The sequence below is a fragment of the Rhineura floridana genome, chromosome 1 (genome assembly GCF_030035675.1).
Source record: "Rhineura floridana isolate rRhiFlo1 chromosome 1, rRhiFlo1.hap2, whole genome shotgun sequence".
In the NCBI taxonomy this organism is placed as follows: domain Eukaryota; kingdom Metazoa; phylum Chordata; class Lepidosauria; order Squamata; family Rhineuridae; genus Rhineura; species Rhineura floridana.
In genome coordinates, this window is record NC_084480.1 from 147,678,336 (window position 1) to 147,750,424 (window position 72,089).

Sequence of the window (72,089 nt, forward strand, 5' to 3'; positions counted from 1 at the left end):
TGAGGCAGCTTTAGGCACTCTACCATATGGAGATGATGAAAATAATACCGACTTCCCCTAGAGCAGGGGTGGGGAAACATTTAGACCTCAAGAGCCACATTCTCTTCTGAACAGCCTTCCTGGGGCCGCATGCCAGAGATGGGCGGGGCTAGAGGCAAAACTGGGCAGAGCAATGGATATAAATTTTGCCTTTGTACGGTAGGCTATTTTCTGTCCCCACTCACACTGGCCTCTCTCTTCTCCATCCAGACAAGCAAGGGGCAATATCAGAGTTCAAGGACACATTCCTGCCAGGCAAAAACACTCAAGGGGCTTATCCAAACGGAGTGGGATAATCCACGGTTTCCATATTCGGTTTGTCATCTGATAGTCCTCACTTTGCCTTTTAGTTCGCTCTTTCCCAATTTAAAAAAATGCTTTTTTGCACCCGCACACGCAGCGGTAAGACCTCTACATTCTTTTCGCTTTTTCCAAGCTCCTCCTCTAAAACCTTCCCCTATCAACCAATTGGTCAGCAAAAAAATTATGTATGCTCCTCTCCCCCTTTGCAACTAAGCACAATATGGCTGTAAAGGAGTTCTTGCCTCAGAAGGAAAGGCTGCTGGTCAGTTTCATGCCTGCCTTGTTTGTATTAGCGATATTATGCTTAAATGAATGTATGCTTTTCTGCCTTTATTGATATTTAAGGAGATACACACCGCTGGCAATTGCACTTATTTCTCCAAAAAGGCAAGAAATGTGTCACCCCCCTCCTTTTCCCTTTCCTTCCCATGGAGAATGAAATTGACAAAGCTTTCTGAGCAGGCTTGAAACTGACCAGAAGCCCTTTTCTAAGTTTGTATTTGCGATATTACACTTAAACGAATGTATGCTTTTCTGATTTGAAGCAAAACCTCCAGCAAGTACAATGAAATTGACAAAGCTTTCCAGAGGCAGGCTGAAACCGACCACCACCCCTTTCTTGCTTGCTGTGCATTGCAGATCTCACCAGGAGCGGCCGCCCAGTTTGCAGGTTGGCAAAAAATAAAATGCATCTGCGCAGTAGTTGCAGACCCCCCCCAACACCCCACCATTGCGATGATTGGTTCAATTTTCCCAGCGTTATTCTCACACATGCACAAAAGTGCAGATATGTGATTGGCTGGAATGAGAAGAAGGGGCAAGGGGAAACGCCCAAGATCTGCCCATCAGCTGTAAAGTCCGTGGTATTGCATCCTAACTCCTGAAGGCACAGGGGATGATTCTTGATTTTAAATAGCAAATCGCATTTTTGCCATTATTGCAAGGAGTGGATTTAACCCGCGAAAATGCGTAACAGCGTGAGATGTCATTTGGATGACCGAAAAATAATGAACACACATAGCGGGCGTGTCACACATTTTGCAGTCGTCTGGATGAGCCCAAGGAGGGTGTGAAGCAAGGCAGGTGATGTATCACCTATTCACCACCAAATCAGCACCCACAGGCAACATTTTCTATTCAAGCCTGGAAGATAATGTTGACACTGAATTTTTAGGACTGTTTTACATTTTCTCTTAATTGAAAGGTAGTGGGGAAGCCTGGAAAAGCTTCTGCTGTCATTAGCAGTCAATTCAGAATACTTCATGTCCTCTAATCTGGCTTTAGTCAAATCCTGGAAGAATCTGTCCATCCATTTGCTTATTAAACTAAAGCTCCAAATGAGATAAATGGACAGGCAAAGCTCCCTTACTCACCCCCACCCCACCCCATTCCCACCCCTTTTCCTTTTAGTTTCTTGCACACCTCATTCTTTTGCTGAAAGAGTCCTGTTTGTTCAGGATCTGAGCCTCCTGAGATTGGCTGGGGATGCCTTATCAAAATGAAGTTGGCTCCAGATACAAAGTGCAACGCCACTGGCTTTATGAGTGAGACTTATTTTTCTAGGCTTTCCTTTGATCCAGCTGCCAAGACTCAAAACGACTTGGGGGAAAATGGGTAGATTAATGTCACACACTGATTTCCAGAGCCAGTGTGGCATAGTGGTTAAGGTGTTGGACTACGACCTGGGAGACCAGGGTTCGAATCCCCACATAGCCTGAAGCTCACTGGGTGACCTTGGGCCCGTCACTGCCTCTCAGCCTCATGAAAACCCTATTCATAGGGTCGCCATAAGTCGGAATCGACTTGAAGGCAGTATACACACACACACACACACACACACACTGATTCCCAAACTATGTGCTGGGGCACGTTAGTGTGATACGAGAACTGAAGTGTGCCTTGAAAAATTACACTACTGTCTGTCCTGGATGCGTCCACCACTAATTGTCCCTGAGAATGGAGAGGCCTTGTGCAGCATTGGTCCCTCTGCTCATATTGGGGCAGTGACATCATCCCGAGGGAGGGAGGAAGTATAGTTCATGCTATAGCTGATGGGCACTGAGAAATCCCTGAGGCATCGCACAGCAAAGCTCACCATGTTGTGTCATTATTGATGGAAACCTGTGACAATGTCAAAATTGTTTTCAATTATTTGGTGGTGTTTCTTCTTGTGGCACGCAACATGCATGGAAGTAGCTCAATGCTGGAAAACCTCAGGCTTTTCTTTGCAAGGTTGACTCAAGATAATATGACATGTAGCCTTATTGGAATGATTGATGCAATATGACAAAGTCCTAGGCCCCATCTGCACTATACATTTAAAGCAGTATCATCCACTTTAAATAGTCATGGCTTCCCCCAAAGAGTCCTGGGAAATGTAGTTTGTTAAGGGTGCTGAGAGTTGTTAAGAGACCCCTATTCCCCTCACAAAACTACAGAGTTCCCTAGGAAGATGGATTGTTAAACCACTCTGAGAATTGTAGCTCTGTGAATATATAGTGCAGACGCTCTAAAGTTTGAAGAAACCTGGGTGTCATTTTTGAAGTTTTTAAAACAAGAACAGACAAACACTGACGCCTCCAGTGTCTCATGTCAAGCTGTGGAGAGAGACGATTCAAAACGAGACCTAAAATTATCCTTCATAAAGACAACCAGAAACCAAGAAAATATAACACAATGTGCAAATGGAACAATTTTATTTTCAATGGTCAACAGTCATAAATGTACTGTCTATGTTTCATTTGAATTGATTGTTGCTAATGTTACAGGAAAAAAATAAAAAACCATTTTTTGAAGAAAGAAAGAAAGAAAGAAAGAAAGAAAGAAAGAAAGAAAGAAAGAAAGAAAGAAAGAAAGAAAGAAAGAAAGAAAGAAAGAAAGAAAGAAAAGCACAGTCCTGTCTCTGATCCCCTTGAACGACCAGGCAAAGGGAAGAGGTAGACACTGGGAGACTATATTAACTGGACTATCTTTCTGTTGCAGAGAGGGTGCCATTTTGCTGGAAACCAACTAAGAAAATACATGCATGTATCTCTTTTGATGTTTGAGCAAAGTGAAGCCAATCCAGAAAGAAGTGATGCTTCTATTATTGGGGAAACACTGCTTTAAAGTTGACTTTTTTTTAATAAAGCAGCAGCCATGCATGTGGCACTTTAACAAAAAGAAAAAAGGCAGGTCCCTGTCCCAAGAACCTTACATTCTACAGTTCAGCAGTGGAGGGGACAACAAGGGAAGAGGAAGTAAGGGTATCTTAGCAGTCACAAACTACTAAGAGGAGGTATAGGAATGGAAGAGTTAAGTATAAGGAGGGATGAGCAAATGCCATGACGAATGGGAGAAAGTAAATACAGCCAGTAAAAATAATTAGTCACCTCACTAATATAATCATTGTGATCATGCTATTTTGTTTTCTACATTCACTGAACTGATTTTTTAAAAATACAAGTTTTGCAATCAAATGCATACAAATTGCAGACCAATAATGTAATCAATAACCTGGCCTGTCAAAGTCATGTAATTAAATTTTTCTGCTTTTGTACACATATGCTGCACCCTCTTTTGTGATGAGCTGTGCTGAAACGATGGCAGCCTCCAAGAGGACCACCCAGAGTCAAAAGGAGGAATGCTTTCACACAACTGACAGCCTCTGGGCTGGTGTTTTTTCATGTTCCTTTCAATCTGTCATTCATAAAACAATGGATTCCTGTACTGGTGGCAAAGTTCAGTTTTCTGCTTATTCACGCTGCTGACAAAAAACAACTACATCAAGATTAGGGGAGGGGCATTTTTCCAAGGAGTACGTGAATGGGATAAGATTAGCCAGTTACTAATTTATTTTCTGAAGCTAGTCCACAGCTGTACTCTTTAGAATAGCAAACAAAGGCTGCACTTCAGCAAATCCACAAACTGCTAGCCAATGTTTTGTACATGACAGTGTTGATGTTTTGGAGAGGCCCGTAAAATGTAAGATGATGCTAGGCCTGTCACTTTACTGAGCCTCTATATAACCTGGTCTTTCTGGTTTAGTTTAATAAGTTATCAGAGTGGTTTCACTGATGTTTCGCTGTGGCTGATTCCACTGTATTGATAGCCCCTAATTTTATGTTTGTATTAATTAAAGAAGTTGTTTTATCCTGTCCGCTAGGAGCAAGGATGGGAGACCTGTGGCCCTCCAGATGATGTTGGACTCCCATCTCCCATCAGCCCCTGCCAGCATGGCCGGTAGTCAGGGATAATGGGAATTGCAGTCTACAACATCTGGAGCATCACAGGTTCCCCATCACTGTTGACTAAGAGCAATAGGACAGCCATGTATTAATCTGCAATAGTCTTCAGCCTATTCAGACTTGGGGCCCATCTTTAATCGAAACCTGTACACAGTACCTGCGTTTAATATTTTTGTTATTGTAGGTGCTTGTCTCTCTTCACCTTTTCTTTCTTTGAGAAAACTCTAAACAAAAGAAATTGAAGGTGATGCAATTGATGTGATTCACCATACCAGGTCCCGACCCACAAACTGAAGACCAGTGTTCCAACTTGATCAGATGAATAGGAAAGCATAAACGGGAAAAAAGCCTGTGCTATGATGTGTGACTCAGAACCACGTGCTAAACATTTATTCTCAGAACTGCAGTCATAGTATATAACTAATTGGCAAAAAAAAACCTTGCTGTTTAAGAATTTACCTTTAGCCAATATTTCTATCAAACTTTTAAAAACAGGGAAATTGGGCAGCTATAGTGAATGCATGAGGGGAGCAGGAAACCTGACCTCCTCTGTGAGATATTGTACTGCCCTACAAATTTGTAAAAATGAAAACACAATTTGAGGAAGGAGGAAGAAGGGAAGAGGAGGGGAGGGAAGGGAAGGTCTGATTATTTGCATGCTTATTGAGTTCAATGGGGTTTACTCCCATGTAATCATGCTTAGGTTAGGTGAAACTGGCCACAGGGAGAAGGGGGTAGGGGAAAGGAGAGGGAAGGGGGGGAGGGGATTGGAAGGGGGGAGAGAAGGGGGCAGGAGGGGGAGGGAAGGGGAGGGTCAGGAGGGAGGAGGAGTGAAGGGGAGCTTTGATCATTTGCATGCTTATTGAGTTCAGTGGGATTTATTTACTCCTGTGCAATCATGCTTAGAATAGGTAAAACTGACCTGGGGGAGCAGGAGGGGAGGGGAGATGAGAGGGAAGGTAAGGGAGAGGGGAGGGGGAAAGACATTGGAAGGGGAGAGGTAGGATGGGTGAAGGAAGGGGGAGTGAAGGGGTAAGAGGGAGGGAATAGGAGAGAGGAAGGGGAGGAGGAGGGGAGGGCAGGTTTGACTATTTATATGCTTTTTGAGTTCAGTGGGATTTACTCCTGTACAATCATGCTTAGGCTAGGTGAAACTTACCTGAGGGAGGGACAGGGAGGGGAGGGGAGGGGATGGGGGAGGGGAGAAAAGGAGGAAGGGGAGGGGGAGAGAGGAAGGGGAAGAGGATGGGGAGGGAAGAGGAGGGAGGAGGGAGGAAATTGGGTGGTTGAGCACTGGACAGAGAGAAAGCCCCCTTTCCAAAAGGAAAACATTGTGAATAATATCATTGTTTTTTTAGGATTCCCCCCTTTTATTCTACAGCAGGCACATGTAGTCTCCCACCCAAATTTAAACCAATGCTGCCCCTGGCCACATCCATACCAGACCTTTATTTCATTTTAGACAGTTATGGCTGTGATGTGTCCTTCCCTGGCTCTTCCTGTCAGGTTCCTACCTGCTCGTGGTTACTGCCTGTCTCTAGGCACCACCAGGGACTCCACCAGTCCGGACCGCTCTCTCTTATGATTTCTCTCCCCGCTCTAGCACAGATCTCAACAGATCCCCCTGCTAGGCAACCACCAGTAACGTCCCAATACTAGTATTCCCAGAGACTCTGAATACTGGTATTGTTATTCTCTTCACCGCTGCCACCATTTGTTACAGTTCCCCTTCAGCCTTGGTCATTACCTTACCCTCCCTTCTGGTCTGTGAAACCCCAGCCGAGGATCAGGCCTTTGGTAAACCAAATTAAGTATTTATTAAAGATAACAAAGCTAACAAGATTAACAAGATTTCTTCTTAAGGCACATAAGCATATGGTTTTACTCAATACTAATCCGAACTCCACCTCCCTCCTTCTTCACTCTCTCCTGGCAAACAACTCTCTCAAACCCCACCAAGCAATCCACTCTTTCTCTTCTCCCCCCAGATTCCACAATTCACCACCTCACATTCACCCAGATTTACCTGTCATCCTTTCATTTATACTGTCAGCCATTTTAAACATTCAGCCAATCATCAAGCATTCTATTGCCCATTCACTCCCCCTCCTCTTTCACTACTTACCATGTATACTCTAAACAACCAGCACTTACCATATATACACTAATATATAGGAACATCACATTTCCCCCCCCTTAAACAACTGCAGAGTATTATTCCTGTTCCAGGATTTATACGTCGCGTTAACAAATAAAAGTCTCTATGGGGAAAATGTCTTTCTTTTTTCCTCTGTCTGGTCACGTCACTGCAGTCCCAGCCACTTGCCTGGAAAGTCCATCGGCCAGTACATTGTCCTTGCCTTTGATGAACTGGAAGTCCACTTGATAGTCCTGTAGGGCCCAGGACCACCTCTGCAGCATAGTGTTATGGTTTTTCATAGTCTGCAACCATAACAAGACCCGATGATCCGTAGTCACTGTGAATCTTCGTCCCCACACGTATGGGCGCAACTTGTTCAGTCCCCACACGACCGCTAGGCACTCCTTCTGGACCGACGAATAGTTTTTCTCCCTCGGCATCAGCTTGCGACTCAGGTACGCCACTGGATGTCTGGTGCCTTCTCTCTCCTGCAGCAAGACAACTCCCAGCGCCAGGTCCGACGCATCCGTAGCCACGGTGAATGGTTGCTCGTAATCTGGTGCTATTAATACAGGCCCTTGGCACAAGGCTTGCTTCAGTAGATCAAAAGCCTTCTGACATTCATCCGTCCATACCACACGCTCAGAACACTTCTTCTTGGTCAATTCATGCAAGGGGGTTGCTATTTCCCCAAAATTTCTCACAAACTTCCTATAAAAACCAGCCACACCCAGAAATGCCCTTACTTGTTTTTTGGTTAAGGGGATCGGCCACGCTTGTATTGCCTCCACCTTGCTCCATAAGGGGGTGATTTTCCCACTCCCCACCTTATGTCCTAAATAGATTACTTCCTTTAGTCCAAACTGGCATTTCTTAGCTTTTATTGTGAGGCCTGCTTTTCTTAAGGCCTCCAATACTGTTGTCAGGTGTTGGACATGCTCAGGCACCGACTTGCTAAAAATGGCCACATCATCAATATAGGCCACTGCAAAATCTGACATGCCTCGCAACACAGTATTGATTAGCCTCTGAAATGAACTTGGTGAGTTCCTTAGTCCCATGGGTAAGGTCACAAACTCATATAACCCATCTGGTGTACTGAAGGCAGTTTTGGCTCTGGATTGCTCGTCTAGTTCCATTTGCCAAAATCCTTTACAGAGATCTAGTGTAGAGATAATGGTTGCTGCCCCCAATAACTCTAACATTGCGTCTACCCTAGGCATAGGATACACATCTGGGACAGTAATTTTATTGATTAGTCGATAATCAATGCAAAACCTGGTCGTTCCATCTTTTTTCGGAACCAGGACAATACCTGAGGGCCAGGGACTGATGGATTCCCTGATCACTCCTAATTCCAGCATATCTTCCACCTCCTTTTTGATCTCATTCAAAACTTTCCCATTCACATGGTACGGAACAGATCTGATTGGGGCATGATCTCCAGTATCAATGGAATGTATAACTATACTGGTTCGGCCAGGTTTGTTGCTAAAGAGATTCCTATAGGTTTTCAAAACTCTCAGAATCTCCTCTTTTACTTCCTCCTTCACCTCCTCTGACCATTCCACTTGATCTACCCCTCCTTTGTCTTTGCTTTCCTGTACCAAATCTGGAAGTTCAGGCCCACTTCCCTCAGGGAATAAGGTAACTTGCAACACCTGTGCATCCCGGGTATGGTAAGGCTTCAACATATTTACATGAACCACTTTGCTTTTGTTTAATTGGTCTGTGGTGATTACATATGTCACTGTGTCAAGCCTTTCTCTGATGGTATATGGTCCTTCCCAGTTAGCCTGTAATTTGTCATGTTTCCTGGGTATGAACGCCATAACCATATCTCCCACATTATACACACGTTGTCTGGCTGTTCTGTCATACCAGTAACTTTGCTTCTGCTGAGCTTGACTCAAATTCTCTTTCACCACTTCCATCATTTGTTTCACTGGTTCACATTCACCCCCTCTCTCAGCAGGCATCCACAGTCCACATAAAATCCCATTCTCACACACAACTTGACTCCTCAGTTTGTCAGTGAAAGGAATCTGCTGGGTCAGGACTTGTTCCTTTACCTGCTTCAAACTGGTATCGTTATGCAGCTCTTCCCTGAATTGATCTGCTTCTTTCGTATCAGAAACCACCTGATACAGTTTGTCTTCTTCAGCAGGCCTGCTAGTGGTTGCTATGGTGACCTGAGGCTGGTTAACAGATTCCACCCTGTTTGTTTCAGCCCCCCTTAATATGGCTTCTTTTTCTCTGCCAATTTGCTGTCTGGTCACTACATAGATCTTTCCTTGGGCGCCCATTACATCCCTTCCCAGTATTACTGGTTCTTGTTGCTGGGCATTAATGCCTACTTTATATCGGCCCTCTCGGCCTCTCCAAGTCATTTCCACCAGGGCCACAGGCAAACTTTCTGGTTGACCTCTCACTCCTTGGATAGTCACAGTTTCCTGAGGTAATATTACCTCAGATTTTATTAAATCTGGCCTCAGTAATGTCTGAGCGGCACCAGTATCAACCAATGCCCAATAATTTGCCCCTTGTACTCTCACTTCCTCTCTCAGACTTGAATCAAGGTCTGTTACTTCTGTCCAGTTTATCTGGCAAAACTGAACCTTTTTCGCTGTTTCTAAAGCCTTGGGCTCTGTTTTCACTGCCCTTGTCTGAGCAGGATTACTAATGGGGTTGGCAACCTCACATTGAAAACGTAGGTGCCCTGGTCTACCACATTTGTAGCATAATTTCTCCTCACTTTTAGGGTACACAGATCCACTCTGAGGTGTCCTGTGCCCTTCAGATTTTAATGGAGGACTCACTCGCTGTGGTACCACATCCCTTCTGCCAGCACTATATGGTCTGGGTTTAAACTCTCTTGATGTTTTCCCCACCCAGCCAGTTCTATTGGAGGCGAAGTGATCCGCCATATCTGCGGCCTCCTGCACAGATGTAGGGGAACGGTCTTTGACCAGGAGCCTTATTTCTGGTGGTAACTGATGGTATAATTGATCCAGTATCATGAGGCTTTTCACCTCTTCCACTGACTGAGCTTTGGCACTACTCATCCACTTTCCAAATATATCCATCAACTTTGCTCCCAGTTCCACAAAAAACCTCCCTGTCTGTATCTGGCAATTTCTGAAAAGCTTTCTAAAATAATCAGGCCCCAGTCTGAATCTTTTAAACACTGCTTCTTTGAATTCAGCATAGGTGACGGGCTTGTCTGAGGGGAAATATTGGTATACCTCAGCCAATTCCCCTTTAATCAGGTTTGATAAATACTGCATGTATTTATCTTCAGGTAGCCCCCACAACTGAGCTGCTTTTTCAAAGGTGCTGAGGTAAATTTGAGGATCTTGACCAGGCTCATAGACAGCAAAGTCCTTTGGAGTAATTTTTATTTTTGCTCCATCTCTCTCTTTCCTTGTCTCCTCAGAGTGAAATTTCTCTCTATCAAATTTTAACTTTTCTACTTGTAATTCAGCATCCAATGCTCGTTGCTTCTCCCTCTCCTCAAACCCCAATCTCATTCTCTCAATTTCCAACTCCCTCTGTTTTTCCTTCTCTGCACCTTCCATCCTCAATCTCTCAGCTTCCAACTCCCGCTGTTTATCTTTTTCCTCAGCCTCCATCCTCAATCTCTCAAGTACTCTATATAAGCGGGATTGCTTAAATATCCTTCTGGGGTCTCTTCTCTGACAGGTTGTTTTTGCTGGGCAGTTGCAAATCCTATAAGTGCTACCCTCAATTCATCTACCCCTTTATCCTCATGAGGTAAATTGAATGTTATGCACTTCTCCACCAGCTCCTCTCTTTTCATTTTTATGTATTCAGCCATGGTGTTTGAGTTCACTCACTCTTTGCCACACACTCTTTGCCAGTCACTCTCACAAGAAATCTTGTTTTGTTATTTCTGTTTGCCACACAACTATTAGGGATTGTCTAGTATTCGTATCTCACTGCTACAGCCAACACCTGTGACGTAGTCTCCTTTGTCATCACGTGTCTTTGGGACTCTCTTTGGTTCGTATCTGGATTCTCTGTTGTTCGTATCCCACCGCTACTGACACCACTTGTGATGTGTCCTTCCCTGGCTCTCCCTGTCAGGTTCCTACCTGGTCGTGGTTACTGCCTGTCTCTAGGCACCACCAGGGACTCCACCAGTCCGGACCGCTCTCTCTTATGATTTCTCTCCTCGCTCTAGCACAGATCTCAACAGATCCCCCTGCTAGGCAACCACCAGTAACGTCCCAATACTAGTATTCCCAGAGACTCTGAATACTGGTATTGTTATTCTCTTCACCGCTGCCACCATTTGTTACAGTTCCCCTTCAGCCTTGGTCATTACCTTACCCTCCCTTCTGGTCTGTGAAACCCCAGCCAAGGATCAGGCCTTTGGTAAACCAAATTAAGTATTTATTAAAGATAACAAAGCTAACAAGATTAACAAGATTTCTTCTTAAGGCACATAAGCATATGGTTTTACTCAATACTAATCCGAACTCCACCTCCCTCCTTCTTCACTCTCTCCTGGCAAACAACTCTCTCAAACCCCACCAAGCAATCCACTCTTTCTCTTCTCCCCCCAGATTCCACAATTCACCACCTCACATTCACCCAGATTTACTTGTCATCCTTTCATTTATACTGTCAGCCATTTTAAACATTCAGCCAATCATCAAGCATTCTATTGCCCATTCACTCCCCCTCCTCTTTCACTACTTACCATGTATACTCTAAACAACCAGCACTTACCATATATACACTAATATATAGGAACATCACAATGGCTTCCCCCCAAAATAATCCTGGGAAGTGTCATTTGTGAAGGGTGCTGAGAGTTGCTAGGAGAAGCCCTATTCCCCTTACAGAGCTGCAATCCACAGAAGAGGGGCTGACTGTTAAACCACTCTGCCCACTGGAGCTCTATCAGGGGAATAGGAGTCTCCTAACAACTATCAGCCCCCTTCTCAAACTACACTTCCCAGGATTTTTGGGGGGAAGCCATGACTGTCTAAAGTGAAATAAAGGTCTGGTGTGGGGGTGGCCCCCTGATTAGCCAAGCCAAACAGCTGTGAGTCTGGCTTTTAGAACACTGACAGCTGGTTTTTACTGAGCATGCCCAATGCTGTAATAGACTTCTGTGTTACATTTCTTAAATTAATTAAAAATCAGCCAAGTATTTTTAAACTTTTAAACTGCAGAAGATGAAGGTCAGAGTATGGGGCAAGGTCAGTAGTAGGATTACAGGTACTCTGTGAACAAGGCTGATTTTTAATTAATTTCAACAAATTATGAGACCACTGACAGAAAAAAGTCCAAATGGGGTCTGGATATTTTCTTTCTCTTTTTTTACACTTTGAATTCTTGATTCTCTCTGACTGTTTTGTGTATTGCCATGAAAACTTGGAGGGTTGTTAAGCAAGTGTTTCTAAGTTCAGGACTATAAGTGTTGTCAGGTTTTGTTTTGAAATGAGGTTATGGCATGGGGGTATTTTCAATTTAACATTGCGGTATGCAAAAAATCCATGCTGGCTACAGCACTCTTGTGGCTGTATAATGCAATTTCTGTAAGAAATTGTATCTTCTAATTTACTAGACTTGTTACACAAAGGTCTCCAAGTGACTTACAACATATTTAAAAACATAAGCAGGAATATATTATATTAACACTTTTATACAAAAACACATGCAATTCATAAGAATATACAAAACAACCACACCCTGTAATAGTTGCAGGAAAACATCATTGTCCATCAAAAGCCTTTTTTTTAACCTGGTGCCGAAAGGATGTCAGCAAAGGTGCCAGGCAGACCTCACTGGGGAGTGCATTCCACAGACATGTGCTCGAAATGCAAATATTTCACTGATGTAGAACACCTTCTAGAAAGAAAGGCCTGGAATTGATTGATTAGAAATCACATCACTCCTTATGGTTTTGATGTCTTTAAAACAGAGAGGGATGGCTTATGCCTTTGATCTTGGTTTTGCTAAGGGCTGTGGTTTATGATCAGTATCCTCACATGCTGGGCCATACCACTACTGACAGCAAGGGAAGACCGAAGGTCTAAACTATCCCTGTTGTAAACAACATCAACAATGCAAGTGTAGGCCTGGCCTACACACACAACACAAGCATGTCAGGGAGAAGGCTCTAGCCTAGCTACTGGGGAGGCAGATGGATTGTTCTGTCAGTTATTATACCTTGGAGGATAGAAGAACAGTGGAATAAGCCGCTTGTAAACAGTGAAGGAGCTGGAATGCCTTTCAGTACACGTGTGGCTTTTTGTCACCATGCCGAAAAACTTTTGGTCTCGGGAGACTGGAAGGTGATCTTTGGCAGCAGCAAGAGGCTTTGACTAGTAAATCACAGCTTTTTTGCTTCCTGAATTACCAGCTGACAATGAAGCGTGCTGAGTACTCTGGCAGCAAAACAGCAAGAACTGATGCAAGTGTTTATGTGTGAGAGTGAGACGGACTGAATGAGCAAGTGAATCCCCGGCTTTTACCTGACTCAACCTCCTGCCTCTTTCTTGTCCAGAGATGTTGACACACCTCCTGATACTGGAAAGTGATTACACTGGGATGTAAAACCCTGTTAAATAACAGTAATTATGACAAGCCACACAAGTGCTGTTCTTTAAAAAACAAGACATGGTCACATCCTGCCATACCCTTCGGTTGTCTCCTGTGATAATAACAAAAATAACAAACTTGCATTAAGATCTTGCCTGTCAGGGAAGAGTGCCAATTTTGTGCCCTTGCATATTTACACTCCAGTTCTACTTGCATACTTGTGCTTTTTAGTTCTGGGGCAGAAGCTTTCAACACTTTACCTGCATCCTTAATTGCCAATCTATCAGCCAAGTTCACAGACAATAGGTGGGAGATGATAAATGAAGCAGAAAGAGAGCAAAAAGACTTCTCCAAAGCAACCTCCCCACCAGGTGGCAAGCAAATGTGAAAAATCTTAGAAAAACACAATTTCCTTTATTTATCTTATTAATTCAATGTCTAAACCATCCTTCATCAATTATGATCCCAGGCTGGTTTACTGCATAGGCATCAACATTAAAACAATAACATTCCATATAACAAATTAAAACCAACAATTAAAAATAAGCCATTTTAGCAATACAATAAACTATCAAGATACAGCTGGCCAGGTCAAATCAACTTATTCCAAAAGCCCATGTGAACAGGCATGGCTTTATCTGGTACCAATAAATCAAATAATAGGGAAGCAGTCAGTGCCGGCTTCAGGAATGCCGGGGCCCTTGGGCGTCAGTTTGCCCTGGGCCCTGGCATGTGTGTGTGTGTGTGTGCATGTGGGCACACACACACACGCACGCGGCCCCCCCACGCCGCCCCACCTACCTGTCTGCTGTCTTTTACCATTGCCCTTAACGAAGATGGCAGCCGTGGTTTCCCTAAGGGGATGACGCCTCTGCCGCCATCTTTGTTGATGGCACATGTGTGTGCTACGTATGTGCATCTCTGCCATCAGCTAAGATGGCGGTAGGGGCTTCAGTACCTTAGGGAAACCGCAGCCACCATCTTCGTTAAGGGCAATGGTAAAAGACAGCAGACAGGTAGGTGGGGGCATGGGGGGCGCGGATCATGGAAGGGGAGCGGAAGGGTGGCTGAGGGGCCCCCTGTAGCACCAGGGGCTGTTGGACCAGTGGCCCACCTGGCCGCCCTTTAGAACCACCCCTGGAAGCAGTCAGAAAAAAGTCAGAAAATGTGACCCGCGGGTCAGGAGTTCCAAAAATGTGAAAATTTTTAAAAGTGCCCCAAAGTGTCTTAAAATGCTGCTCAGGATGCGATTTCGCCAGAAAAGTGGGAGAAACCTAGAATCATAGAATAATAGAATTGGAAGGGGCCTTGTAGGCCATCGAGTCCAACCCCCTGCTCACAGCAGGAAATCCGCAGCTAGAGCATCTCCCGCAGATAGCTGTCCAGCCTCTGCTTGAAGACATCCAGCGAAGGGGATCCCACCACCTCCCTAGGCAGTCGGTTCCATTGCCGAACCGCCCTTACTGTCAAGAAGTTCCTTCTAATGTCCAATATAAATCTACGCTCCTGCAACTTAAAACCATTAGACCTAGTCCTACCCTCTGGGGCAGCAGTGAACAAATCTGTACCCTCCTCTATGTGACAGCCCTTCAGGTACTTAAAGAGTGTAATCATGTCACCCCTCAGCCTTCTCTTCACCAGACTGAACATGCCAAGTTCCTTCAACCTTTCCTCATAAGACTTGTTCTCCATACCAGCTATCATCCTTGTTGCCCTCTTCTGAACCCGCTCTAACTTGTCTATATCTTTCTTAAAATGAGGCGCCGAGAACTGAACGCAGTATTCCAGATGAGGCCTGACTAATGCAGAATATAGTGGGACTATTACTTCCCTCGACCTGGAAACTATAGCTCTGTTTATGCATCCCAAAACCGCGTTTGCCTTTTTTGCCGCAGCATCACACTGCTGGGTCATGTTCAACTTGCGATCCACTGGTTGCATCAGCTTCCTTCTTCTGGGGTGTGGAGTCTTCCTTTGCAGTCAGTGTCTCTTGATGTAGGTGAGTTTGTTGAGGCTCTTCAGGGGTGCTGTCTGCCGAGAGACACTGAAAGTGATTTGTTAGTTGCAGCAGTTCTGACTCCCTCCTGTTTTTCCTTGCCCTTACAGTGACAGTCCTCCATGGGGATTTGTTGCTGTTGCAGTCCTCTTCTTCCTTGTCACTTTCTTCCTGTACTTTGTGTCGCTCCCTTAATTCCTCTTGTGTTTTATCGAGGAAGTCCTCATCTTGTCTGATAAGTCGCAGGGTGTCTATGCGGTGCTGCAGCCCCCTGACCTTTTCTTCTAGGAGCGCCACCAATCTGCACTTGCTGCAAGTGTAATCGCTTCTGGTTTCCATTAAGAAGATGAACATAGCACACACATTGCAGGTGTTCCTCCAAGCTCTAGATTCTGAGAAATCTTGTGAATCCTGAGTGCAGCTCAAGAGTCCAAAAAAAGTAAAAAAATGTGACCCGCAGGTCAGGAGTTCCAAAAATGTGAAAAATTTTAAAAGTGCCCCAAAGTGTCTTAAAATGCTGCTCAGGATCCGATTTGGCCAGAAAAGTGCGAGAAACTTGCCTCCAAGCTCTAGATTCTGAGAAATCTTCACAATCCTGAGTGCAGCTCAAGAGTCCAAAAAAAGTAAAAAAATGTTCTCAGGGTTAGGGTGAGGGTGAGGGTGTGGGTTAGGGTGAGGGTGAGGGTGAAGGTGAGGGTGAGGGTTTGGGTTAGGGTTAAATTCTCAGTTAGGGTTAGGGATAGGGGTAGGGATAGGGATAGGGATAGCGATAGGGATAGGGATAGGGTTAGGGATAGGGTCTCGGTTAGGGTTAGGGTGAGGGTGTGGTTCAGGGTTAGGGTTAGGGAACCCTTGCCCTGCTTTGCATTGTAGTTGCATAAAATCGCCAACGGAGGAGCCCCTTTCCCTGCTTTGGCATTGTAATTGCATAAAATCACCACAGGAGAGAGCCCTTGCTCTGCTTTGCATTGTAATTGCATAAAATCACCACAGGAGGGAGCCCTTTTACTACTTTGGCCTCGTAATTGCATAAAATCACCACAGGAAGGAGCCCTTGCCCTACTTTGCATTGTAGTTGCATAAAATCACCACCGGAGGGTGCCCTTTCCCTGCTTTGCATTGTAATTGCATAAAATCACCACAGGAGGGAGCCCTTGCTCTGCCTTGGCATTGTAGTTGCATAGAATCGGCACAGGAGGGAGCCCTTGCCCTGCTTTGCATTGTAATTGCATAAAATTGCCACAGGAGGGAGCCCTTTTACTGCTTTGGCCTTGTAATTGCATAAAATCACCACAGGAAGGAGCCCTTGCCCCGCTTTGCGTTGTAGTTGCATAAAATCGGCACAGGAGGGAGCCCTTGCCCTGCTTTGCATTGTAGTTGCATAAAATCACAAACGGAGGGGACCCTTTCCCAGCTTTGGCATTGTAATTGCATAAAATAGTCACTGCAATACCAGGCAAAGATCCTAACTTACTTGGGTCATATCGCCCCATTGCCCTCATTAACCAAGATGTCAGGTTGCTGACAGCAACATTGGCATTGAGGTTGAATGAGTTGGGGGACTTTATGTCAAACCTGACCAAAAAGGATTCATTTTCTCTAGACAAATAGTACACAATATGGAGAGCTCTAAATGTGGTCCACTTTGGGAAATCCTCGAACTCACTACCCTTCTATCAATCAATACCCTCAAAGCATTTGATAGGGTTGAATTGCCTTATTTACACAAGGTATTAAAGGTTATGAACTTTGGAAAAAGATTCCTAAATGTTATCAGTGTGATTTATCCTACCACCATGGCCAGGGTGTGAATTAATGGTCTGGACTTTCCCCCCTTTGCTTTGTGTAGAGATATGTGACAGGGTTGCCCCCTGTTGCCCTTGCTTTTCATTCTAGCTCTAGAAGGTCTGCCTAACACCATCAGAGATAACTCGATGATTAAGGGAGTAGAGATTAGGGGGACAGTTGACATCATTAACAATTTGTGGACAATGTCCTACTATTTCTTTGCAACCCTTTGGATGCTATTCTGAAGCTACAGAGGATACTAACAAGCTTTAGTGAAGCCTCAGTTTTAGAAGTGAACTATCAGAAGTCTGCTCTGGTATGTGTAGCAACTCCACTGGAACTACAGCGTCATATTGCCCGCTCGCTGGTTTGGAAGTACAACCTGATTATATCAAATATTTTAGTGTGGCTCTCATTAAGGACCCTCTCCAACTTAAGAAGCAAATTTCTACCCAGTTGTGAAGGAAACTAAATGAGAGCTAATGAATTGGAAAAAACTGCATTTTTCCTGGTTGGGCTGTATAGCAGCCATGAAAATGATGTTGTTGCTCAAATTCTTATATCTGTTTCAAACACTTCCCCTGGCATTGGAAGGGACAGAACTTAATTGATGGCAATAAAATTTCAATACCTTCATCAATGCAGGCAAAAGATCCAGAGTAAACAAAAATGTTTGTTACTGACATCAAAGTATGGGAGGTCTGGGAATCCTCAACCACAATATTATTATGAGCATCCATTCTGAAACAGTTAATTCATGTCATTTGTGGAGATAAAGAGGTTGAATGGGTTACAATGGAATTTGACGCTCACAGCCCTACAGGTAGGGCACTCCCCTTTGTTAAATTTTCTTCTAAATAGTTACAAGATATTGAGAACCCCTTCCTCAGATCGTCTCTGAGAATCTGGAAAAAATGTGAGCCGTAGTTGGCACCACAAACTTCTCTTATTTTCCCATTTTTAGAGCACCTCCAATTCAAATACCCTGACAAATATAACCAGTTCCATGAATGGAAAAGTCATGGGTTATATAGACTGCAGAACCTATATGAGTATGGTAAACCCCTGTCAGAGAACAAATTACAAACACGACTGGGATTCACTAAAGTGAACTGGTTTCAATTAGCACATGTACAATTGTTCAGCAAGAAACTGCTTAGAGTGGATGGTCCACAAAGAGGGCTTACTAGCTTTGAGAGCCTGTGTGTGAATTCTAGAGGTGTTCTAAACGGGGCAGTATCACTGATTTATAAGAGTTTGATATGGGCTGAACAGACAGTTTAAGAAGGATTTGGGAGGAGGATCTGGGGGTGTGTATAGAAGAGAATGGGCTGCATTATGGAGCAAACCTCCCCTCCATTCTATTTCAGCTTGACTTTGAGAATCTGTGTTAAAGGTGATCTGGTGCTAGCACTTCACCCCAGTTAGACTGGGGAGAATGTTCCCAGGAGCATCACTAGAATGCTGGCAGGGATGCCACATGGTGGGCACATTTTACCACATGTGGTGGTCCTGCCCTATAGTAACTTCATTCTGGCAACGAATCTTCCAAGAGATCTCCAATATAGTGGAACAGATTATGCTGTCAGAGCCACAGTTGGCTTTATTATCCATCTTTCTTGATAATATGCAGCAATTATAATACAAGCAGCTAATCATATTCCTACTGGCTGCAGCAAAATTAGAAATCACTGGAAGTATTCATCCCCCTTCATGATGGATGGGTGGTGGGACAAGGTGTGGAATTTAGTACTAATGGAAAGATTGACTCAGCAAAACAGATTTTGCAGGGAAGCCGTAAAATCAGACAAATTTGAATCCACAGTGTAATATTTGCAAGTGTTGAAATGAACTTCAAACACTGTGTAGAAGGAACAAACTTTATTGAACAGTCTGTTGCAGCGTAACCAAGAGCTCTACTTTTGTTTTCCAACTGGTCCCTCTTCCCCCATACAACTATATCTAATTCACTTGAGTTCCTACTCACATTACACACAGGGTGGCCTTTCTTGTTTCTCTCACTCATGGTGACTACTCAATGTCTCCCAACTCCTCAGGCACACTTTTGTGTTGACCAGCTTCGCTAGATATCCCCCTATCCAGATACAGGGTCCCGCTTCAATTATACACATCATTTTCTCTCCTGACTTGTTACATCATCAATAATAATCATAATCCTCCTACTTTTAGATCTGTCATATTTTTGATTCCCTTCAATACAACTTCTTTGCTTCCTCCATTTTTATTTAGTTCATGTTTTGTTCTGCTATGCTTGTTTTACAACAGTTTGTGTAACAGTAGAATGCTGTCATTTATTCATGTTGAAATTTTTATTACTTATTAGTAAACATGGAAAATTAATAAACATAATTCGGAAAAAAATATGCATTCTCCTAGCCTAAGCCCCACCTTCTGGATACTGTCATTCATAAGTGGCTCAAGTAGGCCAATTTCCTTCTTCCCAATTTCCATTCTAATCTTGAAACTACAAGAGGTATCTCCTTGGCTGCAGTATTGTTATGCAATCATTTTTATGCTCTCACAGATAGTTCTCCTTACCTCACTAGCCCTGCAGCTGCAGGTGTTCTAAATATGAGATCATATCGTAGCTGTGCTTTTCTTTGTGACATCACGTGCTCAGTGCTCAGCCCTGAGAGAGCGACATCAGCAGCTAAATCTTTCTTGCTCATTACATCAAGGGTCTGTCTAACAGAATGGTCTAGGACTTTTCTGTTCCCTTTGAATGATAATTGCACTTCATATGGGAAGGTGTGAGAGCCCCCAAATTTCTCCCTGAGGGTATTTGCCTAAATTTGCTTATTTCTAGTTCTGGCTGTGTTTTGTTGCAAGACTTGAAATATAAAGCTTTGGGTCAGGCTTATGAGAAGAAATCTCAAGAAGTCTGTGGATTCTTTCTTATGTCTCCTTTTTATTTATGGGGTAGAGTCAATGGGAAAAAAAGGAGAACACTGTCAAATACAACATGTAACACACTGCTGGTTCCTTGCTAATGGAGCCAATACAGTAGAAGAATAAAGGAGAAAGGAGTGGGATGAGCGGCCTACTCCCTGTGGATGCTTGCCCCTCAAGCCAGGGAAATCAGAGATTGGTTTAATGCTTTGGTGCTGAACTGGGAAGCATCTAAGCATTCTTAAAAGCAAACCATTTTTTAAAGGGATGGGATTGATTTTAATGGAAATTAGTTATTTGGGAGAGCACATGACCTGCAAGTTTCATCCTTACACTGTTTACAGCTTACTTACCTCTCTGGTGGAGCTGCAATTTCTGAAGGCAGTGAATGGCCTTCCTCGCTTGATGGCTCACAGTATGCCTTGGCCATGTGACATTATTGTTATCATTATTGGTATTGTTATTGTCATCATTTATTTAACTTTATATCCTGCCCTTCCTCCCAAAAGGAGCCCATGTCAGGATATTTCCTGGATTTATAGTGGGGAAGAAAACAAGATGGAGCTCAAAGGAAATGATCAGCTCACATTGCCTGAAATGCCCACCTCTAAAGCTGACAAAGTTGGATGTGAATACCTCCACCTACTGATACTGCTTTGAGCCCTGGATTAGGAAAGGAGGCATCTCCTGCCTGACATCTTTGTTGGGAGTGGACAACATGATAGTATATCAAAGAAGATACTGATCTCTTGTAGGCCAAGGCAGTCCCCTTAAAGAAGTGGCTCTTTGGTATTCTTTTTCTCACACACCTTAGAGTCCAATGTTAGCTGCTTAAGCCTGACTGAGAATCACTTCTCAGAATTAAGGCTGTCTCTGCTATGCCACAGAGTGAAGTCACCCCCTTCAAGTGACACCCATGTGCATGAATTGTAGATAATGGAATGAGGAGGATTTGGAGGCAGATGACTTTATTAATATGGTCCTGGTGGGGGAGGACTGGAGGAGATTTCCTCAGGCAGCAAAATCAGAGCTTGGAAAAGTTACTTTTTTGAACTACAACTCCCATGAGCCCCAGCCATCATGGCCACTGTATTGGGCTGATGGGAGTTGTAGTTTATCTGAAGGAGAGCCTCCAGAATCACCAATTATGCCGCCTGACAAGATCAGCCTCACAAGACCTTCTCTCGGTCCCACCGGTTAAAACAGCTAGGCTGGTGCGGACCAGAGAGAGGGCATTCTCGATTGTGGCCCCCACCCTCTGGAATTCCCTTCCTCTTGATCTTCGACATGCTCCCTCCCTGATAGGTTTTCGCCAAGCATTAAAGACCTGGCTATTCAGGCAGGCCAATGGGATTGGGGAGGGTTAGTTTTATGATGTTTTAATTGGAAATTGATTTTAAATTGATTATGATTGTGTTCTGTTTTGTATACTGTATATTATCTATTCTATTATTGTAAGTCGCCTAGAGTTTCCACTAACCTGGACAGATAGGCGACCAATAAATAATTTTTTTTATTATTTATTATTATAGTTCAAAAAAGTAACTTTTCCAAGCTCTGAGCAAAATGCAGACGACGACCTAAAGTAACAACAAATTATATTGTCCTCTCTATTCTTCTCACGGAAAGGAGTACAGAAAGGAGCACCAGATCAAATGCTGTAAAAAGAAAATAAGAAAATACATTTATGTACCGTAATATGGTATTGACATAATTGAAAGGTTTATATAATATAATCAATATAGGGTAAATATATAAATAGGAATATGGGTATTAAGTCAGTTTAGGATTTAATATTATTGCTGGGGGGCTGTAGGCTTGTTTTGGGTAATCAGAGAATGTTAAGTATGATGCGGGATGGCGGAGAAGTTTCTGCGCCCCAACTTGGGTTTTGAGTTAGTATGGGTTGGTTACAAGCATGGAGGTTAGTTTTGTTCATAGCAACAGTGTGTGTTTTTACCCTCACATTAGTCTGGCCCCAAGCTGGCGGGAAGACATTTTGTTTATATCGCAGGCTCCTGAGATACATAGGGGATCCTATGGGCAGTGAGGGCAGTTGGATAAGAGGAAACAAAGGGAAGGGGTTCCGAGAAAGGGGAACTGGATAAATAAAATGGAAGGGAAATTTCGAGACAATATAGCGAATAAGCTGGGTTTTGCTGGCGGTAGTATAATTAAATGGCAGATAGTTTATTATTTCTTAAATGTCTGATTTTTGGCGTGTAATATTAAATGTTAGAGGACTTGGGGATGTTATTAAGAGATGGAGGGTCTCAGACCACTTACGTGCTCGGAGTCCATCTGTAATCTTTTTACAAGAAACATATAAAGCAGGTTGTAATAATAGATTGCTTTTCCATTCATACTTTGGTCAACAATTTGTGGCGAAGGGGTCTTTCCTCTCTCGTGGGGTGGGTATTGTATTGGCAAACTCTATGGATTTTCAGTTACAGGATATATGTAGAGACCCTAATGGAAGATATATCTTTGTTAGAGGATTATTAGAGGGTAGGTTATTTATATTGACATCAGTGTATGCTCCAAACACACATCCATTTTCTTTTTTATGTAAGATTTTTAAAAAACTAACCAAATTCGCAAAAGACACCAGTGTTATCATAGGGGGAGATCTGAATATGTTCTGTGATGTAAATATAGATCGATCCACAAGGGGGCAGAGAGGGCCTATAACAGAGAAAAACCAATTATTACAACTGTTAACACAATTTAACCTGTCTGATGCCTGGAGATAGGCCAACCCGGGGGTTAGAGATTATTCATATTTTTCTTCAAAATATAAATATTTTCCCAGCTGGATTATGTATTACTATCCGCCCCCCTGCTCTCAAATTTATGGTCAGCAGACATAATGCCAAGGACAGTGTCAGATAACACTGCTATCTTTTCGGCGCCAGGTCAAGACTTTCCTCTTGTCCCAGGCATTTTAGCATGCGTTTTAAAATTGTTTTTAATTGTTTTTAAATTGTGTTTTTAAATTGTTTTTGTGTTTTAAAATTTGTATATTTGTTTTTAATGTTTTTAATTGCTGTAAACTGCCCAGAGAGCTTTGGCTATGGGGCGGTATATAAATGTAATAAATAAATAAATAAAATTCAATGGTTGAAGTTGTACTTCGACAATTGTAATTTGCCCCCATGCATCCAATCTGGAGGCTAAATCTAAATTTAATGGCTTCTCAAGATTCAGCTCAAAATATAATGATAGCATTAAAAGAATATTTTGAAGTTAACATAACTCCAGATATAGCACTTACTACAGTTTGGAATGCTATGAAAGGAACAATTAGAGGAGTATGTATAGCAGAACAAGTAAAGAAGAAAAAATTGCAGATCCCATTAGGTCTCAATTATTAAAAAATATATCGGGCTTGGAACAACGTTATAAACAAAGGGACTCTAGAAGGATCTTGCATATGTTAGAGATCAAACGTAAAGAGCTTGAAGCCCTGGAAATCAATAAAATTGCTACCTCTCTATTATATGTTCGACAATGGTATTATGAGGCAGGAAATAAACATTCTAAACTATTATCTAAAGCATTAAGAAATAAACAAAATTCAAATAAAATATATACTTTAAAAATAAATCAGTTAAGGTGATACATGATTGGGAAAAGATTAATAGAGAATTTGCTAAATTTTACAAAGAATTATATAATTTCACAAATCCACTAGAACATAATATAAAGGAATATATATCAGGATTTGTTCCAAAAAAACTAAACCCTGATCAATTGTCCTCCATGAACTCTTTTATTTCTGCAGAAGAGATCAAAATAGCAATAAATCACCTTAAAAATAACAGAGCACCAGGCCCAATGGGTTTGGGAGTATATTTTATAAAAAATTTAGGGATATACTGACCCCCAACTTGGTTCGATTACTTAATGAAATTTGGACTAAGGGTCAAATACCAAACAAGTGGTATGAATCAAGAATAACTGTAATACCCAAACCAGGGAAAGATTGCACCCAAGTGAAAACATATCGCCCAATAACTCTCCTGAACCAAGATCAGAAATTGTTTACATCTATTTTGGCCTCTAGGTTAAATAGAATAGCTTCGCGTATTATACATCTAGACCAAACGGGTTATATACCTGGAAGGCATATTTTGGACCCCACACACAGAGTATTAAGCCTTTATCATTCTGTGCAACATGATCGCCGTCTTGCTTTGTTATCACTAGATGTTTTTAAAGCGTTTGATTGCTTGGAATGGGATAAATAAATTTTAATAAATTTTATTTTTCAGCTGCCTATCTGTCTGGGTTAGGGACACTCTAGGCGACAAACAACAAGAATAAAAACAATACATATAGATCAACATAATCAAATTATAAGCTAAAAAACCATTCATTAATTCAGAACATAAATTAATCTGTCCCAATCTTGAAGGCCTGCCTGAACAGCCAGGTCTTCAAGGCTCGGCGATAGCTGGACAGGGAGGGAGCATGTCTGAGATGGAAAGGGAGAGAGTTCCGGAGGGTGGGGGCCACAACAGAGAATGCCCTCTCTCTGGTCCGAAACCAGCCTAGCTGTTCTCACCGGTGGGACCGAGAGAAGGTCTTGCGAGGCTGATCTCGTCAGGCAGCATAACCGGTGATTCTGACCCGCATGCCTTCTTTTTCTCACCTGAGCTGCACTAAGGTTTCTGCAGCTTGTTCAGAATCTAGAGCAGGGAGACAGGTTCTGCACACTTTTTCTGCCCTTTCGGATCTCAGGCATCATATGACGCGAGTTTGAGACACTTTGGACACTTTTCAGTTTTTTGAAGAAACCTTACCACAGTTTTTGCCTTCTTTTTCTCTCCTAAGCTGCTCTCCGGTTTCTGCAGCTTGTTCAGAACCTGGAGCCGGGAAACAGGTTCCGCAAACTTTTTCTGCCCTTTCGGATCTCGGGCATCATATGACGCGAGTTTGAGACGCTTTGGATACTTTTCATTTTTTTGAAAAAATCCTGACCCGCGGGTCACACTTTTTGCCTTCTTTTTCTCTCCTGAGCTGCACTCAGGTTTCTGCAGCTTGTTCAGAATCTAGAGCAGGGAAACAGGTTCCGCAAACTTTTTCTGCCCTTTCGGATCTCGGGCATCATATGACGTGAGTTTGAGACGCTTTGGATACTTTTCATTTTTTTGAAAAAATCCTGACCTGCGGGTCACAGTTTTGGCCTTCTTTTTCTCTCCTGAGCTGCACTCATGTCTGAGATCGAAAGGGAGAGAGTTCCAGAGGGTGGGGGCCACAACAGAGAATGCCCTCTCTCTGGTCCGTACCAGCATAGCTTTTCTCACCGGTGGGACCGAGAGAAGGTCTTGCGAGGCTGATCTCGTCAGGCGCAGAATCGGTGATTCTGCAGGCGTTCCTTCAGATATACTGGGCCGAAAACGTATAGGGTTTTAAGGGTCAACACCAACACCTTGAATTGGGCCCGGTAGACAACTGGTAGACAGTTTTGGATGGCAGATTGTCCAGAATCTAGAGCAGGGTGACAGGTTCCGCACACTTTTTCGGCACTTTCGGATCTCGGGCATCATTTGAGGCGAGTTTGAGACACTTTGGACACTTTTCATTGTTTTGAAAAAAATTTCTCTCCCGAGCAGCGCTCAGGTTTCTGCAGATTGTTCAGAATCTAGAGCAGCGAGACAGGTTCCGCAAATTTTTTCTGCCCTTTCGGATCTCGGGCATCATTTGACGCAAGTTTGAGACACTTTAGAAACTTTTCATTTTTTTGAAAAAATTCTGACCCGCGGGTCACAGTTTTGGCCTTCTTTTCCTCTCCTGAGCTGCATTCAGGTTTCTGCAGATTGTTCAGAATCTAGAGCAGGGAGACATGTTCCGCACACTTTTTCTGCCCTTTTGGATCTCGGGCATCACATGACGTGAGTTTGAGACACATTAGAAAATTTTCAGTTTTTTGAAAAAATCCTGATGCGCATGCCTTCTTTTTCTCTCCCGAGCTGCACTCAGGTTTCTGCAGATTGTTCAGAATCTAGAGCAGGGAGACAAGTTCCGCACACTTTTTCTGCCCTTTCGGATCTTGGGCATGATATAATGTGAGTTTGAGACACTTTGGGCACTTTTCATTTTTTTGAAAAAATCCTGACCCGCGGGTCACACTTTTTGCCTTCTTTTTCTCTCCTGAGCTGCTCTCCGGTTTATGCAGCTTGTTCAGAATCTGGAGCCGGGAAACAGGTTCCGCAAACTTTTTCTGCCCTTTCGGATCTCGGGCATCATATGACGTGAGTTTGAGATGCTTTGGATACTTTTCATTTTTTTGAAAAAATCCTGACCGGCGGGTCACAGTTTTTGCCTGCTTTTTCTTTCCTGAACTGCATTCAGGTTTCTGCAGCTTGTTCAGAATTTAGAGCAGGGAAACAGGTTCCGCAAACTTTTTCTGCCCTTTCGGATCTCGGGCAGCATATGACGCGAGTTTGAGACACTTTGGATACTTTTCATTTTTTTGAAAAAATCCTGACCCGCGGGTCACACTTTTTGCCTTCTTTTTCTCTCCTGAGGTGCACTCAGGTTTCTGCAGCTTGTTCAGAATCTAGAGCAGGGAAACAGGTTCCGCAAACTTTTTCTGCCCTTTCGGATCTCGGGCATCATATGACGCGAGTTTGAGACGCTTTGGATACTTTTCATTTTTTTGAAAAAATCCTGACCCGCGGGTCACACTTTTTGCCTGCTTTTTCTTCCCTGAGCTGCACTCAGGTTTCTGCAGCTTGTTCAGAATCTAGAGCAGGGAAACACGTTCCACCAACTTTTTCTGCCCTTTCGGATCTCGGGCATCATATGACGCGAGTTTGAGACGCTTTGGATACTTTTCATTTTTTTGAAAAAATCCTGACCCGCGGGTCACACTTTTTGCCTGCTTTTTCTTCCCTGAGCTGCACTCAGGTTTCTGCATCTAGTTCAGAATCTAGAGCTGGGAAACAGGTTCCACAAACTTTTTCTGCCCTTTTGGATCTCGGGCATCATATGACGCAAGTTTGAGACGCTTTGGATACTTTTCTTTTTTTTGAAAAAATCCTGACCCGCGGGTCACACTTTTTGCCTGCTTTTTCTCTCCTGAGGTGCACTCAGGTTTCTGCAGCTTGTTCAGAATCTAGAGCAGGGAAACAGGTTCCGCAAACTTTTTCTGCCCTTTCGGATCTCGGGCATCATATGACGCGAGTTTGAGACGCTTTGGATACTTTTCATTTTTTTGAAAAAATCCTGACCCGCCGGTCACACTTTTTGCGTGCTCTTTCTCTCCTGAGCTGCACTCAGGTTTCTGCAGCTTGTTCAGAATCTAGAGCAGGGAAACAGGTTCCGCAAACTTTTTCTGCCCTTTCGGATCTCGGGCATCATATGACGCGAGTTTGAGACGCTTTGGATACTTTTCATTTTTTTGAAAAAATCCTGACCCGCGCTTTTTTGCCTTCTTTTTCTCTCCTGAGCTGCACTCAGGTTTCTGCAGCTTGTTCAGAATCTAGAGCAGGGAAACAGGTTCCGCAAACTTTTTCTGCCCTTTCGGATCTCGGGCATCATATGACGCGAGTTTGAGACACTTTGGATACTTTTCATTTTTTTGAAAAAATCCTGACCCGCGGGTCACACTTTTTGCCTTCTTTTTCTCTCCTGAGGTGCACTCAGGTTTCTGCAGCTTGTTCAGAATCTAGAGCAGGGAAACAGGTTCCGCAAACTTTTTCTGCCTTTCGGATCTCGGGCATCATATGACGCGAGTTTGAGACGCTTTGAATACTTTTCATTTTTTTGAAAAAACCCTGACCCGCGGGTCACACTTTTTGCCTGCTTTTTCTTCCCTGAGCTGCACTCAGGTTTCTGCAGCTTGTTCAGAATCTAGAGCAGGGAAACACGTTCCACCAACTTTTTCTGCTCTTTCGGATCTCGGGCATCATATGACGCGAGTTTGAGATGCTTTGGATACTTTTCATTTTTTTGAAAAAATCCTGACCCGCGGGTCACACTTTTTGCCTGCATTTTCTTCCCTGAGCTGCACTCAGGTTTCTGCATCTTGTTCAGAATCTAGAGCTGGGAAACAGGTTCCACAAACTTTTTCTGCCCTTTTGGATCTCGGGCATCATATGACGCGAGTTTGAGACGCTTTGGATACTTTTCTTTTTTTTGAAAAAATCCTGACCCGCGGGTCACACATTTTGCCTGCTTTTTCTCTCCTGAGCTGCACTCAGGTTTCTGCAGCTTGTTCAGAATCTAGAGCAGGGAAACAGGTTCCGCAAACTTTTTCTGCCCTTTCGGATCTCGGGCATCATATGACGCGAGTTTGAGACGCTTTGGATACTTTTCATTTTTTTGAAAAAATCCTGACCCGCCGGTCACACTTTTTGCCTGCTCTTTCTCTCCTGAGGTGCACTCAGGTTTCTGCAGCTTGTTCAGAATCTAGAGCAGGGAAACAGGTTCCGCAAACTTTTTCTGCCCTTTCGGATCTCGGGCATCATATGACGCGAGTTTGAGACACTTTGGATACTTTTCATTTTTTTGAAAAAATCCTGACCCGCGGGTCACACTTTTTGCCTGCTTTTTCTTTCCTGAGCTGCACTCAGGTTTCTGCAGCTTGTTCAGAATCTAGAGCAGGGAAACAGGTTCCGCAAACTTTTTCTGCCCTTTTGGATCTCGGGCATCATATGACGCGAGTTTGAGACGCTTTGGATACTTTTCATTTTTTTGAAAAAATCCTGACCCGCGGGTCACACTTTTTGCCTGCTATTTCTTCCCTGAGCTGCACTCAGGTTTCTGCATCTTGTTCAGAATCTAGAGCTGGGAAACAGGTTCCACAAACTTTTTCTGCCCTTTCGGATCTCGGGCATCATATGACGCGAGTTTGAGACGCTTTGGATACTTTTCATTTTTTTGAAAAAATCCTGACCCGCCCGTCACACTTTTTGCCTGCTATTTATCTCCTGAGGTGCACTCAGGTTTCTGCAGCTTGTTCAGAATCTAGAGCAGGGAAACAGGTTCCGCAAACTTTTTCTGCCCTTTCGGATCTTGGGCATCATATGACGCGAGTTTGAGACGCTTTGGATACTTTTCCTTTTTTTGAAAAAACTGTGACCCGCGGGTCACAGTTTTTGCCTGCTCTTTCTCTCCTGAGCTGCACTCAGGTTTCTGTGGCTTGTTCAGAATCTAGAGCAGGGAAACAGGTTCCGCAAACTTCTTCTGCCCTTTCGGATCTCGGGCATCATATGACGCGAGTTTGAGACGCTTTGGATACTTTTCATTTTTTTGAAAAAATCCTGACCCGCGCTTTTTTGCCTTCTTTTTCTCTCCTGAGGTGCACTCAGGTTTCTGCAGCTTGTTCAGAATCTAGAGCAGGGAAACAGGTTCCGCAAACTTTTTCTGCCCTTTCGGATCTCGGGCATCATATGACGCGAGTTTGAGACGCTTTGGATACTTTTCATTTTTTTGAAAAAATCCTGACCCGCGGGTCACACTTTTTGCCTGCTTTTTCTTCCCTGAGCTGCACTCAGGTTTCTGCATCTTGTTCAGAATCTAGAGCTGGGAAACAGGTTCCACAAACTTTTTCTGCCCTTTTGGATCTCGTGCATCATATGACGCGAGTTTGAGACGCTTTGGATACTTTTCTTTTTTTTGAAAAAATCCTGACCCGCGGGTCACACATTTTGCCTGCTTTTTATCTCCTGAGCTGCACTCAGGTTTCTGCAGCTTGTTCAGAATCTAGAGCAGGGAAACAGGTTCCGCAAACTTTTTCTGCCCTTTCGGATCTCGGGCATCATATGACGCGAGTTTGAGACGCTTTGGATACTTTTCATTTTTTTGAAAAAATCCTGACCCGCCGGTCACACTTTTTGCGTGCTCTTTCTCTCCTGAGGTGCACTCAGGTTTCTGCAGCTTGTTCAGAATCTAGAGCAGGGAAACAGGTTCCGCAAACTTTTTCTGCCCTTTCGGATCTCGGGCATCATATGACGCGAGTTTGAGACACTTTGGATACTTTTCATTTTTTTGAAAAAATCCTGACCCGCGGGTCACACTTTTTGCCTGCTTTTTCTTTCCTGAGCTGCACTCAGGTTTCTGCAGCTTGTTCAGAATCTAGAGCAGGGAAACAGGTTCCGCAAACTTTTTCTGCCCTTTTGGATCTCGGGCATCATATGACGCGAGTTTGAGACGCTTTGGATACTTTTCATTTTTTTGAAAAAATCCTGACCCGCGGGTCACACTTTTTGCCTGCTATTTCTTCCCTGAGCTGCACTCAGGTTTCTGCATCTTGTTCAGAATCTAGAGCTGGGAAACAGGTTCCACAAACTTTTTCTGCCCTTTCGGATCTCGGGCATCATATGACGCGAGTTTGAGACGCTTTGGATACTTTTCATTTTTTTGAAAAAATCCTGACCCGCGGGTCACACTTTTTGCCTTCTTTTTCTCTCCTAAGCTGCTCTCCGGTTTCTGCAGCTTGTTCAGAACCTGGAGCCGGGAAACAGGTTCCGCAAACTTTTTCTGCCCTTTCGGATCTCGGGCATCATATGACGCGAGTTTGAGACGCTTTGGATACTTTTCATTTTTTTGAAAAAATCCTGACCCGCGGGTCACACTTTTTGCCTTCTTTTTCTCTCCTGAGCTGCACTCAGGTTTCTGCAGCTTGTTCAGAATCTAGAGCAGGGAAACAGGTTCCGCAAACTTTTTCTGCCCTTTCGGATCTCGGGCATCATATGACGTGAGTTTGAGACGCTTTGGATACTTTTCATTTTTTTGAAAAAATCCTGACCTGCGGGTCACAGTTTTGGCCTTCTTTTTCTCTCCTGAGCTGCACTCATGTCTGAGATCGAAAGGGAGAGAGTTCCAGAGGGTGGGGGCCACAACAGAGAATGCCCTCTCTCTGGTCCGTACCAGCATAGCTTTTCTCACCGGTGGGACCGAGAGAAGGTCTTGCGAGGCTGATCTCGTCAGGCGCAGAATCGGTGATTCTGCAGGCGTTCCTTCAGATATACTGGGCCGAAAACGTATAGGGTTTTAAGGGTCAACACCAACACCTTGAATTGGGCCCGGTAGACAACTGGTAGACAGTTTTGGATGGCAGATTGTCCAGAATCTAGAGCAGGGTGACAGGTTCCGCACACTTTTTCGGCACTTTCGGATCTCGGGCATCATTTGAGGCGAGTTTGAGACACTTTGGACACTTTTCATTGTTTTGAAAAAAATTTCTCTCCCGAGCAGCGCTCAGGTTTCTGCAGATTGTTCAGAATCTAGAGCAGCGAGACAGGTTCCGCAAATTTTTTCTGCCCTTTCGGATCTCGGGCATCATTTGACGCAAGTTTGAGACACTTTAGAAACTTTTCATTTTTTTGAAAAAATTCTGACCCGCGGGTCACAGTTTTGGCCTTCTTTTCCTCTCCTGAGCTGCATTCAGGTTTCTGCAGATTGTTCAGAATCTAGAGCAGGGAGACATGTTCCGCACACTTTTTCTGCCCTTTTGGATCTCGGGCATCACATGACATGAGTTTGAGACACATTAGAAAATTTTCAGTTTTTTGAAAAAATCCTGATGCGCATGCCTTCTTTTTCTCTCCCGAGCTGCACTCAGGTTTCTGCAGATTGTTCAGAATCTAGAGCAGGGAGACAAGTTCCGCACACTTTTTCTGCCCTTTCGGATCTTGGGCATGATATAATGTGAGTTTGAGACACTTTGGGCACTTTTCATTTTTTTGAAAAAATCCTGACCCGCGGGTCACACTTTTGCCTTCTTTTTCTCTCCTGAGCTGCTCTCCGGTTTATGCAGCTTGTTCAGAATCTGGAGCCGGGAAACAGGTTCCGCAAACTTTTTCTGCCCTTTCGGATCTCGGGCATCATATGACGTGAGTTTGAGATGCTTTGGATACTTTTCATTTTTTTGAAAAAATCCTGACCGGCGGGTCACAGTTTTTGCCTGCTTTTTCTTTCCTGAACTGCATTCAGGTTTCTGCAGCTTGTTCAGAATTTAGAGCAGGGAAACAGGTTCCGCAAACTTTTTCTGCCCTTTCGGATCTCGGGCAGCATATGACGCGAGTTTGAGACACTTTGGATACTTTTCATTTTTTTGAAAAAATCCTGACCCGCGGGTCACAATTTTTGCCTTCTTTTTCTCTCCTGAGGTGCACTCAGGTTTCTGCAGCTTGTTCAGAATCTAGAGCAGGGAAACAGGTTCCGCAAACTTTTTCTGCCCTTTCGGATCTCGGGCATCATATGACGCGATTTTGAGACGCTTTGGATACTTTTCATTTTTTTGAAAAAATCCTGACCCGCGGGTCACACTTTTTGCCTGCTTTTTCTTCCCTGAGCTGCACTCAGGTTTCTGCAGCTTGTTCAGAATCTAGAGCAGGGAAACACGTTCCACCAACTTTTTCTGCCCTTTCGGATCTCGGGCATCATATGACGCGAGTTTGAGACGCTTTGGATACTTTTCATTTTTTTGAAAAAATCCTGACCCGCGGGTCACACTTTTTGCCTGCTTTTTCTTCCCTGAGCTGCACTCAGGTTTCTGCATCTAGTTCAGAATCTAGAGCTGGGAAACAGGTTCCACAAACTTTTTCTGCCCTTTTGGATCTCGGGCATCATATGACGCAAGTTTGAGACGCTTTGGATACTTTTCTTTTTTTTGAAAAAATCCTGACCCGCCCGTCACACTTTTTGCCTGCTTCTTCTCTCCTGAGGTGCACTCAGGTTTCTGCAGCTTGTTCAGAATCTAGAGCAGGGAAACAGGTTCCGCAAACTTTTTCTGCCCTTTCGGATCTCGGGCATCATATGACGCGAGTTTGAGACGCTTTGGATACTTTTCATTTTTTTGAAAAAATCCTGACCCGCCGGTCACACTTTTTGCGTGCTCTTTCTCTCCTGAGGTGCACTCAGGTTTCTGCAGCTTGTTCAGAATCTAGAGCAGGGAAACAGGTTCCGCAAACTTTTTCTGCCCTTTCGGATCTCGGGCATCATATGACGCGAGTTTGAGACGCTTTGGATACTTTTCATTTTTTTGAAAAAATCCTGACCCGCGCTTTTTTGCCTTCTTTTTCTCTCCTGAGCTGCACTCAGGTTTCTGCAGCTTGTTCAGAATCTAGAGCAGGGAAATAGGTTCCGCAAACTTTTTCTGCCCTTTTGGATCTCGGGCATCATATGACGCGAGTTTGAGACACTTTGGATACTTTTCATTTTTTTGAAAAAATCCTGACCCGCGGGTCACACTTTTTGCCTTCTTTTTCTTCCCTGAGCTGCACTCAGGTTTCTGCAGCTTGTTCAGAATCTAGAGCAGGGAAACACGTTCCACCAACTTTTTCTGCTCTTTCGGATCTCGGGCATCATATGACGCGAGTTTGAGATGCTTTGGATACTTTTCATTTTTTTGAAAAAATCCTGACCCGCGGGTCACACTTTTTGCCTGCTTTTAATTCCCTGAGCTGCACTCAGGTTTCTGCATCTTGTTCAGAATCTAGAGCTGGGAAACAGGTTCCACAAACTTTTTCTGCCCTTTTGGATCTCGGGCATCATATGACGCGAGTTTGAGACGCTTTGGATACTTTTCTTTTTTTTGAAAAAATCCTGACCCGCGGGTCACACATTTTGCCTGCTTTTTCTCTCCTGAGCTGCACTCAGGTTTCTGCAGCTTGTTCAGAATCTAGAGCAGGGAAACAGGTTCCGCAAACTTTTTCTGCCCTTTCGGATCTCGGGCATCATATGACGCGAGTTTGAGACGCTTTGGATACTTTTCATTTTTTTGAAAAAATCCTGACCCGCCGGTCACACTTTTCGCCTGCTCTTTCTCTCCTGAGGTGCACTCAGGTTTCTGCAGCTTGTTCAGAATCTAGAGCAGGGAAACAGGTTCCGCAAACTTTTTCTGCCCTTTCGGATCTCGGGCATCATATGACGCGAGTTTGAGACACTTTGGATACTTTTCATTTTTTTGAAAAAATCCTGACCCGCGGGTCACACTTTTTGCCTGCTTTTTCTTTCCTGAGCTGCACTCAGGGTTCTGCAGCTTGTTCAGAATCTAGAGCAGGGAAACAGGTTCCGCAAACTTTTTCTGCCCTTTTGGATCTCGGGCATCATATGACGCGAGTTTGAGACGCTTTGGATACTTTTCATTTTTTTGAAAAAATCCTGACCCGCGGGTCACACTTTTTGCCTGCTATTTCTTCCCTGAGCTGCACTCAGGTTTCTGCATCTTGTTCAGAATCTAGAGCTGGGAAACAGGTTCCACAAACTTTTTCTGCCCTTTCGGATCTCGGGCATCATATGACGCGAGTTTGAGACGCTTTGGATACTTTTCATTTTTTTGAAAAAATCCTGACCCGCGGGTCACACTTTTTGCCTTCTTTTTCTCTCCTGAGCTGCACTCAGGTTTCTGCAGCTTGTTCAGAATCTAGAGCAGGGAAACAGGTTCCGCAAACTTTTTCTGCCCTTTCGGATCTCGGGCATCATATGACGTGAGTTTGAGACGCTTTGGATACTTTTCATTTTTTTGAAAAAATCCTGACCTGCGGGTCACAGTTTTGGCCTTCTTTTTCTCTCCTGAGCTGCACTCATGTCTGAGATCGAAAGGGAGAGAGTTCCAGAGGGTGGGGGCCACAACAGAGAATGCCCTCTCTCTGGTCCGTACCAGCATAGCTTTTCTCACCGGTGGGACCGAGAGAAGGTCTTGCGAGGCTGATCTCGTCAGGCGCAGAATCGGTGATTCTGCAGGCGTTCCTTCAGATATACTGGGCCGAAAACGTATAGGGTTTTAAGGGTCAACACCAACACCTTGAATTGGGCCCGGTAGACAACTGGTAGACAGTTTTGGATGGCAGATTGTCCAGAATCTAGAGCAGGGTGACAGGTTCCGCACACTTTTTCGGCACTTTCGGATCTCGGGCATCATTTGAGGCGAGTTTGAGACACTTTGGACACTTTTCATTGTTTTGAAAAAAATTTCTCTCCCGAGCAGCGCTCAGGTTTCTGCAGATTGTTCAGAATCTAGAGCAGCGAGACAGGTTCCGCAAATTTTTTCTGCCCTTTCGGATCTCGGGCATCATTTGACGCAAGTTTGAGACACTTTAGAAACTTTTCATTTTTTTGAAAAAATTCTGACCCGCGGGTCACAGTTTTGGCCTTCTTTTCCTCTCCTGAGCTGCATTCAGGTTTCTGCAGATTGTTCAGAATCTAGAGCAGGGAGACATGTTCCGCACACTTTTTCTGCCCTTTTGGATCTCGGGCATCACATGACATGAGTTTGAGACACATTAGAAAATTTTCAGTTTTTTGAAAAAATCCTGATGCGCATGCCTTCTTTTTCTCTCCCGAGCTGTACTCAGGTTTCTGCAGATTGTTCAGAATCTAGAGCAGGGAGACAAGTTCCGCACACTTTTTCTGCCCTTTCGGATCTTGGGCATGATATAATGTGAGTTTGAGACACTTTGGGCACTTTTCATTTTTTTGAAAAAATCCTGACCCGCCGGTCACACTTTTGCCTTCTTTTTCTCTCCTGAGCTGCTCTCCGGTTTATGCAGCTTGTTCAGAATCTGGAGCCGGGAAACAGGTTCCGCAAACTTTTTCTGCCCTTTCGGATCTCGGGCATCATATGACGTGAGTTTGAGATGCTTTGGATACTTTTCATTTTTTTGAAAAAATCCTGACCGGCGGGTCACAGTTTTTGCGTGCTTTTTCTTTCCTGAACTGCATTCAGGTTTCTGCAGCTTGTTCAGAATTTAGAGCAGGGAAACAGGTTCCGCAAACTTTTTCTGCCCTTTCGGATCTCGGGCAGCATATGACGCGAGTTTGAGACACTTTGGATACTTTTCATTTTTTTGAAAAAATCCTGACCCGCGGGTCACAATTTTTGCCTTCTTTTTCTCTCCTGAGGTGCACTCAGGTTTCTGCAGCTTGTTCAGAATCTAGAGCAGGGAAACAGGTTCCGCAAACTTTTTCTGCCCTTTCGGATCTCGGGCATCATATGACGCGAGTTTGAGACGCTTTGGATACTTTTCATTTTTTTGAAAAAATCCTGACCCGCGGGTCACACTTTTTGCCTGCTTTTTCTTCCCTGAGCTGCACTCAGGTTTCTGCAGCTTGTTCAGAATCTAGAGCAGGGAAACACGTTCCACCAACTTTTTCTGCCCTTTCGGATCTCGGGCATCATATGACGCGAGTTTGAGACGCTTTGGATACTTTTCATTTTTTTGAAAAAATCCTGACCCGCGGGTCACACTTTTTGCCTGCTTTTTCTTCCCTGAGCTGCACTCAGGTTTCTGCATCTAGTTCAGAATCTAGAGCTGGGAAACAGGTTCCACAAACTTTTTCTGCCCTTTTGGATCTCGGGCATCATATGACGCAAGTTTGAGACGCTTTGGATACTTTTCTTTTTTTTGAAAAAATCCTGACCCGCGGGTCACACTTTTTTCCTGCTTCTTCTCTCCTGAGGTGCACTCAGGTTTCTGCAGCTTGTTCAGAATCTAGAGCAGGGAAACAGGTTCCGCAAACTTTTTCTGCCCTTTCGGATCTCGGGCATCATATGACGCGAGTTTGAGACGCTTTGGATACTTTTCATTTTTTTGAAAAAATCCTGACCCGCGCTTTTTTGCCTTCTTTTTCTCTCCTGAGCTGCACTCAGGTTTCTGCAGCTTGTTCAGAATCTAGAGCAGGGAAATAGGTTCCGCAAACTTTTTCTGCCCTTTCGGATCTCGGGCATCATATGACGCGAGTTTGAGACACTTTGGATACTTTTCATTTTTTTGAAAAAATCCTGACCCGCGGGTCACACTTTTTGCCTTCTTTTTCTTCCCTGAGCTGCACTCAGGTTTCTGCAGCTTGTTCAGAATCTAGAGCAGGGAAACAGGTTCCGCAAACTTTTCCTGCCCTTTCGGATCTCGGGCATCATATGACGCGAGTTTGAGACGCTTTGGATACTTTTCATTTTTTTGAAAAAATCCTGACCCGCGGGTCACACTTTTTGCCTGCTATTTCTTCCCTGAGCTGCACTCAGGTTTCTGCAGCTTGTTCAGAATCTAGAGCAGGGAAACACGTTCCACTAACTTTTTCTGCCCTTTCGGATCTCGGGCATGATATGACGCGAGTTTGAGACGCTTTGAATACTTTTCATTTTTTTGAAAAAACCCTGACCCGCGGGTCACACTTTTTGCCTGCTTTTTCTTCCCTGAGCTGCACTCAGGTTTCTGCAGCTTGTTCAGAATCTAGAGCAGGGAAACACGTTCCACCAACTTTTTCTGCCCTTTCGGATCTCGGGCATCATATGACGCGAGTTTGAGACGCTTTGGATACTTTTCATTTTTTTGAAAAAATCCTGACCCGCGGGTCACACTTTTTGCCTGCTTTTTCTTCCCTGAGCTGCACTCAGGTTTCTGCATCTTGTTCAGAATCTAGACCTGGGAAACAGGTTCCACAAACTTTTTCTGCCCTTTTGGATCTCGGGCATCATATGACGCGAGTTTGAGACGCTTTGGATACTTTTCATTTTTTTGAAAAAATCCTGACCCGCGGGTCACACTTTTTGCCTGCTATTTCTTCCCTGAGCTGCACTCAGGTTTCTGCAGCTTGTTCAGAATCTAGAGCAGGGAAACACGTTCCACTAACTTTTTCTGCCCTTTCGGATCTCGGGCATCATATGACGCGAGTTTGAGACGCTTTGAATACTTTTCATTTTTTTGAAAAAACCCTGACCCGCGGGTCACACTTTTTGCCTGCTTTTTCTTCCCTGAGCTGCACTCAGGTTTCTGCAGCTTGTTCAGAATCTAGAGCAGGGAAACACGTTCCACCAACTTTTTCTGCCCTTTCGGATCTCGGGCATCATATGACGCGAGTTTGAGACGCTTTGGATACTTTTCATTTTTTTGAAAAAATCCTGACCCGCGGGTCACACTTTTTGCCTGCTTTTTCTTCCCTGAGCTGCACTCAGGTTTCTGCATCTTGTTCAGAATCTAGAGCTGGGAAACAGGTTCCACAAACTTTTTCTGCCCTTTTGGATCTCGGGCATCATATGACGCGAGTTTGAGACGCTTTGGATACTTTTCATTTTTTTGAAAAAATCCTGACCCGCCCGTCACACTTTTTGCCTGCTATTTATCTCCTGAGGTGCACTCAGGTTTCTGCAGCTTGTTCAGAATCTAGAGCAGGGAAACAGGTTCCGCAAACTTTTTCTGCCCTTTCGGATCTTGGGCATCATATGACGCGAGTTTGAGACGCTTTGGATACTTTTCCTTTTTTTGAAAAAACTGTGACCCGCGGGTCACAGTTTTTGCCTACTCTTTCTCTCCTGAGCTGCACTCAGGTTTCTGTGGCTTGTTCAGAATCTAGAGCAGGGAAACAGGTTCCGCAAACTTCTTCTGCCCTTTCGGATCTCGGGCATCATATGACGCGAGTTTGAGACGCTTTGGATACTTTTCATTTTTTTGAAAAAATCCTGACCCGCGCTTTTTTGCCTTCTTTTTCTCTCCTGAGGTGCACTCAGGTTTCTGCAGCTTGTTCAGAATCTAGAGCAGGGAAACAGGTTCCGCAAACTTTTTCTGCCCTTTCGGATCTCGGGCATCATATGACGCGAGTTTGAGATGCTTTGGATACTTTTCATTTTTTTGAAAAAATCCTGACCCGCCCGTCACACTTTTTGCCTGCTATTTATCTCCTGAGGTGCACTCAGGTTTCTGCAGCTTGTTCAGAATCTAGAGCTGGGAAACAGGTTCCGCAAACTTTTTCTGCCCTTTCGGATCTTGGGCATCATATGACGCGAGTTTGAGACGCTTTGGATACTTTTCATTTTTTTGAAAAAATCATGACCCGCCGGTCACACTTTTTGGGTGCTCTTTCTCTCCTGAGGTGCACTCAGGTTTCTGCAGCTTGTTCAGAATCTAGAGCAGGGAAACAGGTTCCGCAAACTTTTTCTGCCCTTTCGGATCTTGGGCATCATATGACGCGAGTTTGAGACACTTTGGATACTTTTCATTTTTTTGAAAAAATCCTGACCCGCGGGTCACACTTTTTGCCTGCTTTTTCTTTCCTGAGCTGCACTCAGGTTTCTGCAGCTTGTTCAGAATCTAGAGCAGGGAAACAGGTTCCGCAAAATTTTTCTGCCCTTTTGGATCTCGGGCATCATATGACGCGAGTTTGAGACGCTTTGGATACTTTTCATTTTTTTGAAAAAATCCTGACCCGCGGGTCACACTTTTTGCCTGCTATTTCTTCCCTGAGCTGCACTCAGGTTTCTGCATCTTGTTCAGAATCTAGAGCTGGGAAACAGGTTCCACAAACTTTTTCTGCCCTTTCGGATCTCGGGCATCATATGACGCGAGTTTGAGACGCTTTGGATACTTTTCATTTTTTTGAAAAAATCCTGACCCGCGCTTTTTTGCCTTCTTTTTCTCTCCTGAGGTGCACTCAGGTTTCTGCAGCTTGTTCAGAATCTAGAGCAGGGAAACAGGTTCCGCAAACTTTTTCTGCCCTTTCGGATCTCGGGCATCATATGACGCGAGTTTGAGACGCTTTGGATACTTTTCATTTTTTTGAAAAAATCCTGACCCGCGGGTCACACTTTTTGCCTGCTATTTCTTCCCTGAGCTGCACTCAGGTTTCTGCAGCTTGTTCAGAATCTAGAGCAGGGAAACACGTTCCACTAACTTTTTCTGCCCTTTCGGATCTCGGGCATCATATGACGCGAGTTTGAGACGCTTTGGATACTTTTCATTTTTTTGAAAAAATCCTGACCCGCGGGTCACACTTTTTGCCTGCTTTTTCTTCCCTGAGCTGCACTCAGGTTTCTGCAGCTTGTTCAGAATCTAGAGCAGGGAAACAGGTTCCGCAAACTTTTTCTGCCCTTTCGGATCTCGGGCATCATATGACGCGAGTTTGAGACGCTTTGGATACTTTTCATTTTTTTGAAAAAATCCTGACCCGCCCGTCACACTTTTTGCCTGCTATTTATCTCCTGAGGTGCACTCAGGTTTCTGCAGCTTGTTCAGAATCTAGAGCAGGGAAACAGGTTCCGCAAACTTTTTCTGCCCTTTCGGATCTTGGGCATCATATGACGCGAGTTTGAGACGCTTTGGATACTTTTCCTTTTTTTTGAAAAAACTGTGACCCGCGGGTCACAGTTTTTGCCTGCTCTTTCTCTCCTGAGCTGCACTCAGGTTTCTGTGGCTTGTTCAGAATCTAGAGCAGGGAAACAGGTTCCGCAAACTTCTTCTGCCCTTTCGGATCTCGGGCATCATATGACGCGAGTTTGAGACGCTTTGGATACTTTTCATTTTTTTGAAAAAATCCTGACCCGCGCTTTTTTGCCTTCTTTTTCTCTACTGAGGTGCACTCAGGTTTCTGCAGCTTGTTCAGAATCTAGAGCAGGGAAACAGGTTCCGCAAACTTTTTCTGCCCTTTCGGATCTCGGGCATCATATGACGCGAGTTTGAGACGCTTTGGATACTTTTCATTTTTTTGAAAAAATCCTGACCCGCGGGTCACACTTTTTGCCTGCTATTTCTTCCCTCAGCTGCACTCAGGTTTCTGCAGCTTGTTCAGAATCTAGAGCAGGGAAACACGTTCCACTAACTTTTTCTGCCCTTTCGGATCTCGGGCATGATATGACGCGAGTTTGAGACGCTTTGAATACTTTTCATTTTTTTGAAAAAACCCTGACCCGCGGGTCACACTTTTTGCCTGCTTTTTCTTCCCTGAGCTGCACTCAGGTTTCTGCAGCTTGTTCAGAATCTAGAGCAGGGAAACACGTTCCACCAACTTTTTCTGCCCTTTCGGATCTCGGGCATCATATGACGCGAGTTTGAGACGCTTTGGATACTTTTCATTTTTTTGAAAAAATCCTGACCCGCGGGTCACACTTTTTGCCTGCTTTATCTTCCCTGAGCTGCACTCAGGTTTCTGCATCTTGTTCAGAATCTAGAGCTGGGAAACAGGTTCCACAAACTTTTTCTGCCCTTTTGGATCTCGGGCATCATATGACGCGAGTTTGAGACGCTTTGGATACTTTTCATTTTTTTGAAAAAATCCTGACCCGCCCGTCACACTTTTTGCCTGCTCTTTCTCTCCTGAGGTGCACTCAGGTTTCTGCAGCTTGTTCAGAATCTAGAGCAGGGAAACAGGTTCCGCAAACTTTTTCTGCCCTTTCGGATCTTGGGCATCATATGACGCGAGTTTGAGACGCTTTGGATACTTTTCCTTTTTTTGAAAAAACTGTGACCCGCGGGTCACAGTTTTTGCCTGCTCTTTCTCTCCTGAGCTGCACTCAGGTTTCTGTGGCTTGTTCAGAATCTAGAGCAGGGAAACAGGTTCCGCAAACTTCTTCTGCCCTTTCGGATCTCGGGCATCATATGACGCGAGTTTGAGACGCTTTGGATACTTTTCATTTTTTTGAAAAAATCCTGACCCGCGCTTTTTTGCCTTCTTTTTCTCTCCTGAGGTGCACTCAGGTTTCTGCAGCTTGTTCAGAATCTAGAGCAGGGAAACAGGTTCCGCAAACTTTTTCTGCCCTTTCGGATCTCGGGCATCATATGACGCGAGTTTGAGACGCTTTGGATACTTTTCATTTTTTTGAAAAAATCCTGACCCGCGGGTCACACTTTTTGCCTGCTATTTCTTCCCTGAGCTGCACTCAGGTTTCTGCAGCTTGTTCAGAATCTAGAGCAGGGAAACACGTTCCACTAACTTTTTCTGCCCTTTCGGATCTCGGGCATCATATGACGCGAGTTTGAGACGCTTTGGATACTTTTCATTTTTTTGAAAAAATCCTGACCCGCGGGTCACACTTTTTGCCTGCTTTTTCTTTCCTGAGCTGCACTCAGGTTTCTGCAGCTTGTTCAGAATCTAGAGCAGGGAAACAGGTTCCGCAAACTTTTTCTGCCCTTTCGGATCTCGGGCATCATATGACGCGAGTTTGAGACACTTTGGATACTTTTCATTTTTTTGAAAAAATCCTGACCCGCCCGTCACACTTTTTGCCTGCTATTTATCTCCTGAGGTGCACTCAGGTTTCTGCAGCTTGTTCAGAATCTAGAGCAGGGAAACAGGTTCCGCAAACTTTTTCTGCCCTTTCGGATCTTGGGCATCATATGACGCGAGTTTGAGACGCTTTGGATACTTTTCCTTTTTTTGAAAAAACTGTGACCCGCGGGTCACAGTTTTTGCCTGCTCTTTCTCTCCTGAGCTGCACTCAGGTTTCTGTGGCTTGTTCAGAATCTAGAGCAGGGAAACAGGTTCCGCAAACTTCTTCTGCCCTTTCGGATCTCGGGCATCATATGACGCGAGTTTGAGACGCTTTGGATACTTTTCATTTTTTTGAAAAAATCCTGACCCGCGCTTTTTTGCCTTCTTTTTCTCTACTGAGGTGCACTCAGGTTTCTGCAGCTTGTTCAGAATCTAGAGCAGGGAAACAGGTTCCGCAAACTTTTTCTGCCCTTTCGGATCTCGGGCATCATATGACGCGAGTTTGAGACGCTTTGGATACTTTTCATTTTTTTGAAAAAACCCTGACCCGCGGGTCACACTTTTTGCCTGCTTTTTCTTCCCTGAGCTGCACTCAGGTTTCTGCAGCTTGTTCAGAATCTAGAGCAGGGAAACACGTTCCACCAACTTTTTCTGCCCTTTCGGATCTCGGGCATCATATGACGCGAGTTTGAGATGCTTTGGATACTTTTCATTTTTTTGAAAAAATCCTGACCCGCGGGTCACACTTTTTGCCTGCTTTTTCTTCCCTGAGCTGCACTCAGGTTTCTGCATCTTGTTCAGAATCTAGAGCTGGGAAACAGGTTCCACAAACTTTTTCTGCCCTTTTGGATCTCGGGCATCATATGACGCGAGTTTGAGACGCTTTGGATACTTTTCATTTTTTTGAAAAAATCCTGACCCGCCCGTCACACTTTTTGCCTGCTATTTATCTCCTGAGGTGCACTCAGGTTTCTGCAGCTTGTTCAGAATCTAGAGCAGGGAAACAGGTTCCGCAAACTTTTTCTGCCCTTTCGGATCTTGGGCATCATATGACGCGAGTTTGAGACGCTTTGGATACTTTTCCTTTTTTTGAAAAAATCCTGACCCGCGGGTCACACTTTTTGCCTGCTTTTTCTTCCCTGAGCTGCACTCAGGTTTCTGCATCTAGTTCAGAATCTAGAGCTGGGAAACAGGTTCCACAAACTTTTTCTGCCCTTTTGGATCTCGGGCATCATATGACGCAAGTTTGAGACGCTTTGGATACTTTTCTTTTTTTTGAAAAAATCCTGACCCGCGGGTCACACTTTTTTCCTGCTTCTTCTCTCCTGAGGTGCACTCAGGTTTCTGCAGCTTGTTCAGAATCTAGAGCAGGGAAACAGGTTCCGCAAACTTTTTCTGCCCTTTCGGATCTCGGGCATCATATGACGCGAGTTTGAGACGCTTTGGATACTTTTCATTTTTTTGAAAAAATCCTGACCCGCGCTTTTTTGCCTTCTTTTTCTCTCCTGAGCTGCACTCAGGTTTCTGCAGCTTGTTCAAAATCTAGAGCAGGGAAATAGGTTCCGCAAACTTTTTCTGCCCTTTCGGATCTCGGGCATCATATGACGCGAGTTTGAGACACTTTGGATACTTTTCATTTTTTTGAAAAAATCCTGACCCGCGGGTCACACTTTTTGCCTTCTTTTTCTTCCCTGAGCTGCACTCAGGTTTCTGCAGCTTGTTCAGAATCTAGAGCAGGGAAACAGGTTCCGCAAACTTTTCCTGCCCTTTCGGATCTCGGGCATCATATGACGCGAGTTTGAGACGCTTTGGATACTTTTCATTTTTTTGAAAAAATCCTGACCCGCGGGTCACACTTTTTGCCTGCTATTTCTTCCCTGAGCTGCACTCAGGTTTCTGCAGCTTGTTCAGAATCTAGAGCAGGGAAACACGTTCCACTAACTTTTTCTGCCCTTTCGGATCTCGGGCATGATATGACGCGAGTTTGAGACGCTTTGAATACTTTTCATTTTTTTGAAAAAACCCTGACCCGCGGGTCACACTTTTTGCCTGCTTTTTCTTCCCTGAGCTGCACTCAGGTTTCTGCAGCTTGTTCAGAATCTAGAGCAGGGAAACACGTTCCACCAACTTTTTCTGCCCTTTCGGATCTCGGGCATCATATGACGCGAGTTTGAGACGCTTTGGATACTTTTCATTTTTTTGAAAAAATCCTGACCCGCGGGTCACACTTTTTGCCTGCTTTTTCTTCCCTGAGCTGCACTCAGGTTTCTGCATCTTGTTCAGAATCTAGAGCTGGGAAACAGGTTCCACAAACTTTTTCTGCCCTTTTGGATCTCGGGCATCATATGACGCGAGTTTGAGACGCTTTGGATACTTTTCATTTTTTTGAAAAAATCCTGACCCGCGGGTCACACTTTTTGCCTGCTATTTCTTCCCTGAGCTGCACTCAGGTTTCTGCAGCTTGTTCAGAATCTAGAGCAGGGAAACACGTTCCACTAACTTTTTCTGCCCTTTCGGATCTCGGGCATCATATGACGCGAGTTTGAGACGCTTTGAATACTTTTCATTTTTTTGAAAAAACCCTGACCCGCGGGTCACACTTTTTGCCTGCTTTTTCTTCCCTGAGCTGCACTCAGGTTTCTGCAGCTTGTTCAGAATCTAGAGCAGGGAAACACGTTCCACCAACTTTTTCTGCCCTTTCGGATCTCGGGCATCATATGACGCGAGTTTGAGACGCTTTGGATACTTTTCATTTTTTTGAAAAAATCCTGACCCGCGGGTCACACTTTTTGCCTGCTTTTTCTTCCCTGAGCTGCACTCAGGTTTCTGCATCTTGTTCAGAATCTAGAGCTGGGAAACAGGTTCCACAAACTTTTTCTGCCCTTTTGGATCTCGGGCATCATATGACGCGAGTTTGAGACGCTTTGGATACTTTTCATTTTTTTGAAAAAATCCTGACCCGCAGGTCACACTTTTTGCCTGCTATTTATCTCCTGAGGTGCACTCAGGTTTCTGCAGCTTGTTCAGAATCTAGAGCAGGGAAACAGGTTCCGCAAACTTTTTCTGCCCTTTCGGATCTTGGGCATCATATGACGCGAGTTTGAGACGCTTTGGATACTTTTCCTTTTTTTGAAAAAACTGTGACCCGCGGGTCACAGTTTTTGCCTACTCTTTCTCTCCTGAGCTGCACTCAGGTTTCTGTGGCTTGTTCAGAATCTAGAGCAGGGAAACAGGTTCCGCAAACTTCTTCTGCCCTTTCGGATCTCGGGCATCATATGACGCGAGTTTGAGACGCTTTGGATACTTTTCATTTTTTTGAAAAAATCCTGACCCGCGCTTTTTTGCCTTCTTTTTCTCTCCTGAGGTGCACTCAGGTTTCTGCAGCTTGTTCAGAATCTAGAGCAGGGAAACAGGTTCCGCAAACTTTTTCTGCCCTTTCGGATCTCGGGCATCATATGACGCGAGTTTGAGATGCTTTGGATACTTTTCATTTTTTTGAAAAAATCCTGACCCGCCCGTCACACTTTTTGCCTGCTATTTATCTCCTGAGGTGCACTCAGGTTTCTGCAGCTTGTTCAGAATCTAGAGCTGGGAAACAGGTTCCGCAAACTTTTTCTGCCCTTTCGGATCTTGGGCATCATATGACGCGAGTTTGAGACGCTTTGGATACTTTTCATTTTTTTGAAAAAATCATGACCCGCCGGTCACACTTTTTGGGTGCTCTTTCTCTCCTGAGGTGCACTCAGGTTTCTGCAGCTTGTTCAGAATCTAGAGCAGGGAAACAGGTTCCGCAAACTTTTTCTGCCCTTTCGGATCTTGGGCATCATATGACGCGAGTTTGAGACACTTTGGATACTTTTCATTTTTTTGAAAAAATCCTGACCCGCGGGTCACACTTTTTGCCTGCTTTTTCTTTCCTGAGCTGCACTCAGGTTTCTGCAGCTTGTTCAGAATCTAGAGCAGGGAAACAGGTTCCGCAAAATTTTTCTGCCCTTTTGGATCTCGGGCATCATATGACGCGAGTTTGAGACGCTTTGGATACTTTTCATTTTTTTGAAAAAATCCTGACCCGCGGGTCACACTTTTTGCCTGCTATTTCTTCCCTGAGCTGCACTCAGGTTTCTGCATCTTGTTCAGAATCTAGAGCTGGGAAACAGGTTCCACAAACTTTTTCTGCCCTTTCGGATCTCGGGCATCATATGACGCGAGTTTGAGACGCTTTGGATACTTTTCATTTTTTTGAAAAAATCCTGACCCGCGCTTTTTTGCCTTCTTTTTCTCTCCTGAGGTGCACTCAGGTTTCTGCAGCTTGTTCAGAATCTAGAGCAGGGAAACAGGTTCCGCAAACTTTTTCTGCCCTTTCGGATCTCGGGCATCATATGACGCGAGTTTGAGACGCTTTGGATACTTTTCATTTTTTTGAAAAAATCCTGACCCGCGGGTCACACTTTTTGCCTGCTATTTCTTCCCTGAGCTGCACTCAGGTTTCTGCAGCTTGTTCAGAATCTAGAGCAGGGAAACACGTTCCACTAACTTTTTCTGCCCTTTCGGATCTCGGGCATCATATGACGCGAGTTTGAGACGCTTTGGATACTTTTCATTTTTTTGAAAAAATCCTGACCCGCGGGTCACACTTTTTGCCTGCTATTTCTTCCCTGAGCTGCACTCAGGTTTCTGCAGCTTGTTCAGAATCTAGAGCAGGGAAACAGGTTCCGCAAACTTTTTCTGCCCTTTCGGATCTCGGGCATCATATGACGCGAGTTTGAGACGCTTTGGATACTTTTCATTTTTTTGAAAAAATCCTGACCCGCCCGTCACACTTTTTGCCTGCTATTTATCTCCTGAGGTGCACTCAGGTTTCTGCAGCTTGTTCAGAATCTAGAGCAGGGAAACAGGTTCCGCAAACTTTTTCTGCCCTTTCGGATCTTGGGCATCATATGACGCGAGTTTGAGACGCTTTGGATACTTTTCCTTTTTTTTGAAAAAACTGTGACCCGCGGGTCACAGTTTTTGCCTGCTCTTTCTCTCCTGAGCTGCACTCAGGTTTCTGTGGCTTGTTCAGAATCTAGAGCAGGGAAACAGGTTCCGCAAACTTCTTCTGCCCTTTCGGATCTCGGGCATCATATGACGCGAGTTTGAGACGCTTTGGATACTTTTCATTTTTTTGAAAAAATCCTGACCCGCGCTTTTTTGCCTTCTTTTTCTCTACTGAGGTGCACTCAGGTTTCTGCAGCTTGTTCAGAATCTAGAGCAGGGAAACAGGTTCCGCAAACTTTTTCTGCCCTTTCGGATCTCGGGCATCATATGACGCGAGTTTGAGACGCTTTGGATACTTTTCATTTTTTTGAAAAAATCCTGACCCGCGGGTCACACTTTTTGCCTGCTATTTCTTCCCTCAGCTGCACTCAGGTTTCTGCAGCTTGTTCAGAATCTAGAGCAGGGAAACACGTTCCACTAACTTTTTCTGCCCTTTCGGATCTCGGGCATGATATGACGCGAGTTTGAGACGCTTTGAATACTTTTCATTTTTTTGAAAAAACCCTGACCCGCGGGTCACACTTTTTGCCTGCTTTTTCTTCCCTGAGCTGCACTCAGGTTTCTGCAGCTTGTTCAGAATCTAGAGCAGGGAAACACGTTCCACCAACTTTTTCTGCCCTTTCGGATCTCGGGCATCATATGACGCGAGTTTGAGACGCTTTGGATACTTTTCATTTTTTTGAAAAAATCCTGACCCGCGGGTCACACTTTTTGCCTGCTTTATCTTCCCTGAGCTGCACTCAGGTTTCTGCATCTTGTTCAGAATCTAGAGCTGGGAAACAGGTTCCACAAACTTTTTCTGCCCTTTTGGATCTCGGGCATCATATGACGCGAGTTTGAGACGCTTTGGATACTTTTCATTTTTTTGAAAAAATCCTGACCCGCCCGTCACACTTTTTGCCTGCTCTTTCTCTCCTGAGGTGCACTCAGGTTTCTGCAGCTTGTTCAGAATCTAGAGCAGGGAAACAGGTTCCGCAAACTTTTTCTGCCCTTTCGGATCTTGGGCATCATATGACGCGAGTTTGAGACGCTTTGGATACTTTTCATTTTTTTGAAAAAACTGTGACCCGCGGGTCACAGTTTTTGCCTGCTCTTTCTCTCCTGAGCTGCACTCAGGTTTCTGTGGCTTGTTCAGAATCTAGAGCAGGGAAACAGGTTCCGCAAACTTCTTCTGCCCTTTCGGATCTCGGGCATCATATGACGCGAGTTTGAGACGCTTTGGATACTTTTCATTTTTTTGAAAAAATCCTGACCCGCGCTTTTTTGCCTTCTTTTTCTCTCCTGAGGTGCACTCAGGTTTCTGCAGCTTGTTCAGAATCTAGAGCAGGGAAACAGGTTCCGCAAACTTTTTCTGCCCTTTCGGATCTCGGGCATCATATGACGCGAGTTTGAGACGCTTTGGATACTTTTCATTTTTTTGAAAAAATCCTGACCCGCGGGTCACACTTTTTGCCTGCTATTTCTTCCCTGAGCTGCACTCAGGTTTCTGCAGCTTGTTCAGAATCTAGAGCAGGGAAACACGTTCCACTAACTTTTTCTGCCCTTTCGGATCTCGGGCATCATATGACGCGAGTTTGAGACGCTTTGGATACTTTTCATTTTTTTGAAAAAATCCTGACCCGCGGGTCACACTTTTTGCCTGCTTTTTCTTTCCTGAGCTGCACTCAGGTTTCTGCAGCTTGTTCAGAATCTAGAGCAGGGAAACAGGTTCCGCAAACTTTTTCTGCCCTTTCGGATCTCGGGCATCATATGACGCGAGTTTGAGACACTTTGGATACTTTTCATTTTTTTGAAAAAATCCTGACCCGCCCGTCACACTTTTTGCCTGCTATTTATCTCCTGAGGTGCACTCAGGTTTCTGCAGCTTGTTCAGAATCTAGAGCAGGGAAACAGGTTCCGCAAACTTTTTCTGCCCTTTCGGATCTTGGGCATCATATGACGCGAGTTTGAGACGCTTTGGATACTTTTCCTTTTTTTGAAAAAACTGTGACCCGCGGGTCACAGTTTTTGCCTGCTCTTTCTCTCCTGAGCTGCACTCAGGTTTCTGTGGCTTGTTCAGAATCTAGAGCAGGGAAACAGGTTCCGCAAACTTCTTCTGCCCTTTCGGATCTCGGGCATCATATGACGCGAGTTTGAGACGCTTTGGATACTTTTCATTTTTTTGAAAAAATCCTGACCCGCGCTTTTTTGCCTTCTTTTTCTCTACTGAGGTGCACTCAGGTTTCTGCAGCTTGTTCAGAATCTAGAGCAGGGAAACAGGTTCCGCAAACTTTTTCTGCCCTTTCGGATCTCGGGCATCATATGACGCGAGTTTGAGACGCTTTGGATACTTTTCATTTTTTTGAAAAAACCCTGACCCGCGGGTCACACTTTTTGCCTGCTTTTTCTTCCCTGAGCTGCACTCAGGTTTCTGCAGCTTGTTCAGAATCTAGAGCAGGGAAACACGTTCCACCAACTTTTTCTGCCCTTTCGGATCTCGGGCATCATATGACGCGAGTTTGAGATGCTTTGGATACTTTTCATTTTTTTGAAAAAATCCTGACCCGCGGGTCACACTTTTTGCCTGCTTTTTCTTCCCTGAGCTGCACTCAGGTTTCTGCATCTTGTTCAGAATCTAGAGCTGGGAAACAGGTTCCACAAACTTTTTCTGCCCTTTTGGATCTCGGGCATCATATGACGCGAGTTTGAGACGCTTTGGATACTTTTCATTTTTTTGAAAAAATCCTGACCCGCCCGTCACACTTTTTGCCTGCTATTTATCTCCTGAGGTGCACTCAGGTTTCTGCAGCTTGTTCAGAATCTAGAGCAGGGAAACAGGTTCCGCAAACTTTTTCTGCCCTTTCGGATCTCGGGCATCATATGACGCGAGTTTGAGATGCTTTGGATACTTTTCATTTTTTTGAAAAAATCCTGACCCGCCCGTCACACTTTTTGCCTGCTATTTATCTCCTGAGGTGCACTCAGGTTTCTGCAGCTTGTTCAGAATCTAGAGCTGGGAAACAGGTTCCGCAAACTTTTTCTGCCCTTTCGGATCTTGGGCATCATATGACGCGAGTTTGAGACGCTTTGGATACTTTTCCTTTTTTTGAAAAAACTGTGACCCGCGGGTCACAGTTTTTGCCTACTCTTTCTCTCCTGAGGTGCACTCAGGTTTCTGTAGCTTGTTCAGAATCTAGAGCAGGGAAACAGGTTCCGCAAACTTTTTCTGCCCTTTCGGATCTCGGGCATCATATGACGCGAGTTTGAGACGCTTTGGATACTTTTCATTTTTTTGAAAAAATCCTGACCTGCGGGTCACAGTTTTGGCCTTCTTTTTCTCTACTGAGCTGCACTCATGTCTGAGATCGAAAGGGAGAGAGTTCCAGAGGGTGGGGGCCACAACAGAGAATGCCCTCTCTCTGGTCCGTACCAGCATAGCTTTTCTCACCGGTGGGACCGAGAGAAGGTCTTGCGAGGCTGATCTCGTCAGGCGGCAGAATCGGTGATTCTGCAGGCGTTCCTTCAGATATACTGGGCCGAAAACGTATAGGGTTTTAAGGGTCAACACCAACACCTTGAATTGGGACCGGTAGACAACTGGTAGACAGTTTTGGATGGCAGATTGTCCAGAATCTAGAGCAGGGTGACAGGTTCCGCACACTTTTTCGGCACTTTCGGATCTCGGGCATCATTTGAGGCGAGTTTGAGACACTTTGGACACTTTTCATTGTTTTGAAAAAATTTTCTCTCCCAAGCAGCGCTCAGGTTTCTGCAGATTGTTCAGAATCTAGAGCAGCGAGATAGGTTCCGCAAACTTTTCCTGCCCTGTCGGATCTCGGGCATCATATGACATGAGTTTGAGATGCTTTGGATACTTTTCATTTTTTTGAAAAAATCCTGACCCGCGGGTCACACTTTTTGCATGCTTTTTCTCTCCTGAGCTGCAATCAAGTTTCTGCAGCTTGTTCAGAATCTAGAGCAGGGAAACAGGTTCCGCAAACTTTTTCTGCCCTTTCGGATCTCGGGCATCATATGACGCGAGTTTGAGACGCTTTGGATACTTTTCATTTTTTTGAAAAAATCCTGACCCGCGGGTCACACTTTTTGCCTGCTTTTTCTTTCCTGAGCTGCACTCACGTTTCTGCAGCTTGTTCAGAATCTAGAGCTGGGAAACAGGTTCCGCAAACTTTTTCTGCCCTTTCGGATCTCGGGCATCATATGACACGAGTTTGAGACGCTTTGGACACTTTTCATTTTTTTGAAAAAATCCTGACCCGCGGGTCACACTTTTTGCATGCTTTTTCTCTCCTGAGCTGCAATCAAGTTTCTGCAGCTTGTTCAGAATCTAGAGCAGGGAAACAGGTTCCGCAAACTTTTTCTGCCCTTTCGGATCTCGGGCATCATATGACGCGAGTTTGAGACGCTTTGGATACTTTTTATGTTTTTGAAAAAATCCTGACCCGCGCTTTTTTGCCTTCTTTTTCTCTCCTGAGGTGCACTCAGGTTTCTGCAGCTTGTTCAGAATCTAGAGCAGGGAAACAGGTTCCGCAAACTTTTTCTGCCCTTTCGGATCTCGGGCATCATATGACGCGAGTTTGAGACGCTTTGGATACTTTTCATTTTTTTGAAAAAATCCTGACCCGCCGGTCACACTTTTTGCCTGCTTTTTCTTTCCTGAGCTGCAGTCAGGTTTCTGCAGCTTGTTCCAAATCTAGAGCAGGGAAACAGGTTCCGCAAACTTTTTCTGCCCTTTCGGATCTCGGGCATCATATGACGCGAGTTTGAGACGCTTTGGATACTTTTCATTTTTTGGAAAAAATCCTGACCCGCCGGTCACACTTTTTGCCTACTTTTTCTTCCCTGAGCTGCACTCAGGTTTCTGCAGCTTGTTCAGAATCTAGAGCAGGGAAACAGGTTCCGCAAACTTTTTCTGCCCTTTCGGATCTCGGGCATCATATGACGCGAGTTTGAGACGCTTTGGATACTTTTCATTTTTTTGAAAAAATCCTGACCCGCGGGTCACGCTTTTTGCCTTCTTTTTCTCTCCTGAGCTGCTCTCCGGTTTATGCAGCTTGTTCAGAATCTGGAGCCGGGAAACAGGTTCCGCAAACTTTTTCTGCCCTTTCGGATCTCGGGCATCATATGACGCGAGTTTGAGATGCTTTGGATACTTTTCATTTTTTTGAAAAAATCCTGACCCGCAGGTCACACTTTTTGCCTGCTTTTTCTTCCCTGAGCTGCACTCAGGTTTCTGCATCTTGTTCAGAATCTAGATCTCGGAAACAGGTTCCAGAAACTTTTTCTGCCCTTTTGGATCTCGGGCATCATATGACGCGAGTTTGAGACGCTTTGGATACTTTTCTTTTTTTTGAAGAAATCCTGATGCTCATGCCTTCTTTTTCTCTCCCGAGCTGCACTCAGGTTTCTGCAGATTGTTCAGAAGCTAGAGCAGGGAGACAAGTTCCGCACACTTTTTCTGCCCTTTCGGATCTTGGGCATGATATAATGTGAGTTTGAGACACTTTGGGCACTTTTCATTTTTTTGAAAAAATCCTGACCCGCGGGTCACGCTTTTTGCCTTCTTTTTCTCTCCTGAGGTGCACTCAGGTTTCTGCAGCTTGTTCAGAATCCAGAGCAGGGAAACAGGTTCCACAATTTTTTTCTGCCCTTTTGGATCTCGGGCATCATATGACGTGAGTTTGAGACGCTTTGGATACTTTTCATTTTTTTTTTGAAAAAATCCTGACCCGGACTTCCGGGAAGGGTGACTTAGCCTGTGCCTGCTTTTGAGACGGGCTCCTGCCTCAAAAGAAGCTTATTCAGATATATCAGTCAGTTTTTTCTTTTTTTTTTGACTGATTAAACTTCTCCCGGGTAGGGAGAAACGAAGAGATTAACCTCAAAGCCTATTTTTGTTGGGACGACCAGATCTCATTAATTTATGGGACGAGGTCCAGCCGACGAAGGTGGGACGGATTTTTAACAGCAAGCTCTATCTGATAAAGCGAACGTTCACCTTATCTTCTAAGAGAGAACGCACTAACAGGCAAGCACCCTTCTTTCTATATTTTTCTTTTACTTGACTTAAATTGTTGCTGTTTAAAAGAGATTTGCCAGATTGATCAGTTTTTGACATCTCACTGGGGAGCCATAACTTCTCTCTGCTACGCACTAATTAATAGCTTATCTCTGTTTTTGTTGCAAAAAGCTGTCCTGGATTTGCATTCTAAAGATATACACAGAAGAGGGATTTCTATTCCAGATTTTTATTTTGAAAAATATTATACTGTTTTGAGACTACTCTCTTTTTGGTCTATTTTATTTTGACGAATCTGTTTCTTGACGATTGCCATTAATTGTTTCGATCCTGGGAACTGCATTTTGTTTACTTAACTATTGGAGAGATAAGGCTGTCTGCTCTGTTTATACTGTGATGTCACCAAGTTTGGAGTATTAACCCAATTGTTGCTGAAATAAGAAGTGGTTTTCCTATATTTTTCTTTTAAAATGGCAATTAAGAAAGTGGCTGAAAATCTGGAAATAACTATGTTTCAGAAAATAATGGATGAGATTGAGATAATGAAAATTGAATTGAGTAAAATGAAGCAGGAGATTAAAGATATAAGGGTCCCTGTGAGAGAGGTGACCCTGGAAGGGGTCCCTGTGAGAGAGGAGATCCCGGAGATTGGAACAGGGGTCCCTGTGAGAGAGGTGACCCTGGAGACTGGAATAGGGGTCCCTGTGAGAGAGGAGATCCCGGAGATTGGAACCAACGTGGAACAGGAACAAGATTTGGAGTCTATGGACTTTAGAAATAAAATCTATTGTTTGGAACTCAATGTTATCTCTGAAGAAATGAATGAAGATTCTAGAGATAAAGTTATCAATGGCATGGATAATCTTCTGGACTGGAATGATGTGATGGAGCCCAATATAGAGAAAATCTATGGAATTAACTGCAGCCATGTGACAATGGAAAAACTTTTAAGAGATGACCCAGTGTATTTTGAAAAAAAGAACAGAGATATGATTTTACAGCAGTATTTCAGCAACCTATTCAGAATGGATGGCAAGAAAATATTTGGGATAGAGGTAATCCCCATCAGACTCTTACTATATGACTATGGCTTTGACAGCAAGATTATTATGGAATACTGATAATGGAAGATTGGATATTGAAATTACTGGACTTAACAAGACTACTGAAGATGGAAGATGGAAAATGGAACTAATAGAGATAATAGAACAATGGCTACTGAAATTATTGAACCTAACAGATTCTGATGTGATGGATTAATTGAAATGTTTATTTTGACTATGGTTATGACAATAAGATTATCATAATTAGTAATGAGATGGATTAATCGATATGCTTATCTGGAAAAAAAAATTGATAGATATATTTCTTAAAGAATTGAAACCTCTCTTTGACTTTTTGTGGAAAGAATAAAGTAATGTTTATGAGATTTGATGATTAAGTAAGATAACTACTGGAGGAAAGTGATTTTATAATATGACTTAAGAGACAGGATTGTTATATATTATAGACTTATAACTGATTTGATCTTTGACAAATGGGAAGTCAATATTTTACTCTTTATTTTTTTTTTTTTCTTTTTGTTTAACTATTTTTGATTTTGTTTTTTGTCTTTGAATGTTTTATGATTTTGTCTTGTATGTTTTATGAAAATCTGAATAAAAATTATTGAAAAAAAAAAAAAAGAAAAAATCCTGACCCGCGGGTCCCACTTTTTGCCTGCTTTTTCTTTCCTGAGCTGCAGTCAGGTTTCTGCAGCTTGTTCAGAATTTAGAGCAGGGAAACAGGTTCCGCAAACTTTTTCTGCCCTTTCGGATCTCGGGCATCATATGACGCGAGTTTGAGACGCTTTGGATACTTTTCTTTTTTTTGAAAAAATCCTGACCCGCGGGTCACACATTTTGCCTGCTTTTTCTCTCCTGAGCTGCAGTCAGGTTTCTGCAGCTTGTTCAGAATCTAGAGCAGGGAAACAGGTTCCGCAAACTTTTTCTGCCCTTTTGGATCTCAGGCATCATATGACGCGAGTTTGAGACGCTTTGGATACTTTTCATTTTTTTGAAAAAATCATGACCCGCCGGTCACACTTTTTGGGTGCTCTTTCTCTCCTGAGGTGCACTCAGGTTTCTGCAGCTTGTTCAGAATCTAGAGCAGGGAAACAGGTTCCGCAAACTTTTTCTGCCCTTTCGGATCTTGGGCATCATATGACGCGAGTTTGAGACACTTTGGATACTTTTCATTTTTTTGAAAAAATCCTGACCCGCGGGTCACACTTTTTGCCTGCTTTTTCTTTCCTGAGCTGCACTCAGGTTTCTGCAGCTTGTTCAGAATCTAGAGCAGGGAAACAGGTTCCGCAAACTTTTTCTGCCCTTTTGGATCTCGGGCATCATATGACGCGAGTTTGAGACGCTTTGGATACTTTTCATTTTTTTGAAAAAATCCTGACCCGCGGGTCACACTTTTTGCCTGCTATTTCTTCCCTGAGCTGCACTCAGGTTTCTGCATCTTGTTCAGAATCTAGAGCTGGGAAACAGGTTCCACAAACTTTTTCTGCCCTTTCGGATCTCGGGCATCATATGACGCGAGTTTGAGACGCTTTGGATACTTTTCATTTTTTTGAAAAAATCCTGACCCGCCCGTCACACTTTTTGCCTGCTATTTATCTCCTGAGGTGCACTCAGGTTTCTGCAGCTTGTTCAGAATCTAGAGCAGGGAAACAGGTTCCGCAAACTTTTTCTGCCCTTTCGGATCTTGGGCATCATATGACGCGAGTTTGAGACGCTTTGGATACTTTTCCTTTTTTTGAAAAAACTGTGACCCGCGGGTCACAGTTTTTGCCTGCTCTTTCTCTCCTGAGCTGCACTCAGGTTTCTGTGGCTTGTTCAGAATCTAGAGCAGGGAAACAGGTTCCGCAAACTTCTTCTGCCCTTTCGGATCTCGGGCATCATATGACGCGAGTTTGAGACGCTTTGGATACTTTTCATTTTTTTGAAAAAATCCTGACCCGCGCTTTTTTGCCTTCTTTTTCTCTCCTGAGGTGCACTCAGGTTTCTGCAGCTTGTTCAGAATCTAGAGCAGGGAAACAGGTTCCGCAAACTTTTTCTGCCCTTTCGGATCTCGGGCATCATATGACGCGAGTTTGAGACGCTTTGGATACTTTTCCTTTTTTTGAAAAAACTGTGACCCGCGGGTCACACTTTTTGCCTGCTATTTCTTCCCTGAGCTGCACTCAGGTTTCTGCAGCTTGTTCAGAATCTAGAGCAGGGAAACACGTTCCACTAACTTTTTCTGCCCTTTCGGATCTCGGGCATCATATGACGCGAGTTTGAGACGCTTTGGATACTTTTCATTTTTTTGAAAAAATCCTGACCCGCGGGTCACACTTTTTGCCTGCTTTTTCTTCCCTGAGCTGCACTCAGGTTTCTGCAGCTTGTTCAGAATCTAGAGCAGGGAAACAGGTTCCGCAAACTTTTTCTGCCCTTTCGGATCTCGGGCATCATATGACGCGAGTTTGAGACGCTTTGGATACTTTTCATTTTTTTGAAAAAATCCTGACCCGCCCGTCACACTTTTTGCCTGCTATTTATCTCCTGAGGTGCACTCAGGTTTCTGCAGCTTGTTCAGAATCTAGAGCAGGGAAACAGGTTCCGCAAACTTTTTCTGCCCTTTCGGATCTTGGGCATCATATGACGCGAGTTTGAGACGCTTTGGATACTTTTCCTTTTTTTGAAAAAACTGTGACCCGCGGGTCACAGTTTTTGCCTGCTCTTTCTCTCCTGAGCTGCACTCAGGTTTCTGTGGCTTGTTCAGAATCTAGAGCAGGGAAACAGGTTCCGCAAACTTCTTCTGCCCTTTCGGATCTCGGGCATCATATGACGCGAGTTTGAGACGCTTTGGATACTTTTCATTTTTTTGAAAAAATCCTGACCCGCGCTTTTTTGCCTTCTTTTTCTCTACTGAGGTGCACTCAGGTTTCTGCAGCTTGTTCAGAATCTAGAGCAGGGAAACAGGTTCCGCAAACTTTTTCTGCCCTTTCGGATCTCGGGCATCATATGACGCGAGTTTGAGACGCTTTGGATACTTTTCATTTTTTTGAAAAAATCCTGACCCGCGGGTCACACTTTTTGCCTGCTATTTCTTCCCTCAGCTGCACTCAGGTTTCTGCAGCTTGTTCAGAATCTAGAGCAGGGAAACACGTTCCACTAACTTTTTCTGCCCTTTCGGATCTCGGGCATGATATGACGCGAGTTTGAGACGCTTTGAATACTTTTCATTTTTTTGAAAAAACCCTGACCCGCGGGTCACACTTTTTGCCTGCTTTTTCTTCCCTGAGCTGCACTCAGGTTTCTGCAGCTTGTTCAGAATCTAGAGCAGGGAAACACGTTCCACCAACTTTTTCTGCCCTTTCGGATCTCGGGCATCATATGACGCGAGTTTGAGACGCTTTGGATACTTTTCATTTTTTTGAAAAAATCCTGACCCGCGGGTCACACTTTTTGCCTGCTTTTTCTTCCCTGAGCTGCACTCAGGTTTCTGCATCTTGTTCAGAATCTAGAGCTGGGAAACAGGTTCCACAAACTTTTTCTGCCCTTTTGGATCTCGGGCATCATATGACGCGAGTTTGAGACGCTTTGGATACTTTTCATTTTTTTGAAAAAATCCTGACCCGCCCGTCACACTTTTTGCCTGCTCTTTCTCTCCTGAGGTGCACTCAGGTTTCTGCAGCTTGTTCAGAATCTAGAGCAGGGAAACAGGTTCCGCAAACTTTTAATGCCCTTTCGGATCTTGGGCATCATATGACGCGAGTTTGAGACGCTTTGGATACTTTTCCTTTTTTTGAAAAAACTGTGACCCGCGGGTCACAGTTTTTGCCTGCTCTTTCTCTCCTGAGCTGCACTCAGGTTTCTGTGGCTTGTTCAGAATCTAGAGCAGGGAAACAGGTTCCGCAAACTTCTTCTGCCCTTTCGGATCTCGGGCATCATATGACGCGAGTTTGAGACGCTTTGGATACTTTTGATTTTTTTGAAAAAATCCTGACCCGCGCTTTTTTGCCTTCTTTTTCTCTCCTGAGGTGCACTCAGGTTTCTGCAGCTTGTTCAGAATCTAGAGCAGGGAAACAGGTTCCGCAAACTTTTTCTGCCCTTTCGGATCTTGGGCATCATATGACGCGAGTTTGAGACGCTTTGGATACTTTTCCTTTTTTTGAAAAAACTGTGACCCGCGGGTCACAGTTTTTGCCTGCTCTTTCTCTCCTGAGCTGCACTCAGGTTTCTGTGGCTTGTTCAGAATCTAGAACAGGGAAACAGGTTCCGCAAACTTCTTCTGCCCTTTCGGATCTCGGGCATCATATGACGCGAGTTTGAGACGCTTTGGATACTTTTCATTTTTTTGAAAAAATCCTGACCCGCGCTTTTTTGCCTTCTTTTTCTCTCCTGAGGTGCACTCAGGTTTCTGCAGCTTGTTCAGAATCTAGAGCAGGGAAACAGGTTCCGCAAACTTTTTCTGCCCTTTCGGATCTCGGGCATCATATGACGCGAGTTTGAGACGCTTTGGATACTTTTCATTTTTTTGAAAAAATCCTGACCCGCGGGTCACACTTTTTGCCTGCTATTTCTTCCCTGAGCTGCACTCAGGTTTCTGCAGCTTGTTCAGAATCTAGAGCAGGGAAACACGTTCCACTAACTTTTTCTGCCCTTTCGGATCTCGGGCATCATATGACGCGAGTTTGAGACGCTTTGGATACTTTTCATTTTTTTGAAAAAATCCTGACCCGCCCGTCACACTTTTTGCCTGCTATTTATCTCCTGAGGTGCACTCAGGTTTCTGCAGCTTGTTCAGAATCTAGAGCAGGGAAACAGGTTCCGCAAACTTTTTCTGCCCTTTCGGATCTTGGGCATCATATGACGCGAGTTTGAGACGCTTTGGATACTTTTCCTTTTTTTGAAAAAACTGTGACCCGCGGGTCACAGTTTTTGCCTGCTCTTTCTCTCCTGAGCTGCACTCAGGTTTCTGTGGCTTGTTCAGAATCTAGAGCAGGGAAACAGGTTCCGCAAACTTCTTCTGCCCTTTCGGATCTCGGGCATCATATGACGCGAGTTTGAGACGCTTTGGATACTTTTCATTTTTTTGAAAAAATCCTGACCCGCGCTTTTTTGCCTTCTTTTTCTTTACTGAGGTGCACTCAGGTTTCTGCAGCTTGTTCAGAATCTAGAGCAGGGAAACAGGTTCCGCAAACTTTTTCTGCCCTTTCGGATCTCGGGCATCATATGACGCGAGTTTGAGACGCTTTGGATACTTTTCATTTTTTTGAAAAAATCCTGACCCGCGGGTCACACTTTTTGCCTGCTATTTCTTCCCTGAGCTGCACTCAGGTTTCTGCAGCTTGTTCAGAATCTAGAGCAGGGAAACACGTTCCACTAACTTTTTCTGCCCTTTCGGATCTCGGGCATCATATGACGCGAGTTTGAGACGCTTTGAATACTTTTCATTTTTTTGAAAAAACCCTGACCCGCGGGTCACACTTTTTGCCTGCTTTTTCTTCCCTGAGCTGCACTCAGGTTTCTGCAGCTTGTTCAGAATCTAGAGCAGGGAAACACGTTCCACCAACTTTTTCTGCCCTTTCGGATCTCGGGCATCATATGACGCGAGTTTGAGATGCTTTGGATACTTTTCATTTTTTTGAAAAAATCCTGACCCGCGGGTCACACTTTTTGCCTGCTTTTTCTTCCCTGAGCTGCACTCAGGTTTCTGCATCTTGTTCAGAATCTAGAGCTGGGAAACAGGTTCCACAAACTTTTTCTGCCCTTTTGGATCTCGGGCATCATATGACGCGAGTTTGAGACGCTTTGGATACTTTTCATTTTTTTGAAAAAATCCTGACCCGCCCGTCACACTTTTTGCCTGCTATTTATCTCCTGAGGTGCACTCAGGTTTCTGCAGCTTGTTCAGAATCTAGAGCAGGGAAACAGGTTCCGCAAACTTTTTCTGCCCTTTCGGATCTCGGGCATCATATGACGCGAGTTTGAGATGCTTTGGATACTTTTCATTTTTTTGAAAAAATCCTGACCCGCCCGTCACACTTTTTGCCTGCTATTTATCTCCTGAGGTGCACTCAGGTTTCTGCAGCTTGTTCAGAATCTAGAGCTGGGAAACAGGTTCCGCAAACTTTTTCTGCCCTTTCGGATCTTGGGCATCATATGACGCGAGTTTGAGACGCTTTGGATACTTTTCCTTTTTTTGAAAAAACTGTGACCCGCGGGTCACAGTTTTTGCCTACTCTTTCTCTCCTGAGGTGCACTCAGGTTTCTGTAGCTTGTTCAGAATCTAGAGCAGGGAAACAGGTTCCGCAAACTTTTTCTGCCCTTTCGGATCTCGGGCATCATATGACGCGAGTTTGAGACGCTTTGGATACTTTTCATTTTTTTGAAAAAATCCTGACCCGCGGGTCACAGTTTTGGCCTTCTTTTTCTCTACTGAGCTGCACTCATGTCTGAGATCGAAAGGGAGAGAGTTCCAGAGGGTGGGGGCCACAACAGAGAATGCCCTCTCTCTGGTCCGTACCAGCATAGCTTTTCTCACCGGTGGGACCGAGAGAAGGTCTTGCGAGGCTGATCTCGTCAGGCGGCAGAATCGGTGATTCTGCAGGCGTTCCTTCAGATATACTGGGCCGAAAACGTATAGGGTTTTAAGGGTCAACACCAACACCTTGAATTGGGACCGGTAGACAACTGGTAGACAGTTTTGGATGGCAGATTGTCCAGAATCTAGAGCAGGGTGACAGGTTCCGCACACTTTTTCGGCACTTTCGGATCTCGGGCATCATTTGAGGCGAGTTTGAGACACTTTGGACACTTTTCATTGTTTTGAAAAAATTTTCTCTCCCAAGCAGCGCTCAGGTTTCTGCAGATTGTTCAGAATCTAGAGCAGCGAGATAGGTTCCGCAAACTTTTCCTGCCCTGTCGGATCTCGGGCATCATATGACATGAGTTTGAGATGCTTTGGATACTTTTCATTTTTTTGAAAAAATCCTGACCCGCGGGTCACACTTTTTGCATGCTTTTTCTCTCCTGAGCTGCAATCAAGTTTCTGCAGCTTGTTCAGAATCTAGAGCAGGGAAACAGGTTCCGCAAACTTTTTCTGCCCTTTCGGATCTCGGGCATCATATGACGCGAGTTTGAGACGCTTTGGATACTTTTCATTTTTTTGAAAAAATCCTGACCCGCGGGTCACACTTTTTGCCTGCTTTTTCTTTCCTGAGCTGCACTCACGTTTCTGCAGCTTGTTCAGAATCTAGAGCTGGGAAACAGGTTCCGCAAACTTTTTCTGCCCTTTCGGATCTCGGGCATCATATGACACGAGTTTGAGACGCTTTGGACACTTTTCATTTTTTTGAAAAAATCCTGACCCGCGGGTCACACTTTTTGCATGCTTTTTCTCTCCTGAGCTGCAATCAAGTTTCTGCAGCTTGTTCAGAATCTAGAGCAGGGAAACAGGTTCCGCAAACTTTTTCTGCCCTTTCGGATCTCGGGCATCATATGACGCGAGTTTGAGACGCTTTGGATACTTTTTATGTTTTTGAAAAAATCCTGACCCGCGCTTTTTTGCCTTCTTTTTCTCTCCTGAGGTGCACTCAGGTTTCTGCAGCTTGTTCAGAATCTAGAGCAGGGAAACAGGTTCCGCAAACTTTTTCTGCCCTTTCAGATCTCGGGCATCATATGACGCGAGTTTGAGACGCTTTGGATACTTTTCATTTTTTTGAAAAAATCCTGACCCGCCGGTCACACTTTTTGCCTGCTTTTTCTTTCCTGAGCTGCAGTCAGGTTTCTGCAGCTTGTTCCAAATCTAGAGCAGGGAAACAGGTTCCGCAAACTTCTTCTGCCCTTTCGGATCTCGGGCATCATATGACGCGAGTTTGAGACGCTTTGGATACTTTTCATTTTTTGGAAAAAATCCTGACCCGCCGGTCACACTTTTTGCCTACTTTTTCTTCCCTGAGCTGCACTCAGGTTTCTGCAGCTTGTTCAGAATCTAGAGCAGGGAAACAGGTTCCGCAAACTTTTTCTGCCCTTTCGGATCTCGGGCATCATATGACGCGAGTTTGAGACGCTTTGGATACTTTTCATTTTTTTGAAAAAATCCTGACCCGCGGGTCACGCTTTTTGCCTTCTTTTTCTCTCCTGAGCTGCTCTCCGGTTTATGCAGCTTGTTCAGAATCTGGAGCCGGGAAACAGGTTCCGCAAACTTTTTCTGCCCTTTCGGATCTCGGGCATCATATGACGCGAGTTTGAGACGCTTTGGATACTTTTCATTTTTTTGAAAAAATCCTGACCCGCAGGTCACACTTTTTGCCTTCTTTTTCTCTCCTGAGCTGCACTCAGGTTTCTGCATCTTGTTCAGAATCTAGAGCTGGGAAACAGGTTCCAGAAACTTTTTCTGCCCTTTTGGATCTCGGGCATCATATGATGCGAGTTTGAGACGCTTTGGATACTTTTCATTTTTTTGAAAAAATCCTGACCCGCGGGTCACACTTTTTGCCTGCTATTTCTTCCCTGAGCTGCACTCAGGTTTCTGCAGCTTGTTACAAATCTAGAGCAGGGAAACAGGTTCCGCAAACTTTTTCTGCCCTTTCGGATCTCGGGCATCATATGACGCGAGTTTGAGACGCTTTGGATACTTTTCATTTTTTTGAAAAAATCCTGACCCGCGGGTCACACTTTTTGCCTGCTTTTTCTTCCCTGAGCTGCACTCAGGTTTCTGCAGCTTGTTCAGAATCTAGAGCAGGGAAACAGGTTCCACAAACTTTTTCTGCCCTTTCGGATCTCGGGCATCATATGACGCGAGTTTGAGACGCTTTGGATACTTTTCATTTTTTTGAAAAAATCCTGACCCGCGGGTCACACTTTTTGCCTGCTTTTTCTTCCCTGAGCTGCACTCAGGTTTCTGCATCTTGTTCAGAATCTAGATCTCGGAAACAGGTTCCAGAAACTTTTTCTGCCCTTTTGGATCTTGGGCATCATATGACGCGAGTTTGAGACGCTTTGGATACTTTTCTTTTTTTTGAAGAAATCCTGATGCTCATGCCTTCTTTTTCTCTCCCGAGCTGCACTCAGGTTTCTGCAGATTGTTCAGAAGCTAGAGCAGGGAGACAAGTTCCGCACACTTTTTCTGCCCTTTCGGATCTTGGGCATGATATAATGTGAGTTTGAGACACTTTGGGCACTTTTCATTTTTTTGAAAAAATCCTGACCCGTGGGTCACGCTTTTTGCCTTCTTTTTCTCTCCTGAGGTGCACTCAGGTTTCTGCAGCTTGTTCAGAATCCAGAGCAGGGAAACAGGTTCCACAATTTTTTTCTGCCCTTTTGGATCTCGGGCATCATATGACGTGAGTTTGAGACGCTTTGGATACTTTTCATTTTTTTGAAAAAATCCTGACCCGCGGGTCCCACTTTTTGCCTGCTTTTTCTTTCCTGAGCTGCAGTCAGGTTTCTGCAGCTTGTTCAGAATTTAGAGCAGGGAAACAGGTTCCGCAAACTTTTTCTGCCCTTTCGGATCTCGGGCATCATATGACGCGAGTTTGAGACGCTTTGGATACTTTTCATTTTTTTGAAAAAATCCTAACCCGCGCTTTTTTGCCTTCTTTTTCTCTCCTGAGGTACACTCAGGTTTCTGCAGCTTGTTCAGAATCTAGAGCAGGGAAACAGGTTCCGCAAACTTTTTCTGCCCTTTCGGATCTCGGGCATCATATGACGCGAGTTTGAGACGCTTTGGATACTTTTCATTTTTTTGAAAAAATCCTGACCCGCCGGTCACACTTTTTGCCTGCTTTTTCTTTCCTGAGCTGCAGTCAGGTTTCTGCAGCTTGTTCCAAATCTAGAGCAGGGAAACAGGTTCCGCAAACTTTTTCTGCCCTTTCGGATCTCGGGCATCATATGACGCGAGTTTGAGACGCTTTGGATACTTTTCATTTTTTTGAAAAAATCCTGACCCGCCGGTCACACTTTTTGCCTGCTTTTTCTTCCCTGAGCTGCACTCAGGTTTCTGCAGCTTGTTCAGAATCTAGAGCAGGGAAACAGGTTCCGCAAACTTTTTCTGCCCTTTCGGATCTCGGGCATCATATGACGCGAGTTTGAGACGCTTTGGATACTTTTCATTTTTTTGAAAAAATCCTGACCCGCGGGTCACGCTTTTTGCCTTCTTTTTCTCTCCTGAGCTGCTCTCCGGTTTATGCAGCTTGTTCAGAATCTGGAGCCGGGAAACAGGTTCCGCAAACTTCTTCTGCCCTTTCGGATCTCGGGCATCATATGACGCGAGTTTGAGACGCTTTGGATACTTTTCATTTTTTTGAAAAAATCCTGACCCGCAGGTCACACTTTTTGCCTGCTTTTTCTCTCCTGAGCTGCACTCAGGTTTCTGCATCTTGTTCAGAATCTAGAGCTGGGAAACAGGTTCCAGAAACTTTTTCTGCCCTTTTGGATCTCGGGCATCATATGATGCGAGTTTGAGACGCTTTGGATACTTTTCATTTTTTTGAAAAAATCCTGACCCGCGGGTCACACTTTTTGCCTGCTTTTTCTTTCCTGAGCTGCAGTCAGGTTTCTGCAGCTTGTTCCAAATCTAGAGCAGGGAAACAGGTTCCGCAAACTTTTTCTGCCCTTTCGGATCTCGGGCATCATATGACGCGAGTTTGAGACGCTTTGGATACTTTTCATTTTTTTGAAAAAATCCTGACCCGCCGGTCACACTTTTTGCCTGCTTTTTCTTCCCTGAGCTGCACTCAGGTTTCTGCAGCTTGTTCAGAATCTAGAGCAGGGAAACAGGTTCCGCAAACTTTTTCTGCCCTTTCGGATCTCGGGAATCATATGACGCGAGTTTGAGACGCTTTGGATACTTTTCATTTTTTTGAAAAAATCCTGACCCGCGGGTCACACTTTTTGCCTGCTTTTTCTTCCCTGAGCTGCACTCAGGTTTCTGCATCTTGTTCAGAATCTAGAGCTCGGAAACAGGTTCCAGAAACTTTTTCTGCCCTTTTGGATCTCGGGCATCATATGACGCGAGTTTGAGACGCTTTGGATACTTTTCTTTTTTTTGAAGAAATCCTGATGCTCATGCCTTCTTTTTCTCTCCCGAGCTGCACTCAGGTTTCTGCAGATTGTTCAGAAGCTAGAGCAGGGAGACAAGTTCCGCACACTTTTTCTGCCCTTTCGGATCTTGGGCATGATATAATGTGAGTTTGAGACACTTTGGGCACTTTTCATTTTTTTGAAAAAATCCTGACCCGCCGGTCACACTTTTTGCCTGCTTTTTCTTCCCTGAGCTGCACTCAGGTTTCTGCAGCTTGTTCAGAATCTAGAGCAGGGAAACAGGTTCCGCAAACTTTTTCTGCCCTTTCGGATCTCGGGCATCATATGACGCGAGTTTGAGACGCTTTGGATTCCTTTCATTTTTTTGAAAAAATCCTGACCCGCGGGTCACACTTTTTGCATGCTTTTTCTCTCCTGAGCTGCAATCAAGTTTCTGCAGCTTGTTCAGAATTTAGAGCAGGGAAACAGGTTCCGCAAACTTTTTCTGCCCTTTCGGATCTCGGGCATCATATGACGCGAGTTTGAGACGCTTTGGATACTTTTCATTTTTTTGAAAAAATCCTGACCCGCGGGTCACACTTTTTGCCTGCTTTTTCTTTCCTGAGCTGCACTCAGGTTTCTGCAGCTTGTTCAGAATTTAGAGCAGGGAAACAGGTTCCGCAAACTTTTTCTGCCCTTTCGGATCTCGGGCATCATATGACGCGAGTTTGAGACGCTTTGGATACTTTTCATTTTTTTGAAAAAATCCTAACCCGCGCTTTTTTGCCTTCTTTTTCTCTCCTGAGGTACACTCAGGTTTCTGCAGCTTGTTCAGAATCTAGAGCAGGGAAACAGGTTCCGCAAACTTTTTCTGCCCTTTCGGATCTCGGGCATCATATGACGCGAGTTTGAGACGCTTTGGATACTTTTCATTTTTTTGAAAAAATCCTGACCCGCCGGTCACACTTTTTGCCTGCTTTTTCTTTCCTGAGCTGCAGTCAGGTTTCTGCAGCTTGTTCCAAATCTAGAGCAGGGAAACAGGTTCCGCAAACTTTTTCTGCCCTTTCGGATCTCGGGCATCATATGACGCGAGTTTGAGACGCTTTGGATACTTTTCATTTTTTTGAAAAAATCCTGACCCGCCGGTCACACTTTTTGCCTGCTTTTTCTTCCCTGAGCTGCACTCAGGTTTCTGCAGCTTGTTCAGAATCTAGAGCAGGGAAACAGGTTCCGCAAACTTTTTCTGCCCTTTCGGATCTCGGGCATCATATGACGCGAGTTTGAGACGCTTTGGATACTTTTCATTTGTTTGAAAAAATCCTGACCCGCGGGTCACGCTTTTTGCCTTCTTTTTCTCTCCTGAGCTGCTCTCCGGTTTATGCAGCTTGTTCAGAATCTGGAGCCGGGAAACAGGTTCCGCAAACTTTTTCTGCCCTTTCGGATCTCGGGCATCATATGACGCGAGTTTGAGACGCTTTGGATACTTTTCATTTTTTTGAAAAAATCCTGACCCGCAGGTCACACTTTTTGCCTGCTTTTTCTCTCCTGAGCTGCACTCAGGTTTCTGCATCTTGTTCAGAATCTAGAGCTGGGAAACAGGTTCCAGAAACTTTTTCTGCCCTTTTGGATCTCGGGCATCATATGACGCGAGTTTGAGACGCTTTGGATACTTTTCTTTTTTTTGAAAAAATCCTGATGCGCATGCCTTCTTTTTCTCTCCCGAGCTGCACTCAGGTTTCTGCAGATTGTTCAGAAGCTAGAGCAGGGAGACAAGTTCCGCACACTTTTTCTGCCCTTTCGGATCTTGGGCATGATATAATGTGAGTTTGAGACACTTTGGGCACTTTTCATTTTTTTGAAAAAATCCTGACCCGCGGGTCATGCTTTTTGCCTTCTTTTTCTCTCCTGAGCTGCTCTCCGGTTTATGCAGCTTGTTCAGAATCTGGAGCCGGGAAATAGGTTCCGCAAACTTTTTCTGCCCTTTCGGATCTCAGGCATCATATGACACGAGTTTGAGACGCTTTGGATACTTTTCATTTTTTTTAAAAAATCCTGACCCGCGGGTCACACTTTTTGCCTGCTTTTTCTCTCCTGAGGTGCACTCAGGTTTCTGCAGCTTGTTCAGAATCCAGAGCAGGGAAACAGGTTCCACAATTTTTTTCTGCCCTTTTGGATCTCGGGCATCATATGACGTGAGTTTGAGACTCTTTGGATACTTTTCATTTTTTTGAAAAAATCCTGACCCGCGGGTCACACTTTTTGCCTGCTTTTTCTTTCCTGAGCTGCAGTCAGGTTTCTGCAGCTTGTTCAGAATTTAGAGCAGGGAAACAGGTTCCGCAAACTTTTTCTGCCCTTTCGGATCTCGGGCATCATATGACGCGAGTTTGAGACGCTTTGGATACTTTTCATTTTTTTGAAAAAATCCTAACCCGCGCTTTTTTGCCTTCTTTTTCTCTCCTGAGGTACACTCAGGTTTCTGCAGCTTGTTCAGAATCTAGAGCAGGGAAACAGGTTCCGCAAACTTTTTCTGCCCTTTCGGATCTCGGGCATCATATGACGCGAGTTTGAGACGCTTTGGATACTTTTCATTTTTTTGAAAAAATCCTGACCCGCCGGTCACACTTTTTGCCTGCTTTTTCTTTCCTGAGCTGCAGTCAGGTTTCTGCAGCTTGTTCCAAATCTAGAGCAGGGAAACAGGTTCCGCAAACTTTTTCTGCCCTTTCGGATCTCGGGCATCATATGACGCGAGTTTGAGACGCTTTGGATACTTTTCATTTTTTTGAAAAAATCCTGACCCGCCGGTCACACTTTTTGCCTGCTTTTTCTTCCCTGAGCTGCACTCAGGTTTCTGCAGCTTGTTCAGAATCTAGAGCAGGGAAACAGGTTCCGCAAACTTTTTCTGCCCTTTCGGATCTCGGGCATCATATGACGCGAGTTTGAGACGCTTTGGATACTTTTCATTTGTTTGAAAAAATCCTGACCCGCGGGTCACGCTTTTTGCCTTCTTTTTCTCTCCTGAGCTGCTCTCCGGTTTATGCAGCTTGTTCAGAATCTGGAGCCGGGAAACAGGTTCCGCAAACTTTTTCTGCCCTTTCGGATCTCGGGCATCATATGACGCGAGTTTGAGACGCTTTGGATACTTTTCATTTTTTTGAAAAAATCCTGACCCGCAGGTCACACTTTTTGCCTGCTTTTTCTCTCCTGAGCTGCACTCAGGTTTCTGCATCTTGTTCAGAATCTAGAGCTGGGAAACAGGTTCCAGAAACTTTTTCTGCCCTTTTGGATCTCGGGCATCATATGACGCGAGTTTGAGACGCTTTGGATACTTTTCTTTTTTTTGAAAAAATCCTGATGCGCATGCCTTCTTTTTCTCTCCCGAGCTGCACTCAGGTTTCTGCAGATTGTTCAGAAGCTAGAGCAGGGAGACAAGTTCCGCACACTTTTTCTGCCCTTTCGGATCTTGGGCATGATATAATGTGAGTTTGAGACACTTTGGGCACTTTTCATTTTTTTGAAAAAATCCTGACCCGCGGGTCATGCTTTTTGCCTTCTTTTTCTCTCCTGAGCTGCTCTCCGGTTTATGCAGCTTGTTCAGAATCTGGAGCCGGGAAATAGGTTCCGCAAACTTTTTCTGCCCTTTCGGATCTCAGGCATCATATGACACGAGTTTGAGACGCTTTGGATACTTTTCATTTTTTTTAAAAAATCCTGACCCGCGGGTCACACTTTTTGCCTGCTTTTTCTCTCCTGAGGTGCACTCAGGTTTCTGCAGCTTGTTCAGAATCCAGAGCAGGGAAACAGGTTCCACAATTTTTTTCTGCCCTTTTGGATCTCGGGCATCATATGACGTGAGTTTGAGACTCTTTGGATACTTTTCATTTTTTTGAAAAAATCCTGACCCGCGGGTCACACTTTTTGCCTGCTTTTTCTTTCCTGAGCTGCAGTCAGGTTTCTGCAGCTTGTTCAGAATTTAGAGCAGGGAAACAGGTTCCGCAAACTTTTTCTGCCCTTTCGGATCTCGGGCATCATATGACGCGAGTTTGAGACGCTTTGGATACTTTTCATTTTTTTGAAAAAATCCTAACCCGCGCTTTTTTGCCTTCTTTTTCTCTCCTGAGGTACACTCAGGTTTCTGCAGCTTGTTCAGAATCTAGAGCAGGGAAACAGGTTCCGCAAACTTTTTCTGCCCTTTCGGATCTCGGGCATCATATGACGCGAGTTTGAGACGCTTTGGATACTTTTCATTTTTTTGAAAAAATCCTGACCCGCCGGTCACACTTTTTGCCTGCTTTTTCTTTCCTGAGCTGCAGTCAGGTTTCTGCAGCTTGTTCCAAATCTAGAGCAGGGAAACAGGTTCCGCAAACTTTTTCTGCCCTTTCGGATCTCGGGCATCATATGACGCGAGTTTGAGACGCTTTGGATACTTTTCATTTTTTTGAAAAAATCCTGACCCGCCGGTCACACTTTTTGCCTGCTTTTTCTTCCCTGAGCTGCACTCAGGTTTCTGCAGCTTGTTCAGAATCTAGAGCAGGGAAACAGGTTCCGCAAACTTTTTCTGCCCTTTCGGATATCGGGCATCATATGACGCGAGTTTGAGACGCTTTGGATACTTTTCATTTTTTTGAAAAAATCCTGACCCGCAGGTCACACTTTTTGCCTGCTTTTTCTCTCCTGAGCTGCTCTCCGGTTTATGCAGCTTGTTCAGAATCTGGAGCCGGGAAACAGGTTCCGCAAACTTTTTCTGCCCTTTCGGATCTCGGGCATCATATGACGCGAGTTTGAGACGCTTTGGATACTTTTCATTTTTTTGAAAAAATCCTGACCCGCAGGTCACACTTTTTGCCTGCTTTTTCTCTCCTGAGCTGCACTCAGGTTTCTGCATCTTGTTCAGAATCTAGAGCTGGGAAACAGGTTCCAGAAACTTTTTCTGCCCTTTTGGATCTCGGGCATCATATGATGCGAGTTTGAGACGCTTTGGATACTTTTCATTTTTTTGAAAAAATCCTGACCCGCGGGTCACACTTTTTGCCTGCTTTTTCTTTCCTGAGCTGCAGTCAGGTTTCTGCAGCTTGTTCCAAATCTAGAGCAGGGAAACAGGTTCCGCAAACTTTTTCTGCCCTTTCGGATCTCGGGCATCATATGACGCGAGTTTGAGACGCTTTGGATACTTTTCATTTTTTTGAAAAAATCCTGACCCGCCGGTCACACTTTTTGCCTGCTTTTTCTTCCCTGAGCTGCACTCAGGTTTCTGCAGCTTGTTCAGAATCTAGAGCAGGGAAACAGGTTCCGCAAACTTTTTCTGCCCTTTCGGATCTCGGGCATCATATGACGCGAGTTTGAGACGCTTTGGATACTTTTCATTTTTTTGAAAAAATCCTGACCCGCGGGTCACACTTTTTGCCTGCTTTTTCTTCCCTGAGCTGCACTCAGGTTTCTGCATCTTGTTCAGAATCTAGAGCTCGGAAACAGGTTCCAGAAACTTTTTCTGCCCTTTTGGATCTCGGGCATCATATGACGCGAGTTTGAGACGCTTTGGATACTTTTCTTTTTTTTGAAGAAATCCTGATGCTCATGCCTTCTTTTTCTCTCCCGAGCTGCACTCAGGTTTCTGCAGCTTGTTCAGAAGCTAGAGCAGGGAGACAAGTTCCGCACACTTTTTCTGCCCTTTCGGATCTTGGGCATGATATAATGTGAGTTTGAGACACTTTGGGCACTTTTCATTTTTTTGAAAAAATCCTGACCCGCGGGTCACGCTTTTTGCCTTCTTTTTCTCTCCTGAGCTGCTCTCCGGTTTATGCAGCTTGTTCAGAATCTGGAGCCGGGAAACAGGTTCCGCAAACTTTTTCTGCCCTTTCGGATCTCGGGCATCATATGACACGAGTTTGAGATGCTTTGGATACTTTTCATTTTTTTGAAAAAATCCTGACCCGCGGGTCACACTTTTTGCATGCTTTTTCTGTCCTGAGCTGCAATCAAGTTTCTGCAGCTTGTTCAGAATTTAGAGCAGGGAAACAGGTTCCGAAAACTTTTTCTGCCCTTTCGGATCTCGGGCATCATATGACGCGAGTTTGAGACGCTTTGGATACTTTTCATTTTTTTGAAAAAATCCTGACCCGCGGGTCACACTTTTTGCCTGCTTTTTCTTTCCTGAGCTGCACTCAGGTTTCTGCAGCTTGTTCAGAATCTAGAGCAGGGAAACAGGTTCCGCAAACTTTTTCTGCCCTTTCGGATCTCGGGCATCATATGACGCGAGTTTGAGACGCTTTGGATACTTTTCATGTTTTTGAAAAAATCCTGACCCGCGCTTTTTTGCCTTCTTTTTCTCTCCTGAGGTACACTCAGGTTTCTGCAGCTTGTTCAGAATCTAGAGCAGGGAAACAGGTTCCACAAACTTTTTCTGCCCTTTCGGATCTCGGGCATCATATGACGCGAGTTTGAAACGCTTTGGATTCCTTTCATTTTTTTGAAAAAATCCTGACCCGTGGGTCACACTTTTTGCCTGCTTTTTCTTCCCTGAGCTGCACTCAGGTTTCTGCATCTTGTTCAGAATCTAGAGCTGGGAAACAGGTTCCAGAAACTTTTTCTGCCCTTTTGGATCTCGGGCATCATATGACGCGAGTTTGAGACGCTTTGGATACTTTTCTTTTTTTTGAAAAAATCCTGATGCGCATGCCTTCTTTTTCTCTCCCGAGCTGCACTCAGGTTTCTGCAGATTGTTCAGAAGCTAGAGCAGGGAGACAAGTTCCGCACACTTTTTTTGCCCTTTCGGATCTTGGGCATGATATAATGTGAGTTTGAGACACTTTGGGCACTTTTCATTTTTTTGAAAAAATCCTGACCCGCGGGTCTCGCTTTTTGCCTTCTTTTTCTCTCCTGAGCTGCTCTCCGGTTTATGCAGCTTGTTCAGAATCTGGAGCCGGGAAACAGGTTCCGCAAACTTTTTCTGCCCTTTCGGATCTCGGGCATCATATGACACGAGTTTGAGATGCTTTGGATACTTTTCATTTTTTTGAAAAAATCCTGACCCGCGGGTCACACTTTTTGCCTGCTTTTTCTCTCCTGAGGTGCA